This window comes from Pinus tabuliformis, chromosome J, assembly GCF_031772625.1.
Source record: "Pinus tabuliformis cultivar Carrire ecotype Pingquan chromosome J, CPIR1, whole genome shotgun sequence".
Classification (NCBI taxonomy): Eukaryota; Viridiplantae; Streptophyta; class Pinopsida; order Pinales; family Pinaceae; genus Pinus; species Pinus tabuliformis.
This window is the reverse complement of record NC_142295.1, coordinates 232,484,511-232,556,599: the sequence shown is the minus strand read 5'-3', so window position 1 is coordinate 232,556,599 and position 72,089 is coordinate 232,484,511. Positions and strand designations below refer to the sequence as shown.

The window sequence follows — 72,089 nt, the reverse complement described above, 5'->3', positions numbered from 1 at the left end:
TTATTGTTTGTCTGAAGTTGTCATTCAATTTTTCCTTTAATTCCATTTATTTCATGCCTTCAATCGCTAGTGAATAGTGATTGTGTTAATAGGAATGTCAGTAGTGTGTGAGTGTGTTTGATTTTCTACCAGAAATTTGAACATTGTTAACCCAAGAATCTTAAGAAAACTACAAAAGCTCCAAGAATTGAACTTACAACCATAATATCTTCTATTGTGGTTTGACATTTCAATTTTCATCTAATTGAGTTTTACAAGCTAAGATATAGGAATTACTCAAGTTCTAGAGTAAATATAACATTGAGCACATAGAATGATTTATTTTTACTGAAGCAAAAGAATTATAGTTAGTAATCAAGAACATATCATACTCTTCCACTTAACTTCAATTCCTGGAAATGATTTTTTATACAAGATTTTGAATGCACTACAAATAGTTTAAAGTTTTCTTGCCTAAGCCCTGAATACCATCTCTTATGTCCTATCAGACTTAGATTTTTCAAAGTAATGCATTATGAATCTACAAAGGACATTGGGACAAACTTCAAAATAGCTATGAAGGAGATGAAAAGGCGAAAAGGGAGAAACTTCAAACCCACAAAATATAGTTCGAGAGCTTGAAGATGAATGATGAATAAGATATTGCAGCTTACTTCCTTTGTGTGGATGAGATTTTCAACATTACCATAGGACTTCGTGAAGAAGTTAAGGAATCAATGATTGTATATAAGGTGTTGAGATCTCTCTCCTTAAGATTTGACTCAAGGTATTAGTTATTGAAGAAATTAAAGATCTAGAAAATCTAAAGATGGATGAGCTACATGGGATTATCAATTCATATGAAATGAAAATAGAAAAAGGAAATTCAATTCTAAAGGAAGCATATTTAAAATTTTTAAATAATACCGAAGAACTTAAATCCAACGATTATTCTAGCAATGAATCAGATATAGAAGAAGCATAACTTATTAGAAATCTAAAAGGAGCATATGGAAAATATAAAGATAAGCTACCATTCAAATGTTTTAGTTGTGGTATAGCTTCACAAAATTCCACCAATTGTCTCGATTGTTGGATATCATCAAAAAAATAGTGTTATTGAATGCTAAATTTCCATATGCAAATTATGAAGACAGTGATGATGAAGGAGAGCATGAAAATAGAAGCGAGTATTATAGACACAAAAGAAGAAAGTACTCCATGAAGAAGGGTTTTATTCCATAGAAGATAGTAGCTCCTCAAAAGAATGTGATGAATATACATCTAATATTAACAAAGAATAACTTATTTTCATGGCCATTGATATAAAAATTGATGATAAAGAAGATGAAGATAATCAATAAGAGAAAACATATTCAGAGGATGATGATATTGATGGGGAAGTAAACCTTGATGCACAACTTGTTAGTGCCCTAGAAGTAATAGATAGACTCAGAGGTAAGATCAAAAAGAAAAAGGAGACATTTTAGAAATGTGAGAAGAAAAGGGATTGTGATCATGATCAAACAACAATTTTCACCCTAAAGATACAATTAGAATAGGTAAAGAGGATAGATAAAATTGTGAGAATCTAGATGAAAGAAAAGGAAGATTATGAAAAGCTAGAAGTGTAAGTTATTTTCTTGAGAAAGGAACTAGAAAAAGGAAATGTTCAATTGAATCAAAGCTTGAAATTTGGAAAGAAAATTGAAATCTTCGATGATATTCTCAACTGTTGTAAGTGTCTCCTTTCATCAAAAAGAGTCTTCACTACAAGGAAAATCATAATACCTCCAATGGAGAATCAAGCCCAAAGCCATCGAAAAAGAAAATTAAAGAAAATCCCAAAAACCATGCTATTGTTCTTAAGAGCTCCTTCAATAATGAAAGTAGTATTAGGAAAGGATATGAAGACCAAGCCTTTTCCATTGATGTCAAAGGGCGAGAAGTTTCGAACAAAGGGAAAAGTTGCAAACAAGGAAGTAGCCCTTTTCCACTTATGTCAAAGGGAAGAAATTGCAGACAAGGGGAGTTTTTCACTAGAAGTGCTCAAATTTATGGGATTTCCATCAATGAAAAAGAAGGATATTGTTGAATATTTGACTATAGATTCTTAAGCCACTTACAAAATAGAATGCTAGAATATTTACAAAATCAAATTCCTTGCATTCAGCGTGCAAATCAAGCAACATATTTAATTTCACAATAGATTCAATAACTAGCTTAATGATTTCATTTACTTTGAAATAGAATCATGCACTAAAAACATTAAATTTTAGCATTCTTGGTTTTTGTGATAATAGGATGGGGTCATGGTTCTATAACAATGAATCTACAGCAAATGAACTCTTGGTAGTAAGGAACATTATAGCAAGAATTCATGAATATGTAGCAACGGAATATTGTATTGAAGTGGATGGAACCTATAAATCCATAGCATTGGTTTCGTAACAATGGAAACCAATAAATTAGAACCTAGATCTACAACACTCGTAGTACAATTTGTAGCATTTCTTAAACATGTAAATTAGATACAAAGGATTTAAAATCTAGCTAATGCATCAATAAAATGTCAATAAAAATTATGTATAAAAAAGTAAATTTGGAAAAATGTACCATCTTTATTTAAGAAAATATATATATATATAAAATATAAAATATAAAATATAAAATATAAAAGCGAGGCTTTGTCACATTCTAAAAGAGAAATTTCACTTTATAACACAAAATTAAATCACATCATAAAGTGATTTGAATATTCCATGGCACTTATTATTTTATTAACAAATTTCTTTCATCACAATTATCCATTTTTCAATATCCTCAAAAACTACCATATCTCCTTTAAATAGAGTTTTTACGCATTAGCTACTACTATTATATATCATGTTTTTGGTAAATTTAGTTACACATATTTATTAGTATATCAAAAAATATATTCTTGTGAGGCTGTTTGTGAAACATCTAATGATTATACGTGTGTCTCCAAAATCAACATACATGTTCATAAATATCAATAAAATTATCTAGATTATGAGATCTAAACACAACAATAGGAAGATAAAATTATATTGTTTTTTTCTTTCCTTTTCTATATTTTTAGATTTCACTTATACAATGCAAAATGTATATTTTTATTTCTCTTTCCCCATGTTGAATCTACCTCCTATATTTTTTCCCTTTTGCATTCCACGTGTGAAATGTGGAGAGTGGATTCTTCTTGTTCTTTCTCCACGTTGCTTATTCTCTTATCATCTAAGGGAAAAGAGTATTGTTTCTGTTTCTCCTCGTAGTCAAGCCTCCCACTTCCCATATTTTTTTAATTTTTTAAGAGTGCGAAGTCTTATTTATCTCTCTGAATGGCTAAGTCTTCTTCCCATGATATTGATATTTTTAATTTTGCATACTAAATGCAAAGTGTAGAAAGTCTTGTTTGTCTTCCTCGTTCCCTTGCTTGTGTGTTATGATTGCACATTGCTTCATATTCTTTTTTTCATCAATACATTTTCCACCCTATATAAAGGATTTCTTATAGATTTATGGATGTGGAGATAATCATCATTAAGGAGGTTTTTTCCATGTTATTCTAACTTATATCTAAATCTTGAGTGGACAACAATTCTACTTGCTAGACAATTTGTTTTGTGCTTTAAATGGATGGGAATGATTGCTAGAGTGAGTAAATTGTTATTGGTTATGCCTTCTAGGCCTTAGGAGAGTCTCTAATTGTGTGTGAGGTTGCCAACTTGGGTGCCATTCAACATTCATTTAAGTGCATCACCAATCTGAGGGAGGCCCATTCCATTATTAACATGTTATACCCATGAATTGAGGCAATGAAAAGTTATTTTTCTAGAGATGTTAAATCAATTGTATTATCGGATTCCACCCCTAGGGGCCTTAAAGACAACCTAAGGATATGACCAAATGAATCCCCAAAAGCTCCTCCTAACTCTAATGGGCCTAAATTTCCTTTTGAAGCACCATCAAATTAAATTTTATAAATTCAAATGGTGTGGGAGATGATGTGTTTATGGAATTAGCTTGAGAAGCAAAGGCATTAATTGTTTTCTCTAGCATGTTCCCAAATTCAATGGCCTAAAGAGAGAATTATTTTCTCCTTGTCTAAGAAATTTTCACTTTTAAGTGCCATGACTTAGAGTGAATGGTTTCATTTATGTTCCGGTAAATCTCTACCTAAAGAACTTCCATTCCCATTTGGCTAGGCTTTAAATATACATCAATCACATTCTTTCCAAATCAACCACAGAAGAAATCATAGATCAAGTTGTTGTATTCTATTTAAGATCAAGTTTTTGAAAGGAGATGAACACCACTCTTTTGTGGTTTCCAAAATGTCATGCATGCTTCTATCTATTTGTCTAAAATTAGTAGTAAATCTAATCCCATATGAATTATTTGAATCAGTTCATTGGTTGGTGGGTTATATCGATTCATGTTTCACACCAACGATTAGGAGTCAATTTCAATTTCATGGTGGCGATATCTGTAGATAATTGAAACTCAAAAGAATCTCATTGACATCCCCAAATTGTGAGAAGGAAATCTTCCGTGGAAATCACACATAAGTGATTTAATTTATATAACCAATCATCATGAATGTATAAATCTAAAAGGGTGTTTGGTTTACCTCAGTTACATTAGTTGAATATTTGTCCATTAATTTTACTTATTTCCTACCTATGAAGCAAAACAATGGTCCCTCAAAACCCCTTTGTAGTTAATCTTAAGTTAAAACTTTCCACCTAGCAAGCAACCATAGGAAGGAGGAGAATTCTTATTTTTGGCCATGTTCTCAAATTCAAGCCTACTTTCAAATATTATATTTTTCCTATAAGTTGTTCCCTACTTCCATTCTATAATCCTATTTTATGAGAAGGGCCCTCCTCCTATTTGTGCCCATATAATCTTATCAAGGTTATCCTTAGATATAATATTTTTAGTTAGTGCTCCCTTTTGAGTAATTGTAGGGGCCATGTATCTCTTGGTTTCCAATATTACCATCCAATGTGAGGTGTGGAATAGATTTCTAATATCTAAAATATTTTCTTTCCTACTTAGTTGACGTTGTTTCGTACCAGAATCATCCCCAAAAAAACAAAGCTCCCATATATGGTTTCCTAGAAACTTTGGTTTTGGACTATAGTTTTGCTTTTCCAAGCATTGTTCAAAATTAAATTTCATATTCAATTCCCCTCCATTCTTATAAGGTCATGTTATTCAATGTTTCTTACATACTTTTCATCCCAAATTTTACCACACAACCTTTCCTTGTTTTCTTCCCTAGAAAAAAAAAGGTATAGTTGTTATTCATAAAAATAAAATTATATAAAAAAGGTCTAAGAACCAAAATTTGTCCTGGAATTATAGCCAAGATCTATAGCTAACCATTCTACCCTCAATTCTTCCTTTTTGTTGAGCTACCCCCACCAAATATTCATTGACAATACCCTGTTAAGCATTTGAAGGTTGCAAACTCCTAGGCCTCCTAAATATTTTGGAATACAAACTTTGTCCTAGTCCATAAGGACCTGAAAAATATTTCCAAAGACTACTTCGTTTTAGAGATTTAGTTTTGACTTTAGATTTTTAAGCCTCTATTGTATACAACGCATTGATGATCCCCTTCTCCAAGATGCCTCCTTCCACCATTGATTTATATTTGCTTTGAAGTTTGGGGATCAAATCAAAATTGTATTAAATCTAAAGTGTAAGATTTGGGGGCCCAACTTCTCCCAAGTTAGACATATGAACTAATGGTAAGATCCTACTCCTTGTAATATTTTTGCTTCAAATGTATCTCCTAATTGAATGAGGGATTCCAAGACAGGAAGCAATCTAGCCTTGCCACTATCTAGTGTTTGCCACCTCTTTTGTTGTTTTAGGCATGACAATGATCTTCGATCATCATGTCCACTAATTTTAGTGTTGTAATAGTATTTTTGAAGATAACATTGTACTCCAGCCATCTTATCATCTCTCCTTTTTTCACTCAACGTGGATATCATGTTAAATTCACCTCCAAATATCCAAGGGTCTTGACCCATTGCTACTCTTATATTATGCAAAATCTCCAAAATAATATTTTTGTAGGCATGACATTGGGTCTATAAGTATTAGATACTATACCTCTCATTGCCAATCCAATATCCTTGAAACTTAAAAACATAATTCAGGTTGTTGTTATGAAGTTGTTTAACACTATCACGGATGGATTCCACAAAATGGAAAATGCTATGGAGAACCCAACTATGCTAATAGATATCGATTCATGGTTTACAACATCTTGAGGCTAGCATTTTCATTACTCCTTGATCCTATTTAGTTTCTTGAATCATAAAAATTGTGAGATTATCTCAATGATCATATTCTTTATCAGGACAAGAGGTAACTCCTCAAATGAATTATGTTTCTTCATTAAGAGTACTCATGGATATATACAAGGAGGGAGAGACTCTTGGGCTTCACCTCCCAATGTCTCTTCATTTTCCTATTCTCCATTATTTACTATTTACATTATTTACAGATATTCACCCAATCCCAATGACTAGGTGTCAACATCCCCCCCACTTAATCTGAAAGGATGTTGGTGAGTCCAAGCATCATTCTGAATCTTTAGAACTTTTCTCTTCCAAACGCTTTGGTGAAGATGTCTGCAATCTACTCATTAGTGGAACAATGGTGTAGATGGATTGTCTTGGCCTCAACATGATGTCGAATCAAATGGTATTTTGTATTGATTTGCTTTGTTCGATCATGGAACTTTAGATTCTTGGCCAACTTTATTGCAGAGGTGTTGTCAATCATTAGTGGAGTTGAATGAACTTGTTTCACCAGTAAATCTTCTAGAATTTTCCTGAGACACACAATTTATTTTGTTGCCTCAGCCGCTGCCACATATTTTTCCTCTGTCGTGAAATCTATTGGAACTGATTGTTTGCATTATCTCTAGGAGACAACTCCTAATCCAAGACTCATAGCATAACCTGAAGTAGATGCCCCAGTTTCTTTGTCTTCATCGAAGTCTGAATCAGAGTATCCAATCAAGTTGAAGTCGCCCTCCTACGTATACTTGAGTCCAAATTCTTGGGTTCCCTTCAAGTACTTTAGAACTCTTTTTGTATCAGACCAATGTCCCTTACAAGGCTTTTGCATAAACCAAGAGAGGATTCCAACAACAAATGAAATGTTTGATCTAGTAGTAGTCAAGTAGTTGAGACTTCCTACAAGTTGTCTATACTTTGTTGCATCCTCAAATTCTTTTCCTTAAATGGATGTGAGCTTCAAGTTTTGTTCCATTGGATTAGCCAAAGGATTTCACTCAGCCATGCTAAACCTTTTCAACAGATCTCCAATGTACTTCTTTTGAGAGAGGAATATAGACTTCAGATGTTGAGTTACTTCAATACCAAGATAGAAGTGAACATAGCCCAAGTCAGTGATTTCAAAACATTTCCTCAAATCCTTCTTTATGGGTGCAATGTAACTCTCATTGTTCCCTGTCATCAAAATATCATCTACATATACCACAAGATATACAATTGTTTTTCCAACTTTCTTAATAAACAAAGTTTCATCATCAAGATCATAATGTTTGAAGTTGAGTTTCAGAAGATGCTCAGTTAACTTTTCATACTAGGCTCGTGGTGCTTGCTTGAGGCCATACAAGGATTTCACAAGTTTGCATACCTTGCGTTCTTGGCCCTTCACAACAAATCCTTCTAGCTAGGACATAAAAAAAGAAAAAAATCTCTTTCAGATCTCCATTCAAGGAAGTAGTTTTTACTTCCATTTGATGGAACTTCCAACAGTTCTAAGCTTCCAAAGCAAAGAGTGTTTGGATGGTAGCATTTTTTTGTGGGGGAAAAATTCTCCTCATAATCGACCCCTTCCTTCTGTGAAAAACCTTTTTCCACAAGCATGGCTTTATACTTTTCAAGTGAACCATTAGCTTTATACTTGTTCTTGTAGACCCACTTGCAGCCAACTGGTTTGATTCCCAATGGAGGATCAACCAGCTTCCAAGTGTCATTCTTTATCAAGGCATCATACTCCTTTTGCATCACTTATTTCCATTCATCATGAGAAGCAGCATCTTTGAAGGAATTTGATTAGAAAAATTCATTTCACAATCATAAGAAACATCCATATCAACAGGTGAATAAAAATTATCTACATCACCTCCATTTTGCCTTGTTGAATTTCTTTTTCCTATCTTTCCAACCTCATCAAGATGAACACTTTCAAGTGTCTTTGTGAGACATTTTGGAGGACCTTTCTGAGATGGCCCAAGCTGCTCAGTTGACTGAGTTGGGATTGAATCAAGATTGAGTCTCCCAATTCTGTCAATCACATCACTCAAAGTATCATCAGTGGTTGGAGCTTCATGTGGGGGAGAGAGTAATTTAGAAGAAGATTCCACATATTGATCTAGTATAGGAACCCCCCCTTCAAGATGTGGAATCTGATTATCAAATTCTTGAAATGATTTTTCATATCCGAATCTATCGAAGCGATCAAGCTGCCTCTCAACAACATTGTCAGCTTTGGAAGATTCAAGAAAGATTACATCTCTAGATACAACAAACTTCTTATTAACTTCATCATAGAGATGGTATGCTTTGGAGGTATTTGAATACCCCAAGAAGATACACTTACGACTCCTTGCACCAAGTTTGTTTCTTTGTTCCTTTGGTATCAAGGCATAATAGGTGGAACCAAAGACCCTAAGATGCTTTACCAAAGGAATGTGGAAATACCACATTTCATAAGGAGTCTTGTTTCGAATAGCATTATATGGACATCTATTCTTTACATACACAACACATAGAATTGCATCAGCCCAAAACATCAATTTTACATTCTTGAAAAAACATCATGGAATGTACCATATTTAAGATTTTCCTGTTCATTTTTTCAGTTACTCCATTCTATTGGGGATTATAAGGCACAGTCATTTGATGTTTGATCCCAAGTTGGAAAAGATAGTTTTCAAATTCATTTCAAGTGTATTAGTTTCCATTATCAGTGCGAATAGATCCAATATGAGATAGTGCATCATTTTCAATCCATGTATGAAAGTTCTTGAATGTTTGAAAATCATTAGATTTGTTCTTCAATAAATAAACATAACACATTTTGGTGTAGTCATCAATAAATTTCATCATATATTTGTTTCCATTTGAAAAAGAAAAAGGAATTGGACCACATAAATCTGAATGAATGAGTTCAAGTTTTCTATGTGCTCTAGAATGTGAATCATGAAAAGACTATTTGCTATGCTTTCCTAGAATACAAGCATCACATTGCTTAAGTTTCCTAGGAATTGTAGGCAAACCAATAACACCATTTTTCTTCAACAAGCGAAGGTTGTCATAGTTCAAGTGTCCAAATATAGCATGCCATAAAAGACTTGATGGAAATGTACCTTCATCATAATGAGAATTGTATGAGAAATTTTGTGCACAAACAGAGGTACCTTGCAGCTTCAGAAGTCTTTCTTCTTCTATCCCCGTCATGACAAGTGAGTGATTTGAAGCTTTTTTGACCTCAACCATGCCATCAAACATATGAATGGATTGTCCTCACTGGCGGATGTGGACCAAGGACAACAAGTTTCTCCTCAGCAGTGGGATATATAAAACATCATGCAGAAGAAGGTCTGGAAGACCAAGCAATTTGAACATAATTGTTTCAAGCCCTGATGGCTTGAGTTTTTATTTTTCTGCAAAGTATACTGCCCCATCAACATTGTCAGTAAACTATTCAAAATCTCTTTTAAAATTCATGTGGCAATTTGCTCCTGAATCAATCAACCAATCATTTTTCCAAGAAGTAAGTGAAGCATTAAACAAGTCTTCAGTTACTCCAATATTACAATGTGCCACAACATAGTGAGAGGATTCAGGTGCTTTACCTTTCTCTTTGTCATTGGTTTTACCTTTGGCTTGATTTCTTTCCTGCTCAATTTTGTCCCAAGGCAACTTACATGTAGATGCAACATGTCATTTTCTATTGCAACGTATCCAATGAAGATCAAACTTTTCTCCTTGAGAGTGTATGCCCCCCTGCCTCTGAAATTTCTTCTTCCTCTTCCTCTTCGACCACCTCTTCCTCTAGAAGAATCTTGGGCATGATTCTCTTGTCTATGTGCAAGACACACAACTTCTTCAGAAGACTGAGGATTTTTCTTCTTCCCAAAATCTTTCTCTCTTTCAGTAACTTTCTGCACGAGTCAAAGGTAATATGTTTGACATTTCCATTTGCTTGCAATGACTCAAGATAATTTGAATAAGTGGGATAAAGTGCCTTGAAAAAAGTTATAAGAATAATGTCTAGTTGAACATCAGTGGCTTTGATATCATGCATAATAGATCTTACTTCTGATGCTAAAGCAACAGGATCATTATTTTCCAATTCAAGACTAAACAATTTAATCATCAATTGGACAACTTCAAGTTCAGAGTGTGAGTCATAAAATTCCTTCAACTTCTATAAGGCTTCAAAAGAATTTGAAAATGGGTAAATATGGCGACTCACATCTTCATTTATAGATGTTGCAATCAAGACATAGGCCTTCTTGTTCTTTTTTTCCCACATGGCGAACTCCTTATATGAGGTGGCCTTTGCAGGTTCATTATCTCTTTCTCCTACACAAACTCCTTTCCATAACTCATTAAAAATGAGAGTGTGTTTTATCTTCCACGGCCATTCTGGATATTTCTCTTTGCCAGAGATAACTACTCCAACTATAGATATCAATGAATGCATTTAAAAATGTGTATTGTTTAAAAAAATTATCTTTTGCTGGCAAAAAAAATTTGCATTTCCGGTGTAAAAAAAATTGCACTCTAGTAGGGATTATATGGGGAGGGTGTATATGGGGGAAGTTGTTATACAACGTATGGAGGCAGTATAACATATGAGATGAGTTGTTTCGGAGTGAGGAATGGTTCGGTGGCGTAGTGGAGCAGGTTGGTAACGAGCTCACGGAGGGCGATTTGTGGAGTCGGGCAGTATGGTGCGGAGTGGTATGTTGACCAAGCGATATGTATTATAATTGGAGTATGGTGTGGAGGCAACCGGTGTGCGGGATTAAATGTAAGCCAACCAACCAACGTTCAGTGTGCAATGGACAGCGTTATGTATTAACATAATGGACATCGTTCAGTATGTAGGTTTTAACCCCGTACAGAAATTACCTGCATACGAATTCTAAAACAAAGAAAATAAACAATGCGAGAGCATAACACATAAAACACATATATACAGAGATTTTCCCCTGGATCCCAAAACTGGAACTACCAGCTTGATTTTTCATTATTTTCCTTTCAATGTTACAATACATAATTATACATGCCGAATCATCCAATACCATGGACCGAAAAACCATCGTGTCCAAAACCATGGACCGAAAACCATCGCGTCCAAAACCATTGACCGAAAACCATCGCGTCCAAAACCATGTGCGAAAAATCATGCACAAAACCATAGGTAGGTCTGCCCAACCTAATATAGGGTCCAAAAACAAAATTTTCCATGGCAACGAGTGGGGTTACCTACACCCCTCAAACCCCATGTGACCCCCCCCCCCCCCCCCGCTACGTAATCGGCACAATGAAAGGGGGGGGGGGCTCTGCCCCCCTTTAATCTCCCGGTTAACTACGTGGGCTAGTCGTGGAAAGAATATAACACAACACAACATTCCCCCACTTTTTGTTTTCTTTCCACAGGGGCCCACAAGAGAGCTTAGTCATTTATCTAGCCCTGCAATGCCCATTGTTTCTATACACCAAGAGAACTTCTCAGAGCTCACAGATTTTGTCAATGCATTTGCAGTATTCTTCAAAGTGTCCACCTTTACCAGCAACACCTTTTTGTCTTCTATCATATCCCTCACAAAGTGATACTGAACATCAATGTGCTTTGTCTTTGAATGATATGCAGGGTTCTTTGCCAAGAAAATTGCACTTTGGCTATCACAGTCTATCCTTATAGCTCCCTGTACTAATCCCATACTGGAACACAAACTCTGCAACTAAACTGTGTCCTTGCTTGCATGAGTGGCTGCCATGTATTCTGCCTCTATAGTTGATAGTGCCACTACAGATTGTTTCTTATTCATCCAACTAACTGCACCTCCAAATACGTTAAACACATACCCAATTGTAGATCTTCTCTGATCCAGATCTACAGCCCAGTATGCATCAACAAAGCCACGAATATCCAACACTCTGTCCAATCCTGGTCTTCCTTGGTAGCACAAACCATAATCACTAGTGCCACGCAAATACTTGAAAACCTGCTTCACTACTGTCTAGTGCTCCTTCCCTGGTTTTGACATAAACCTGCTCAATACTCCCACTGCATGTGTAATGTCTGGTCTAGTACAGACCATCACATACATCAAGCTACCGACTACACTTGCGTATGGAACATGGGACATGTCCTCTTCCTCTTCTTGTATCTTGGGACATTGTTCAATAGATAACTTTACACCTACATGAATAGGAACCTTCACCGATTTACTATCCTGCATATTAAACCTCTGCAATATTGTCTCGACATACTTCCTCTGATTTAACCATAGCTTCCTCTTTGTCCGATCTCTTTTAATTTCCATGCCCAAAATATAGTTTGCAGCACCAAGATCTTTCATGTCGAATTTGGAGAACAAATGGGTCTTCAAATCCTGGATAATTTCTTTGTCATTTCCAACCACCAACATATCATCCACATACAAGACCAGATAAATAACACGGCCACCAATTAATTTAAAATACACACAGTGATCTGATTTGCTTCTATTGAAGCCAAGTCCTCATATAAATGTATCAAATTTATGATACCACATCCTTGGTGATTGTTTTAACCCATACAAAGACTTCTTTAACTTGCATACCAGTTCTTTCTTACCCTTCACCGCAAAACCTTCAGGTTGCTTCATGTAAATCTCCTCTTCCAGATCTTCGTGAAGAAATGTTGTCTTCACATCCATCTGTTCTACCTCAAAATCAAAAGCAACAGCAACAGATAAAAGTAATCTAATAAAAGTTACCTTGGCAACAGGAGAAAAAATATCACCAAAATCAATTCCCGGCACCTGGGAATAACCTTTTGCTACCAATTGAGCTTTGTATTTCTCCACCTTTCCTTCTACATTTGTCTTCTTCTTGAACACCCATTTGTTGCTAATGGGTTTCCTTCCAGCTGACAACTCCACCAGATCCCAAGCCTCATTTTTGTGCAAAGATGCCATTTCATCAACCATGGCCTCTTTCCAGAGTTTGCCATCTTTTGAATCTACTACTTCCTTCACAGTTCTGGGATCATCGTCAGTAATAGATAAAGCAAAATTTGAACAGAAAGTAGATGGACTATACCTTTCTGGTTGCCTTCTTTCTCGAACTGATCTTCTCACACCCGGAGTTTGTGGCTCTTCATCTTCTGATTCCTCCTCTGTTGTAGAGTCTGATTCTTCCTCCTTAAGCTCAAACTCTATCTTCTCAGGCTCCTTTGGTTGGACTTCATGTTTAATAACATCTTTTACCTCTCTGAACACCACATCTCAGTTGTACACAACTTTCCTTGTTACTGGGTTCCAAAGCTTATAACCCTTTAAACCATCCTTATACCCAATAAAGATGCACTTTTCATATTTACTATCCAACTTGGTTCGTTTCTCTTTTGGAACATGTATATATGCGTCACATGCAAATACCCTCAAATGTGAAAGAGAGGGTTTCTTACCAGTCCATACCTCTTGTGGAGTCTTATCCTCCAACGCTGATGAAGGTGATCTATTGACCAGGTAACATGCTGCCTCCACCGCCTCTGCCCAGAATTCTTGTCCTAACCTGACACCACTGAGCATGCTTCTTGCCCTTTCCATCAACGTCTTGTTCATTCTTTCTGCAACTCCATTTTTCTCAGGTGTGTATGGAGTAGTCTTTTTTCGTGCTATACCACAATTCTTATATAATTCTTCAAATTCCTTATTGCAAAACTCTCCACCGTTATCTATCATCAACACCTTTATCTTCTTCTCTGTCTGGTTTTCCACCAGAGCCTTAAATTCTTTAAACCTGTCAAAGACTTCATATTTTTTTCTTAAGGAAATATATCCATGTATTCCTTGAGAAGTCATCTATAAATAATACATAGTACACAGACTTACCCAGTGATGGAACCTTCACAGGGCCAAACACATCACTGTGCACAAGTTCTAAAATCTGTTTCGCCCTCTTACCACCGGAGGGAAAACTAACCCGATTCTGCTTCCCATATACACAATTTTCACAGAAATCAAAATCCAAAGAGCTATTACTCATACCTTCTACCATACCTTTACCATGAAGTATTCGAAGGCCCTTCTCTCCAATATGTCCAAGCCTTTGATGCCTTAGCATAATCTTCTCTCCAAAGACCACTAGATTTTTTGCTCCACTTTCAAGAACCATAGAACTGTTGCACCCATCAATAATAGTGCTACCTTGCAGCTTGTACAGAGTTCCAATCTGAACTCCCCGCATCAATACCAGTGCTCCCCGAAACATTTTGCAGGTATCCTTCTCGAATATTGTTTTTACACCTGCATCATCCAGTTTGCTTACAGAAATCAGATTTCTCGCTAATGCAGAAATATGCAGAACACCCGGAAATGTTCTAACCCTTCCACCTTGCAACTTCAACTTTACTTTTCCGTGACCAATGATTCTAGCCTTCCTGTCATCCCCAAGAAGACATCACCACCATCATATTTCTCATACTCACAGAACCACTCTCTATGGGGAGTGAAGTGAAAGGATGCACCTAAGTCAATCAACCATGCCTCATGATCTACATGTGTACTTGAAGAAGCCAAGTACACATCCCCACCTTCATCTGAGGTGGTTTTCGCCTCTACAGAAGGAGCATTATCAGATCCCTTTCCTTTGTCATGAGCTTTAGATTTACAATCCCTTTTGTAGTGCCCATCCTTTCCGCATTTCCAGCACACCACCTTTACAGGTTTTCCTAAAGATTTAGATTTCCCTCTAGATTTAGATCTCCCACTCGATGACTTATTTTTTTTTCTGTTCTAGGACCATCCTCGTACAAACAAGGCATCACCATTCTGGCTCTCCATATTTTTCCGTCTCATCTCCTCTGTCAGCAACAATGAGACTATTTCATCAAACTGCAAGGCAGTTGCATTGCTACCTATTGCAATAACCAGACTATCCCACGAATCTGGTAGAGAACACAACAAACTGATGCACTTATCTTCATCTGAAATTTTAATATCAACAAATAATAACTGACTTACCACAGTATTAAATGCGTTCAGATGTTTTGTCACTGAGTCTCCATCTTTCATCCTCAGGTTATACAGCTTTTTCCGTAGGGACATTTTATTCACCAAAGACTTAGATTGGTACAAATTCCCTAACTTGTCCCACAAAGCCTTTGTCGTAGCTTCCCCTGATACATTCAACAATACTGAATCTGAGACACACAATCGTATTATGCTCTTAGCCTTCCGATCCAACTTCTTCCATTCTTCATCGGACACTCACGTTGGTTTAGTACTTGGATCTACCGCGACCCACTGATCTTTATCCACCAACAGATCCTCCATCTTGAGTTTCCATAACTCAAAACTCTGACCATTAAATTTCCCAATCTCTATCTTTCCCCTGCTCGCCATCATCTTTCACCACCAGAATCGATCCAGCAGATCTCCCACTGAACAGGGTCTACCACAGGCTCGAGCGAAACCCCTCAACAAAAAAGGCGTCCCGTTGAAGCCAAAACAGCTTTGATACCAAATGTAGGTTTTAACCCCGTATAAAAATTACCTGCATATGAATTCTAAAGCACAGAAAATAAACAATGCAAGAGCATAACACATAAAACACATATACACAGAGATTTTCCCCTGGATCCCAAAACCGGGACTACCAGCTTGATTTTTCATTATCTTCCTTTCAATGTTACAATACATATTTATACATGTCGAAGCATCTAATACCATAGATCGAAAAACCATCACGTCCAAAACCATGGACGAAAACCATCGCATCCAAAACCATGTGCAAAAAATCATGCACAAAACCATACGTAAGTCTGCCCAACCTAATATAGGGTCCAAAAACAAAATTTTCTGGGGCGTTGCCTCAAACCCCATACAGTGGGGTTACCTGCACCCCTCAAACCCACTATGACCCCCCCCCGCTACGCAATCGGCGCAACGAAGGGGGGGCTCCGCCCCCCCTTCTAACCCCCCGGTTAACTACGTGGGCTACTCATGGAAAGAATATAACACAACCCAACACAGTATGTAATGGACAACGTTATGTATTAATGGTAATGGATAGTTTTCAACGTGGTATTAACTGTGTGGAGGAGTGGTATACATTATAAAATGGAGGTGTTATATTAATTATGCGAGAGTATTGGATACATGAGGGTATGTAGAGGGAGTCGAGGTGCAGAATAGCGAGGTGGTATGTAATGCAAAACAACAGAGGTGGTATTCAAGCAAAGTCGTATTAGAATGGTGTAGTATATGACAAAGCATAGTAACGGTACAGTTGTGTTAATTGTGTGGCCGGAAGGTAAAGGGGTCGAGAGGCCGGAAGAAGAGATGAGTGCAACCGCGCCAAGAATGAGTGCACAGTAATGGCAGAAGAAACCCAAATAGAAATCAAAGTTCACAACTGACTTGAAATTTTAAAGATTCTACAAAAGACTTGAGCCAGAAAAAATGTGAAGACACCACTCTGTCTTCAACGCTCACACCGCTCTGGCTTCAACGCTTCTTTTCACAAAAATTGAAACACCGCTCCAATTGACATACTATTCAGAATCGAGGAGAGCGCTTGGGCACACAGAGAAAAATCTACAAATGGGCATGAGGAAATGCGGGACAAATTTTATGTCAAAGAGGGGGGGCAGAAGGGAGTTACAAGGGAAGAAAGGGATGCCAAAAATGGAGTTGGCTCTGATACCATGTCAGGCCAGGAGGTAACTCCTCAAATGAATTGTGTTTCTTCATTAAGATTGATCATGGATTTATACAAGGAGCAAGAGACTCTTGGGCTTCAGCTCCCAGTATCTCTTCATTTTCCTATTCTCCATTATTTACTATTTACATTATTTACAAATATTCCCCCAATCCCAATGATTAGGTGTCAACATTATTGATTATCCTTTTCTTAAATTTACCATTCACCACTCCCATATTTCATGATCTGATCTTCATAGTTAAACTTTGGGTTGGGTGACGAAGTATTTATTTAACAAAGATGACACGTCTCGAATCTAAAAGTTTTGGGCTTACCCCTTGGATTTTTTGCTTCCTAGTTTTCCTACCTCTTTTTCATTCTTCCTTTCATAGGTTTTTATGTTATTTGAGAAATCCAGTTTTGACTCCCAACCCCAATGAAGCCCCTAATTTTGTGTTGATGAGCCAATCTTAGATTTCCTTTTCAAGAGTTCCTTATGTAGAACTAGAATCTCTTCTTATTATATATATGTTAATCTTTCTTCTCCATATATCACAATAAGTGTTGGTATATCTATCTCTTGCATGTCCATGTCCCTCACTATATCTAACTTTTCCTCCCCTTAAAAAAAGTATCCTCCTCTCCCATCTCTAGGTCTCTAGTGCATTTAGTATCTCTTCCTACTAGTTACAGGCTCACTTCCTTTTTTTATGGATTGTCTAACCGAGAGTAGTTGTGAGACGCATCTTGTTTTCTCTGTAGATTCTTCCTCTCATGCCTTAACCTTTGTGGGCTCTTTCTCCCCTACTAAATGTTGAAAACTATTAGCCACTATGGGGGTATTATTGGTTGTCTAGGTGGGGATGTTTTTCCCTGATTTTTGTTTTGTTGAGAAATCCTTCCTTGTTGGCTCCTTTCTACTATGTTTTTGGGATTCATTGTATAATTTCAAGGGGAGCCCCTAAATAGATGTCTATGCTCATGGGATTTTGTACAACATATATGATTGTGTTTGTAGTCTAGCGTTTGTAGTCATTCTAAATCTTGGAAGTCATTGCAAATAGATTTTGGGTGAATTCCCAAAACATTCATATAAAGGAAAATTATTGCATGGGGTATTTATCTACCTATTCTAGTGATTTATAAGGTTTTGACAAAGCATCCCAATGTGTTTCCTATTCCCACAAGAATCTCTTGATCCCAAAATTCTTTTGCGAGTGAATGCAACTGAATCAACAATGACGTTATTGTAAAATATTTCCTTTCAAGGCTAAGCTTCTTAATCCAAAGCCTCAAATATAAACCTACTTACTTGAAGAAGTATCCATCCTCAAAGACCCCTCTCTATCTTCCACACTTGCAAAATTGGTTGTAAAAATGGCTTTGGACTCTAGCTTAAAATTTACCTAGCTCTTGGGCTTTCATCTTAAGTTTATCCACTAGATTAATGCATTTTCTTAGAGCCAAATCCCCATGAACTTCCCTATCATTGCATCATCCTTCACATACCATATGTAACCCCAAACCCTTTCTTGTATGACTTCATACCTAGGGTTTTTTACCAACTTGGTTAGGCATCCTCCATGCCAAACCTTGTTCAAGAATCAAGGGCAATTAGGTGTAGTGTGATTCTTCTTGAATTGATAACAATTTCTGGTGTCTTTTTACTTTTCTTGTTAGCTTAATCTTCTTCTTATTATTATTAATGAATGTGTGTGTACTTCATCAAACTACCACCAAAACATAAGAACAAGAACACAAGATGTTGGCTCTCAGTTAGGGCCAAAACCTCTCTTCTCTTGAGAGGAAAACCCTTCGATAAATTTCTCTTATTGAAGCTTCTTATTGATCAATGTCAAACCCTAGACCCTTGACCAAAGTATCCTCCAAGTACAAGTCAAGTCCTTCCTCCTTTTTGCACTTTGTCTCCTTGACACTTTTTCCTCCTTCTTTCGGCACTTCATTCTTCTTTCAACTATTGATAGATCTTGTTGCACTTACTCTAGAAGAGACACGTATCCTTGACCTTTGATGAGACCCTTTCACATGGGATGATGTCTTCCTTTTCTTCACCAACCAGTGAACTTGTAAGACTGTAATGGGAGGGTTTTTATGACAGCAGAGACAACCTCCTTCTCTTTGCACGTGTGATTGTAATAGGCTTTAGGACAGTCCTATTAACTTTGCTTTCCTTCCTTGTTTCTTCGCTTGAATAGGAGGCCTTTTAGGCCTATGTTTCTAGCCTAAATGATGAGATATGTTGACTGAGTTTCTATTGTTTCGACCGCAGGAAGACCCTTCCTTTCTCGTACGTGTGACTGCCTTTTACCCTAGAAACAGTCCTTATCCCTTCAGTGATGACTTCTCCTTCTTCACTGCACTAGAGGCTCCTTAAACTTGTGTTATATTCTCTTATTTTCGGTCTTCTACCTTCGTTGATTTCAGAGGTGAGTGAGCTTGACGTTGGAGGAGTGGAAAACCTCTATATATAGAGGTTTGTCCCTCCTTTAGGCCGACTTGAAGGCTGACTTGAAGACTGCAGGCCAACTTGCTCTATTTATTTCAGATTTCTTCCTTTGATGGTGCCTTATGCTTGGAGGAGACTTGACTTTGCGTCGAGTTTTCTTCTTTGACTCTAATACATAAGTATACCTATAGTAACATGCCCTTAAGGTCTTCAATATAATTATTTTGACTCTATGATTCCACTATAGCACTTTAACATGTGTTAGACCTATTTCAATGAGCAAGAAACTCACTGACATATATTATAAAAATAATATTTCTTTTCTTGAATAAATACAAATATCAAAAGTACATTTATGAAGACCAAACCTAGTTACATTTCCTTCAACACTCCCTCTTAACTAGGGAGGTATTCATACAACATTACAAGGTGTTTGGCTATTTTTCAATCTTGAAGAATTCACATAAGAGAAACTGGATTAGCAATCCATATGTTATAGCATCATAGTAACCAACATTGTTTCCACGGCAAGGCCTTGACTAACAACTCTATCTCTCAATAGATCATAGCACAATGTTGGCGAGACCAATGACTTATAGACACCTTAGTCATTGTCTCTCAATGTACATACCCACCCGGGTGTTCACTGAATATGACCTTCTAGGACTATTCTTATCTTGGGTTCCCAACCCTCAAATAGTATCGATCGTCTTGCCTACTCTTGTCTTGGATGCCCTACACATCCTCAAAGATTATAGGATGCCAGATGATTACTCAATCCTCCCATTCTTTCTTCCCAAGTGAAGACAAGAATGTTGTGTCTATCTCTTCCTCTCAATTGAGGAAGACATGCCCAAGTATCCTCTGATAAGGTACTTGTCCAAGTTCCTTTGTAATTGGGAACTTGTTATGACTCCCTCTTAGCTAGGGACTTGTCCATTCATCAACAACTTCTTCTTCGTGGGTCCTCCAGCTACTTGATCTTCTTCTTTCCTTTGATGTCATGAAGTCTTTGTTCGAACTTCTTCCTGGTAGGGCACCATCCATCAATCACTTTCCTTCCTGGTTTGTCATGTCATTGCTTCCTTCATGGAAAGTGGCATTCTTGTCATATATCACATTCTCTTGTTATTTGGCTACTCCTTTGTCATACGTCCATGCTTTGGAATACTTTTCTCATGGATGCTTCATTGTACTTGCTTGTTTACATGCTTCGATCTAGTAGCCCTTCATGATTTCATCCTGATATTGCTTCAACATTAAATGGTGCTTTTGTTGGATGGCTTCTTCATCATGACATCTTTGTAGAGTAGAATCAGTTATCTGCACCTTTCATATCTCCAAGGCCTTCACAGGTGTCAAGGGTCCTTTGATCTTTTTCTTCCTTTGTCAGAGTTGTCATGCCTTCTTTCGGGAGATGTCTTCAAAGTATCTTGTCAGATAGTGATTCTTTGTGATCATGGTGTTCTTCACATGCTTGATCTCTTTCTTCATTTTCTTCTTCTTGGATATATTGGTCAACCACCTTCTACTCCTTGTGGGAGCACTTCTTCATTGCTTTCTTCTTGGACTAGTCAACATTTCTTCTTGCTTCTTAGTCAGAAATCTTATACTCCTTATGTGAGTATTTTCCTTTTGTTGACTTTCATTGCATTATAGTACATGCTTTCGAGCATGTCATTAGTGAAAGAGATTATTTCATACTTGATCATGTCATAGAACTATTCCCATGACTCAATAATATACATATGATAACATGACTAAACTTTGATGCATACATACCTCACCTTGATTCTCCTTTGATCATCTTACCTTCAATTAATTGTCCATGGTGTGGCCCTTCTCAGCTTGCCTGCATATCATCCTTTTGTTGAATCGCATGAATGGGACTCCCAATGAGACATCTTCTTTTGATTATGAATCTTCTTTTGAAGGTTCCATCAGAGGATCTTGAAGACCCTTTTCCTGCAAATGTTTCTTTCTTTTTGACGATGGATGTCTTCTAAGATTCTTAATCGTGATCAATTTTCTTTCATTGTGGATGAGGTCCTATACTAGGTATGCTTCCTTCTACATGAATATCTTGAGCTATATCTACCATGCTATTCTAGAAGATATTTCTAACCATGCATTTTGTTCTATTTATAAATGCTCCTTCTACATTAGTATTTTGAACTCTATGTACATCATGCTTCTAGCTTCTAAAAGATGTTTCTAGCCATGCAATTTTATGCTATTCCTGCATGCTCCTATACTAGTCAAGACTTTGAAAAAAGACTTTAAGCAAAGAAGTAGACTTAGTCATAGTAGAGATCTAGAGGATCTTCCTTCTTTTGTTTCTTCTTTCATCTCTTGAATGATGTGATCTTCTTACCTTTTTCTTTTGTTGTTGTTGTCTTTCTTAAGTTTTGGACAATTCCTTTTGTTGTGTCCATATTCTTGGCATCCAAAGCATTGGATTTTGGACATATCTCTATTGTTTGTTCTTCGTGGACCAAATTTGACAAATTTTCCCTTTTTCTTGGCCATGGTAGAAAATGCTTGCTCCTTTGATCCCACATCTTCTTTTGCTTTGAGTCTTGTTTCCTCTATCTTGCATAGAGACCACATTTCACTTAGTGGGGTGGCTTCCTTATTGACATCTATGCTAGATGTGAAGTTGCCCCAATCCTCAAGTAGAGCATTGAGTACTACAGTTGTCATTTCTCTATCAGACATGACTTCGCCTAGCTCTTGAAGTTGATCCCTCATCTCGGAGATCTTCATGAAATATGGAGTTATTACTTCCTTTGATATCTTCATCTTATACAAATCATTTCGAAGAGATATCACTTCTCCAACTGTGCTTCCCGAGAATAGCTCTATTAGCTTGTCATAGATTCTTTTGATGTTTCAAGTTTGGAAACATAAGGAATGAGAGAGTCTTTGATGGATTCTATTAGAATCCTTTGAGCTCTTGGTTAATCCTTATTGTACTTGGCTAAAGCTTGATTGTTCCTTAGCGGGGATAGTGATATTCCCTTTGATGTGTTCTAGAAATTCATTCTCCTTGAGAAGTAAATCAATCATCTTCTTCCATGCAAGAAAGTTATTGGTACCTACCAATTTGTTGCTTTCCTTGCAAAAAGACATTAATTTATATTCAGAAGGGGACATATACTTACTTGATAGATTTTGAGATGTAGTGGACTTGCTTTCTCCTTGAAGACTTAATGGCTTGCCTTCCTTGGATCTTGATGTTCTTCAAGTTGCTTTCTCCAAGTGGACTTGCTTGATGATGAGATGTGTTCGGTGACTTGTAGATGATGTAGGTCCTTCTTTGATTTGCTCCTCTTGTAGGTGCCTTTATATAAGGTTCTTCTTCTTGCTTTTGAGTCTTCCTTGATGAATGATAGATGGTAGACCTTCTTGTCCTTGAAGTAATTGAGACTTCTTGGCTTGATGCTTCAACTTTTATAAATGTTCTTCCTTGATGAGTATTCTTGAGATGCCCTTTCCTTGATGTGTCACCTTAGCTCTCATACCATGTTGAGAATCAATGGCAATTAGGTGTAGTGTGATTCTTCTTGACTTGATAAAAATTTGTGGAGTCTTTTTACTTTTTCTTGTTAGCTTAATCTTCTTCTTTTTATTATTAATGCATGTGTGTGTACTTCATCAAACTGCTACCAAAACATAAGAACAAGAACACAAGATGTTGGCTCCCAGCCAAGGCAAAAACCTCTCTCAAGATTTGGTAATTTCTCTTATTGAAGCTTCTTATTGATCAATGCCAAACCCTAGACCCTTGATCAAAGTATCCTCCAAGCACAAGTCAAGTCATTCCTCCTTTCTACACTTTGTCTCCCGGCACTTTGTCCTTCTTCTTCCAGCACTTCGCTCTTCTTTCAACTATTGATAGATCTTGTTGCACTTGCTCTAGAAGAAACACTTATCCTTGACCTTTGATGAGACCCTTTCACATGGGATGATGCCTTCCTTTTCTTCACCAACCAACCAACTTGTAAGACTGTAATGGGAGGGTTGTCATGACAGTGGAGACACCCTCCTTCTCTTCGCACGTGTGATTGTAATAAGCTTTAGGGCAATCCTATTAACTTTGCTTTCCTGACTTGTTTCTTCGCTTGAGTGGGAGGCCTTTTAGGCCTATGTTTCTAGCCTAAATGATGAGATATGTTGACTGTGAGTTTCTATTGTTATGACCATAGGAAGACCCTTTCTTTTTCGTATGTGTGTTTGTGTTTTATCCTAGAAACAGTCCTTATCCCTTCGGTGATGACTTCTTCTTTGTTACACTAGAGGCTCCTTAAACTTGCGTTATCTTCTCTTCTTTTCGGTCTTCTACCTTCATTGATTTCAGAGATGAGTGAACTTGACGTTGGAGGAGTGGACAGCCTCTATATATAGAGGTTTGTCCTCCTTTAGGCCGACTTGAAGACCGACTAGAGGTTTGTCCCTCCTTTAGGCCAACTTGAAGACCGACTTGAAGATTGCAAGTCGACTTGCTCTATGTATTTCGAATTGCTTCCTTTGATGGTGCCATATGCTTGGAGGAGACTTGACTTTGCTTCAAAGTTTCTTCTTTGACTCTAATACATAAGTATACCTATAGTAACATGCCCGACTTTGCTTCAAAGTTTCTTCTTTGACTCTAATACATAAGTATACCTATAGTAACATGCCCTTAAGGTCTTCAACATAATTCTTTTGACTCTTTGACTCACCTATAACACTTTAACATGTGCTAGACCTATTTCAATGAGCAAGAAACTCATTGACATATATTATAAGAATAATATTTCTTTCTTTAATAAATACAAATATCAAAAGTACATTTATGAAGACTGAACCTAGTTACATTTCCTTAAACAAATCTTGGTTCTATTGATCAAATCTAAAGTCTTAACCTTTGTTTTCCATTATTTTGCACTTATGGAAATAATATTTGAGCTTCCTTTCCTTAGTCTTACTCACTTCCCCTATCAAAATGTCCTTGAATGTGAAGATCTCTATGCAACCCCTAAGTTCCTTTCTCGCCGTTATCTTTACCATTAAAATATTTTAACCTATACAACTTTTCATCAACTATCAACAATTATTATCTAAAATATTTCATTATCTTGATGTGATCCCAAATTTATCCTTCTTCTAGTTTTATCAATAAATCTAAGTCTTATTGTTTCCCCATGGACCAACTTTTTCCCTTCCATTTATCCATGCATTCACCTAGCTCTTCACTTTGATTTTGTCATATTATTTCATCTAGTTTTTATCAATATACCTAAGTCTTCTTATCTCCACGTGAACCAATTTATTATTGAATCTACCCACTCATACAAATATCTTCATGTCCACTTATTGTGTTGCTCTTAACTTCTCTTTTATTATGTTTTTTCCTCAACTTAGCATATAAATGCTTTATCTTCACATTCACATATACATTTTACAAAACAAAATTAATAGGTATTGTTTTGAGATAAGACACCAACAAGATTCTTGAATTTATACTTTATGCTTATTTAAAATAAATAAGAATTTATTTAATTATCAATGTGCAATCCCTAAAATTACATATATTTGCCAAAAATTATCAATAAATATTGTTTTAAGATAAAAACACCCACATAATGATTCTTGAATTTGTTCCTATTTGTGTTTATTAATGCCAAATCCCTAAATTCGCATGCATATTTGACAAAACGCAATGGATGGATAGTATGCTTATTTGAGATGAAGCAGTCGTTTTATGCAGAAAAAAATCACAAGAAATTCCAATCTTTTATATTTAAATGTAAAGAACTTAGTACATGTTTACCTGCAAAGAAGCTAGGTGTGATTTATAGTTTGAAAGTACTTAATAGTTTGAAATTATGCTTGCTTAAGATAGATGAGGATTTTTGTTTTCTATTTACCAATGAAATTATGCTTGCTAAAGATAGATGAGGATTTTTGTTTTCTAGTTACCAATGTCTGCAATGAGTAGGGAAATCTTTGAAAAAAACACAGAATAGGGAAATCTTTAAAAAAACACACAGATTACTTACAGTTTCCCCTCTTAAATCAAACAAAAAGAGCCTCTATCCTTTTCTGTATGTTTCAAAAAAGACTTTCCTACTAACATACTTATATATATATTGGACTGTCTTCCAAAAACATATTATCCCATAGCTCTTAAACTCAGTACTAGAAATTCTGTCATAGAAGTAAAAAAGCATAACAGAGTTTTGAAGAGAAACAAAACACGCTAAACTCTGAAGTGCTGAGATGGTAATGGCTTCATCTACATTTCTTCCAGAAATCCAATCGCCTTCTTCCAACTGCTCCCTTATGGGTCGAAGAGATATGTTCAACAACTAACTCATACTTTTCATCCAAATTTATAACTAAGCTGGAATCCCCAGGAACCTGAATCTCTGATTCACATTTTGCTCTTTATAAACTTAAGTTAATGAAGTATATTTGAAAAAACTGGCCACTTTCTTTAACTGCTCCCTTATGGGTTGAACAGATAGGTTCAAGAGCGGACTCATTCCTTTCATCCAATTTACAACTAAGTTAGAATCCGCAAGGATCTGAATCTGTGATTCACATTACCTTCCATTACTATTTTTAAGAGTAGCCTTAATGCCATAAAATCAGCATAGTTGGTCGTTCCCTTCCCTGGCCCTGCTTTGAATTTAACAGAATGGTGGAGAAGGTTCGGCAGAGAGGGAAATTCTGATCCCTTATTTCTCTTGTTTCACAATTTAACATGAAAACAATGTGGTTGGGAGCTAAGGATAATAAATTAAAATGAAAACAAAAATTGAAGTTGGTTATGTGATATCAAAGGGAAAAAACACTACTTATTAATTATTAAATTAGAAAAACAATGGATAAGTTTTAAAAAAACTAAAATTAGAATAAACTCATTTTAACGATGGATCTTATGATCTTTGAAGCACCAAAAAAATTGTATTTGTTTTGATACTGAATCCTCCTTGATGCTCAAATCGTCAACTTACCTAAAGCTATGCTAATCAGACAATAATGAATTTGTGCTAATTATACAACAATTGGGGTTTGTATCCCAATTTCAAACCTCAATTTATTTTTTTATCTGTGTAGATCACCTGAACAAATGAGATCTGCACCTCATCTTTTTTTATCCTTATAGACACCCAATACATTAGAGCTTGGGCGGAACCTATACTGGTTAGATAACTTACTTGCAGAAAGAGACAGAGCCTCTTCCTTCATTCGAGTGAGGGCGTGAGCACAGTCCATACAGAGTTGGTGAGGATTGGGAAACATATCCTCTGCAGCCATTGCTATAAGCTTTGCTTTCCCGGCATAGCTCTGAAAATGCACGATCAGTCCCTGAAAGCAGAACGATCATTTTGAAAAAAGAAACACCATTTATACTTATAATCTGTCCTGAAACCTTAAAAATTACATATGGAACTCAGATTTAGAGATCCACCTGAGGCATTCCGGAGACGGTTGTGACGATATGAGTGACCGGGTTGCCAAGGAATTGAACTGTTTCCACCGGGCCCAGTACGTTTGAAAATACAAGAGTCGTGTTCTGGCATACTCTGTATAGTGCCTTCATTATAGTCTGTTATCAATAAATCGATAAGATTTTATTAGTTTATCGGATACGATCCATAAATCGCTGAACGAAATGCATTGGATAACGTTTACTGCAATGGTCAGTGAATACATCAACTCCAAAAACGCGCGCAAATAAAGTTTTAAGGAATAAGTTGAATCGAGGCTGGTAAGATGCTTTATTCTTCTTTAATTCGGCTCTCGCCACACGGCAATACTCGAGGAAGTCGTCCTCCTGCTCCTTGTTCTGCAACCTGAAGGGAAGCATCCAGAAGGCGAATTCATTCCCCCATCTTGCTTCTTGGGGATTCTCTATCATGTATTCAAGCTTCTGCTAAAATCAAATCAGAGACATGAGTTAAGTGAAAGATAGAAGCAAAAGAATTTGAACAGAATCTTCATGATGCAGTGTGCTCTCACATGGAGTCCTGGTGACGGTCTCATATTCACTGGAACGAGTGCTCGGATTCGAAGGCTTGATGCTTTCTGGAAGGACGATCTGTCCTTGGCTGTAGATTTCACAGAAAATCAAGTGTCTTGATGTCACAGTCAGATATACTTCCCGAACATAAAAACAGATATTTCCATGTTATCATCTACTCTGGACTTACCGAAGTAATGCAATTTAGGACTGTTGAGAAACCAGAAGCTGCAGGGTACCCAGCCAATTTGCTTCAATTTATTGATTTCTTTTTTATTTTCAGTCCTAGCCTTAACATTGAACCAGCAAGGGTGGCCGGTATCAAAAGGGTGTACAGGCTTGAAGTTAGCTCAGTGGAGATGGTACATGCAGGTGAAGGCCATATTTATCTTGATTCTGGAAATGTTCAAGAATCTAATGAACAGGAGTGAGGTCAAACAATTAACTTCATTCCTGTCAGACAGCAGCAAGGTCAAACAATTGACTTCATTCAATTCCTGTCCGTCAGATTCCAGACTGTTCTCAGAATCTGCTATGAGTTAAGTTCAGCTGCGACTGTTCTCAGAATCTGCTATGAGTTCAGTTCAGCTGCGGCAAAGGCTGACTTGTGGTGTTACTTAGTAGACTTCAGAAAAGCTTTCTACATGGTCCCTCGAGATATGGGATCAACTCTCCCAGATAGGCTTCCCAGCCGATAGGGAAAGTAGCAGTCACGAGTTGCATGATAAGGATGAGGCCAAAATCCGAACCAAGGAGGGTGTGTTGGACTGTTTTAGCAGTATTATTGGAGTGAAGCTAGGGTACCACTTATTCCGAACATTTTTCTAACTATACGTCAACCAGAGAGAGAAATGGATCAACGAGAAAGTGGGGAAGGGGTAAACATCACAGTAGTTATAATAAAAATCTTGCTGTAAGCAGATGATGCCATCTTAGCAGCAAGAACACTCCGAAGCTTCGTAGAGCATCTCATAGCACTAGAAACTTTATGCTTCGGAGGTCGATATAGATGAAACCAAAGTTGTTAAATTCATACCCACTTGCACTGGAAGCGATAAGGCTGTTGATTCTTTACACGGAAAGAGTGGATAATATGCATAGCAAGCATCTCCCATGTAAAATCAGCAAGGAAGTCCTTCACAGAATGAAAAGCAAATGGGAGATACTAAGTTGCAGGAAACGCTGGCAAGGGAGGAGTTTACGTATGGAAACGGAAACGAAACGCAGAAACGCGTACGGTACGGCCCAGAAACGCGTTTCTGGCCGTACTGGCACGGTTTTCGAGGTGGAAACGCGTTTCTGGGCCATACGACGCCGTTTTCACATGCAACTTGACTTTTTTTTAATTTTTTTGTATTAAGTTGTTTTCTAATTTTTAATTAGGTTTTTCTAATGCCTTCTAGTTGCTTCTAGATGCGTGTCTAAAGTTATAAAAGTGAATTTTTGCCCTAGTGTTGATACGCAGTTCATCAGGAAGTTTGAGGCATATGCAGTTCATGGTAATGTTAAATTCTTAAAGTAAAGGTGATATTTTCATCATTTTACTTAAATTTTTAACATTACCATGAAATGACTCTGGATGTTTGAGAGTGGTTTCGCCCTCATTGGATTTCATATGGAGAAAGTAGAATTTTAGATCTCACTCAAAATCCAGCAGCCTTATCTATTTTTTAGGATTTCAAGATTGGGGGGATTGCAATATTTCCATTGGGATTTATCATGTACTAGGGTATGGAACTTGTATTTAATCAAGAGAACCAAGCCCTCTATGCAGAGGAGACTCCCAATAATCAAGAGCATGTAGGGCACTAGGGTATGAAACTTGTATTTAATCAAGAGCACTAAGGTCGTTCGACTATGTAGGAAGAGACTCCCAATCAAGCACGAGACAAGAAATTAGAAATTTCTCGTGGCTGATTTTGGATATTTCTATTTTCATTATGTGATCATTCATGAGTAAATGGGATGTAAATGTAGAGACTTATAGTTTATGCATTGACAATTGATAATTTTATCATAATGTAATAAATTAGAATATCATATATGCTTTACGATTGCACATATTTCTTAAATGTCCTAATATATATATATATATATTCGTGTTTCCCCGTTTCCAAAATTTGGGGGGGTCACGTTTCGTACCCGTGCCCGTTTCGGAAACTCGTACCTGTTTCCCTGTTTCGTGCAACCTTGGGGAGATACAATGCAGAAAATGGATCAAAAGTTGGGTTATAAAAGAGAGAATGCCCAATTCACAAAAAGGAGATGAAAAGCTAGATAAAAAGCTTTAAATTGTAGAAAAAGTAACAATACCATATGACCTAGTTCAACCCTGCAATATGCTAGATTGAGATACAAATATCTAAATTAAATATACCATGGAGAGAAAAACGTGCATTAGCTCAATTGAGGAAAAGTTCACACAGGTTACAGTTATGGTCTAAGACAAGTAGATAGAGGGAACCCAATGACCTAGGTGGATATTGGTGGCCACCCACCTATTCCACTTAGACTCCAACACTATTTTTTTTCAGTTTTCTTAATTGTAGCACAGTTTACTACTTTTGGCAGTTTTTTGGGTCCTAAACTTCCGAAGCCATTTTGAAACCCTAAACAACTTTTTTTTGGAAAACAAGCAAACACATTATGTGTGATCGAAAGTTGTAGTCCTCAGATAGATCTTTCTAACGAGGTATCGTATGCGTCAAATGGAGATCGTATGCCAAAGTTACAACCTCGGGAAGTTGGTGTACCAACTAACCCCAACAGGGCCCACAAACTTTTGGCGCTTCATCTCCTAGGGTTAGGTTTTTGGATGTTTAGGGTTTTCCCTTGTTCTCAATAATAAAAAGGCCTGTGAACATCATCGTAACACAGTTCAGAGTCATGTGGCCGCCACATCTCTTCTCAGAGATAAGCTACCATCACCTGAGCTAATTTATTTCCATTCTACATGTATACAATTTTTAGGTTTTTTTTGAATTGATGTGGGGATCTGAGCTCTGGCAATTTTTTCTCAAAAACGACGGCAATGGGATTCAACTTGGAACCTAGGTTTTCACCTGGAGTAATTTTCATCAGCCCAAGTTCTAGTTAAGGACTCCAATGGGGTATGGGACCAGTGCCTCTGTGTGCACTTGGTTTCGTTTGGGTCAGAGGGGAAGTTTTCTTTAATCGGTTTTTTATTAAGGTGCCGACAGTTTTAGTTTTTGAGGGTTTTCACCTGCACCGGTCAGAGTTTAACTCTTGCTCAAACCGTTTTTACCTCTTACCATAACAGTTCGCTGGCACGGCTCCCTTGCTGGCTGAGGTTCTTGTGTAGCCCGTGGTGGTCTAGGCAGGGAAACAAGGGTTTGTGAAGGGTTCCAAGGCAGTTTCTTACAAGGTTTGACCCGGGCATCTCACTGCTTCCCAAGACAAAGTTGTCTTTTACCTTAGTTAAGTTGTGGTTTACATGAATGGAGGAGGATTTTGAGGACGAATTAATTGATTATTCCTCGAACAGTCTAACATTTGGACATCTGGGTGGAGTCACGCCCGTTGTCACGAGGAGGGCTTAGACCGGCATCACCCACTCCACCAGAAGACCAGGTAAGTGAGTTAGCGTCAAAAATGGTTCATATGGAGGAGTCTTTGTAGGGCCTGGACCTCGCTCAACCGGCTGCAACGGTTTCTGAGGGGTTTATAAACCTCGAAGAAGGCACAAGCTCGCCCTTTCTTTCAATACCATTGACGTCGGAGTTGTCAACATGGAGTGAGCAAAACCAACGTGCTGAGGTTTTTCAAAGCAGCAAGGGTTTTCTGGTGGCAGGGACTGAGGATCTGGGACTTGGCTCAACCGATCCTGTGGACTTTCAATTAGCAACGAACCTTCCCGCAAGCAGGCCGGAATTCTTCATGGAAGATTTTACAAGCTTATCACCAGGGAGCGGCACTCTGCCCTCCAATTTTTTCGACGGCATAGCGAACAAGGACACTGAGGTGGACGAGGCTCGTGCCTCGGACATGGATGATAACCATCTGGGGGCCGAACGACAGCAAGTTTCAGGCCTTGGCTCAAAGGAGAAGTCCGACAAGAAATCAAAGCTGTCAAAATCAAGAGAGGGGTTGATTGCTAGTGTTTGGGGAAGGCATAGGCATGGACAAAGCGCTTTGACAGAAAGCACAATGCTGGTGGGCAGGGTCCGAGGTAGGAACTACTCTCTAGGTCGTTTAAAGAGATGGACAATGGAGGTATGGGGTAATGTGCTGGAGCAGCTTCCTACGGTTTTGTCCATGTCCAGGGGTTGGTTCACCCTTATCTTTTCAAAGCAGGAACAAGTTAACTGGGTGTTGATGCACTATTGGCATCTTGAAATGACCCTTGTCCCGCTTAAATGTTGGTCACCTCTTTTCGACTCGGAGAAGGAAAACTTGGGCGCAAGGCCGATTTGGGTACGTTTGTCGGGGCTCCCACTACAATTCTAGTCCGAAGACATTTTTCGATGTATAAGGGATGATTTGGGCACTTACCTTGAACATCATAAATCATACCTGGGCTCAGATTGTCTGGCAATGGCTAGAATTCTAGTCCATCTAGATACTAGAGATGGCCTCGTGGAAAGTTATAGCTTTCAGATGGGCAACATTATCAGATGGCAGGAGCTAGATTACGAGGGCATTCCCTTCAGGTGTTGGAGATACCATGAGGTCTGCCATCTTTACAAAACTTGTCCCTTGGTAATCGGGCGAAGGCCGAGCCCTCCGAAATGTTTTGCCGCGGCAAGCACTCAAACAGAGATGGGGATGGTTGATGATCTCACTACGCTTCAGGGCGTTTTGAGGCAGGGTCAGGGGGGGTCGAGTTCTATGCAGTCTGAATCGGACGCCTGGACCACGAATACCCCGATCACCGGAGCACGCGCCAAGGAGAACAATGTGTTTTTGGGTACCTCTTCTTCCCCCATCCTCTTTTTACAAATGATTGCATGCTATCTGTTTCTGCATCTTCAATTTGTATGTCGAATCTTGTTTCTAAAACCGGTAAGCTGAGCCTCGTTATTTGCCCTGTGGTTTCTGCCCCTGCGCCTCTACTCAGTACCCCCTGCACTACTGTCCAAAATGACCTTACTCAAGACCTCTCTGGGGATTTGGCCTCTGGCACTTCCCATCGATATAACTTGCACTCCATACCCCTCTCCCTCCATGCTTTCGGACTGGATGAGGATCCACACCCATCCCTTCCTCCCAAGGCCCCTCAGGGCAGACAATCTCGTCTTTCAAAAGCTATCAAAAGGGCCAGCCTTGAGGTGGCTTCATGTATCCAGTCTCCCACAGATCAGGTCCTTAGAGCAAAGAAGAACTATGCAAAGGTTGCCCCATGAAAGGTATCTCCTTTAATTGCAGGGGCTTGGCCAGCCCGGATAAAAAATTAGCGCTGAGAAGACTGTGTTTGTTGGAAAAGTTGGATTTTCTCTTACTGCAAGAAACCCTAGGTGATGGTCCCCTTGTAAATAAAACCCTAAAATCCTTCCTGCCAGATTGGGATTTCTTCTTCCTGGATGTGCGAGGGAGGTCGGGGGGCTGTGCCCTAGGTTTCAATAAAAAATTGATCAGGATCTCAAACGCCTGGGGTGGCAAGGGTTTTTTGGGAGCAGATTTCATCTCCATCTCGCTCAATATCCCCCTGAGGGTTATAAACATCTATGGGTCGTGCCAGAATAGAGAGGTCTTCTCAGAAAATCTGCTCCAGGCGGATTTTATGCAAGTTGAGAACCTGATCATTGGTGGTGACCTCAATTTCTCACTTTGGCTCGCAGAATCCTGGGGCCACGGAGCTCAATCGGACAGTTTAACAGGGTTTTTTGAAAACTTGTTGGATGCCCATGACGTAATAAGCATTGATTCAACTCGTATCATGCCGACTTGGAGGAATCGCAGAATGGGGGAGGATGCCCTAGCTCGAAGGCTCGACCGTTTCCTAATCAAATCCCCTTTACTAAATAGCTTTGCACACATTCGACAATGGGTTGGTTCGGGGTTGCTTGGATCATTCATCGATATTTCTAGAAATTGAGGATGCAAACCTCAGAGCTAGATCCCCCTTTAAATTTAATGCTCATGGCTAATCGAGGATGACTTCCATGTTATCATCAAGGAATGTTGGAATCACAGTAATTGGGATTCTGGCCCCCCACCAGCAGTCGTCATATCAAACAATCTAGCCTGCTTGAAGGAAAAAACTATCAGCTAGGCTAAAGCCAAGCAGAAAGGGATGGCGAGGAGCTAAATAGGATTGAAAGAGAGCTAAAACAACTTGAATCATTGGGGCTATCCAGCTTCGCCTCTCTACAAGGAAAAGAACATCTCATAAACCTAGAGAAGGAGAAGATCAAGTTGTTGCGAAGGAATGAGGAGACTTGGCGACTAAAAAGCAGAGCTTTATGGTTGAAGTCGGGTGATGAGAATACAAAAAACTTTCAACAGTTCACCAGGGGTAGAACAGCTACCAATACGATCTAGGAACTGAAAGACCATTCTAGCAGAGAGGCCAAATCTTTCTCCCAGCTAGCTGATTTGGGAGTTAGGCACTTCTCAAACATCTATAAGGACCCAAGGGGAACCAATATCGCCGAAATCCTCTGGGTTGCGGAGGCTATGCCTAGGTTTGTTGAGGAAGAGGAAGAGGAGTCTCTAATTCAGCTTGTCACTTTGGGGTAATTGGAAGCAGCTATGAAAGGTTTCAGCAAAGACAAAAGCTCGGGGCCTGATGGTTGGCCAATTGAATTCTACATTACCTTTTTTGAGCTCATTAGGTAGGACCTGCTGCTTGCCATTGAGGATTGTCGGATATCAAGTAGAATGTCGGAGGCTTTCAATTCTACTTTCCTTGCCCTCATCCCTAAGGTGGACAAGCCCCAACCCTTTGATGACTTTAGGCCCATCTCCATTTGCAATTGTGTCTATAAGATCACCTCAAAAACCATTGCCCTTCGTATCAAGCCAATCCTCTCTAGGATGATATCTAAGGAACAGTTTTCCTTCCTCAGTCACCGTCAAATCCATGAAGCTATCGGAACTGCCCAAGAAGCACTCCACTCTATTAAAACTCTTTCCAAAAAGGTTGCTATCCTCAAGATTGACCTATCTAAGGCTGTTGATCGTGTGAGTTGGTCCTATTTACAGCTCATTCTTACTCAGATTGGTTTCCCTCACCAGTTTATCAACTGGATCTTGTGTTGCATCACCTCTGTGTCATTCACTGTCCTAATTAATGGGGCGGCTTCGGCTTTCTTCCATGCTGAGAGAGGTCTCAGGCAAGGCCGCCCCCTCTCTCCTTTGTTGTTTCTTCTGATTATGGAAGGCTTAAGTAGATTGTTAAAAAAGGCGAGATCAGATGGAAACTTGGGAGGGGTGGAGATCACTGACAGGATTGTTCTCTCTCATCTTTTGTTTGTAGATGATGTTCTTATTTTCTTAAATGGCTCTTTTCGTGATTCCTCATGCTTCAAGTCCATACTATCTCTGTTTTGTAAAGCCACAGGTATGGAGCCGAATTATGACAAATCAACTATCATTTTCAATTCTTGTCTACAAAATGAACAAAGATATGCATCCCAACATTTCACTTTTGTCAGGCAGGAGCTAGATTCAGGTCTGAAGTATCTGGGCTTCAGGGTTAAGCCAAACGATTACTGAATTGCTGACTGGTCGTGGCTTTTAGCAAAAATTGAAAACCGCATCAACATCTGGCAGCAAAAATGGCTCTCTCGTGCCAGTAGGCTCACCCTGATAAAATCAGTTTTAAAGGCAATTCCAATATATTGGATGTCACTAGAATGGATTCCTAAAGGAATTCTTCGGAGAATACAGCAGATATGTTGCATATTTCTCTAGCGGGGCCAAAATGCGAGAAGAACCTTTGCTTGGGTAAGATTGGAAAGGATTACAAAGCCCAAAAAATGGGTTGGGTGGGGGCTGAAGGAACCCTAGGAGTTTGCAAAAGCCCTCGAGGCAACGATGGGATGGCAAATTATAACCACAAACAGCCTGTGGAAGGAAGTTGTTTACAGCAAATACATTTACCCCTTATTAATCGCTGACTAGATCCGCAGTCCCTGTCAAAACATCCCAGGGGCTTCGAGTATTTGGAAAGCCATTACCCACTCTTTCGGCATTATAAAGGAAGGACTGGCTTGGAAAGTTGGAGATGGTTCGTAGATCAAAATTGGCTCGGATGCCTAGGCTAGTAGTGGGAATGCACACATCCTTCCTAGGGAAATGAGACAAGCCATGTTGGAGGCAGGATTCACACAGCTTGCTCACATTGCGGCAGTGGGGCACCCAGCTTGGCCAAGTCTGCAGTGGCTGGCTTTCGGTAATTTGGGAATAGAGGGAAGATGGAACAGGGCCTGGTTGCAGTTTTTGGGGGCTTTGGAGGAAGCCAACGTCCGGGTATCTGACAGGGAAGATGAAAAGGCCCCCACAGGCAGATATTCCCCAAAAGCTAGCTTTTCTTCGATCATGGAGGCTCGAGCAGTGAGTGAAAATTGTGGGTGGTGGCGACATCTTTGGAAGCTGAAGTTCCCCCACAAATCTCGCCTCTTCATGTGGGGCATCCTCTCAAACAAGATTCCCACTGAAATTAATTTGAGAAAGCGCATGCTTCATGGCCCCTCCCATTTCTACCTGTGTAATGTGGAGTCGGAGGATACTGACCACCTTTTCCTTCACTGTTCGGCCTCGTCTGAAATTTGGAATCACATAAACTCGACCCTCTCAATCGACACCCGCTGGGCTGGGCAGAATGTAAACGATGCTTGGCATTGTTGGTGGACGAGTGCTTGCCACTCAGAAAATCAGGAACCTGCCTCTCATCGTTTGTTGGGGTATTTGGCTTATCAGAAACCATCGGATATTTCAGGAAAAGCCCATCCTCTGGGCAACCGCATGCAATCATATTTTGGCCATTTACAATCTGATGCCCGAGGATCCGATTCAGCCTTCCATCAGAGTCATCAGCGTAGAGATCATAGACAGAAATCAGCCTTGGGCTTATTTTGATGGTTTGGCACAGCCTGAGGGCTGTGGTGGGGGGGTTGTTTTTCATTTAAATGACTCTGGTTTTTTCAAAATCAAAGTGGGTCTCCGGTGAGGAACAAATAACTATGCAGAATTAAACAGCTTTAGGCACCTCCTCCTTTTCGCAAGAGAACAAAACTGCCACAGAATTTAGATTTTCGGGGACTCTCAGATTATCATAAATTGGACCAATGGGATCTACCTCTGTCACTTGCACACACTCAGGGATCTGTTGGAGGATGCTTATTTTTAAAATCTCAGTTTGAGTTTTTTGTCTGCTCTCATATATACAAGGAAAGGAATGAAGTCGTTGATATTCTTTCCAAAGAGGCCACGCAGCTGATTAGAGGACACTGGTTGATTCATGAGTTCAGGGATGGGGCTTTCTTCCAGATCTACCATCGGCCCTTCATTGAAGGGGCAGAAATCCATCATTCTTTTTTTTATTTTGCAGTTTTCCAATTTTTTAAGATAGTTTTTAGACTTATGGCCCTGGTTTGCTATCGTTTCCACTGTTTTTAAAAGGATGGTCTGTAAAAAAATTTTCATGTGACTGATAGAATGTTAATTTCTGGATAGTAGTGAAAGCATTTATCATATATGCTGGTATACAACATGTAATTTTCTTAAATCTTTTAATGAAAATTACGCTCTTTCCTCTAAAAAAAAAAATCAGTGTTTTGTTATCAATGAATTGAAGTTCAGTTTTCGTTGTAGCTTTGTGTTTCTGTTTAAATCTGTATTTCATTTCGTTCTTGCATAAATCTGGATCACCCAAAGAGGAATGGGACAACATGACTTATATGTGACTCTTCCGTTCTTCAGCTTCTTACTGGGACACTTCATGACTTCTTTCAGTTGGGGGAAGTAGAGATCAAACAACTCTTTTTTCTCCAATTGAAAGCATATAACCACATTAAAAAAAGGCTTGATATTGGAAAGAATCGGTGGGGCAAAGGTATCTCATGACAACAAAATGGATGACATTGCAGGAAGTGCATCAAGGGTGATGCATCTCAAGAACAAATTGGTATAGGAGCACCCAACCGGAGTAGCTGACCTACCCCAAGGGGGCTGCCCAGATAAGTAGTGAAATGTTTTTATTCAAAAAGACTTAAAAAAGGGCTTTATAGACTTTATCTGCTTCCTTAGTATAACATACCTGCATTTGACTTTCATACTTCTGTAAAGGCTTGACCTCAAAAGGTCGTAACTTTTTGTCCCATAGACCAAGCAGTGTCATGGATGTTAATAAAACTTTGATTTGTCATGTTCTATTTAGTGGTATGGTAAGGGTGCCTTGAATGAAAAGGGTGTATAGAAAGGCACTCAGCAATGAAAGGTCATGGAGCTCATTGGCTCAATGGTCGTGGTACCACGAGGGTGTTCAGTGTGAAATGGGCACGGAATTAGATTCTACTATAACGGTGCCTGGCATTAAGGATGACATATAACTGGCCTGGTAGTGGTAGATTAAGGGTGCCCAACATGAAAACGGCATGATCGTATGGTAAGGGTGCACGGCATGAAAGAGGAATGTGGCTCTGTGGTAAGGAACTTGGCAAGGCTACCTGGTATGCAAAGGGCATGTGGCTTAGTGGTATGTTAATGTTTAGAGTGTCTAACGTCAAATGGGCATGTGGCAGCTCAATTGTACAATAAGGGTGCCCAGCATGAAAAGGGCATGTAACTCTTGGTAGTGGTACAGTAAGGATACCCAGCATTAAAAGGGCCGATAGGTAAGTCGGTACTAATAAGGTAGGGGTGCCAGTCATAAAAAAAGGGCATGTAGGTCAGTGGGATTAGCAAAGCAAGAGCACTCAGCAAAGAAAAAGAGCATGTAAGTGAGAGAGCAAAACATGTAACAAAGTGGGAGAGCCACCAGCCATTTGGGGGCAGGTCTAGTCTGTCCAATTTTTCAACTTCTTCATCTATCTTAAGTTAATTAATTTTAACAAATAATTTTATAGTTGTGCTTGATAGAAAGTTTAGATGTGTAGTTTTTAACCACTGCAGAACCACAAACCGGTGATATTAAGAGTTGCTGGGTGCAGAGAATATATACAGTGCTTGATTTTAGCTAACAACACTCATGAGACATGCAAATAGAAAATGAAGTACCCATGGACAAATTTACCCACCACAGATCTCTTAAGAACTTCAAATTTCTTGAAAGGGTTAAGGCAAACCAATAAAGACTAAGAATTTTTTTTCAAAATATTTATGGCCAGAAAAATCTAATGTATAAACTTATGAAACTTGATCAGGATGCCTTGTTTTTCATTCTGTTCTAGTTTCCTTTCCTATCTTGACACTATTATCTACATTGTTAAACATTTTATATACATAGCAGGGTAGTCACATCTTTTATCCCATGAAAACCTCTAGTCCCATTTCTCGTTCTTTTTCCCATTTCTGGTAACAGTGTACAGATGAATTGATATGATCTGTGAATAAGAACCCCAAATTAATGACAACTTACCATATAAACGGTCAAAATACCGTGCAAATCCTGCGCTAAGCATCCCAGTAACAACATCATTAACTGTCTGCACAGTAATGAAATGTTGATTATCAGATCAGATGCTATTATTACCCAAAAAATTTCAAAACTCAAGGCCAAAAGCAGTAAAATAACTGAGAATGGAAACACAGATATAAAGACCCCGTCAATAGCCTTTCTGACGATGGCAATGTCTTCAAGATCAACCATGACATGAGCAAGGGTCTTCGGATGATGAATTACTCCTGGAGGACCTCTGAGCATTTTGCTATCTTTCATCCACAGGAACGTAGCCATAAATTGGAAAAGATCCAAAACTGTACACCAAACCACAAACATCACACCCCATAATGCCTGCAGAATTGCTGTTACATTCCATATGGGCAGGTTGCTTCTACTGTATCGGTTAATACGTGGTATAGTGGGCAGGGATTCAGGCTGACAATTTTTTCTGGTACAATCCAAGAATAGGGACATAAGAGATATGCAGTCTCCTATGCAGTGATGTATTTTAAGAATGACAATGGCCTCAGCTTCTGCTGATTTGTAATTCAACACATGGATTTGCCATAAAGGCAAGGAAGGGTCCAGAGGTGGGGAAGTAGCCAACGAGGCTGTATACTTCTCAACAAAATCAAAACCCTGGGTATAGGAGACACTGAGCTCTGGCACTATAACATGATTATCTATATCAAAAAAATTACGGAGCCATTGTTGATGCCCTTTTTTGTATCTCTTCTGCATCCACAAATAAATCATAATCTCAACTCATCATTCCAAATCAAACTTTCCATTAAATTTATTAAAAAATTACATCCAAAAAAACTGTAACATTTGTAGTTTTCTAGAATTTGACGAAGATGAAAGAAACAAAGATAGAGCACACAGAGATGATAACAAAGCTCCACTCCATCAAAAAAATTGCAGCAGAAACTTGTATCATTTCTGAGCATATATTGAGCATATATCTAGCAAAGGATGGGATCAATAGATTGCTTGGCTTTGGCAAAACAGTGATGGACCTATCCCAGATGGCAGAACAGGCCTTGGTAGCATCGGTTACATTTAAAAAATAATTCTTGAATTGCAGGGATTGTCACATTTTAGTTTCTAATACAGTATCTTTGACTGTCCTCCACTACTGCTTTCTAGAATAAGCTCTGGATCTGCAGAAAGGATGAGTATCTTTTGATTATCAAGAGAGATTTTGACTTCTCATAGTACATGCAGGGCTGATAGAATGGGAACATGAGCAGCTCAATAAATATGGTCAGTACTTTTTTTCCAATCTATCAATAGCACCCCTGACTTTATAGTCCCAATACACCTAAGTGAATGCTGAAACCTGGCAACCTGCTCCTGCAAGAGACCATTGCAAGGATCACTCTCAACTTCAAGACATGTTCTCACTTGTTCTAGTCTGAGCTCCATGTTTGTTTTCACTTCCACAATTTTTTTCTGCGTATGATTGCACTGATCATGTCAAGGCTGCAAAGAAGGCCTGCCGAAAGGTTGCTCCAACCAAGGTTTGGTTTACAAAATGATACATGCTTGGTGATGATTATTCTAAAGAAGTATTTAATGTTCTCTGCAAGATGGACAGGCAATACCCTGTGCTCGATGGTATGCCTTTTGAATATTCCAAAATGATGTGGGATGTTGTTAGGGATGACCTACTAATGATGGTAGGGAGGTCTTCCTTTCTGGCAGGATGGGTAGCTTTTAGAATCAAGCCTTGATCAAGTTGATCCCCAGGAATGCAGCAAAGGACGCCATTTGCAGCAGGAAGCTTATTGTTCTGTTGAATGTTTTTTACAGGATTCTAGCAAAGACCCTTGTCTTTTGAGACCCCAGAAGGAAGCTACATATATTGTCTGGTTTGAGCAGATCGGCTTCATTCAGGACAGATTCAATTTGGATACTATCATCACAGTGTGGGAATCCACGGAGTTGGCTAGAGAAACTGGCCAGGAAACGCTGTCGCTGAAGATTGATTATGATAAACCTACAACACGGTAGATTGAAAATTTATCCTCCATATGCTGACATGGCTTGAATTTGGCAACAGGTTTGTTTAAACGGTAAAATCTCTTTTCAGTAATGCGTCAAACATTGTTTTTGTGACTTGGAAACTATTGAACAGGATCGTATTACACAAGTTAACCAGACAAGGTTGCCGCTTAGCTCCCTATTTGGATATCATTGCAGCTCACACTTTGGACTTTCTCCTGGATGCCACCAAGGCTCAGGATAGGGTTCATAGCATTCTCATCCGGGTACTAATTGAAGTGATCAGTAATCACTTTTAAAATGAGTCCCTTCTCTATTACAACTTGATCTGTAGTCGATCAACAGTGCCTTTGAGTGTTTGGATACCATTTGCAAAGCATCTAAAACCATGGTTAGTGAGGCCAAATCGGAGTTATGGTTTATTGTTACTGATGCTTCTCCCTGTTGGCTCAACCACTCTTCAAAAAGAGTTACATATTGTTCAGTACCTAGGTATCCCCTTGGTAGTTAATGTCTTTACTTATGATATCTGGGATTGGTGCAAAAGAAAGCTTCAGCTGCAGAGTTGGTTCTTGCCCCTGGCCAGTAAGATGGCAGTAACCTTCAAAATTCTTCAGGTTGACCATGTGTTCTTCTCATCAACATGTTTTCTTCAATTATGATATGGAAACCTAGTAACTTGTGGATGCAGTTTTTCTGGGGCCAATTTAGTGGGGAGAAGGGTCTTCCCATGGTTTAATGGGAATTCCGTACTTCAGCCAATAATGGAGGAGGCCTTGATTGGTTGAAATTGCTACTCAGGTGAAAAGCTTGGCAGCCAAGTGGATTGTCAGATTTCCTCGAGGTGATGCACCAAAGCAAATACTCTTTGGCACGGCATAGTCTAAGTCTTCTACATTTTGAAATTTTTCCGGCCATACTTTCCGGTCAATTTTGCCCGAAATCTGGTAGATATTTGTTAGAATCACATGATTGAGTTGTGTAATCTGCACAATCCCATTGTTCCAGGGGTTTTCCAGAGCGCTAAATCCATTTATGCAGGAAAAAATGCATTTTAAACGACTAAAGATCACAATCTCACCCACAATTGTCTCACCAGATTCTGGCCAAAAAAACTAAAACATAGAATAGTTAAGTATCGCCCAGGATCTACTAGTGTAAGCATGTTAACAACATTAAGGGTTCATTTGGCCAATGTGACAATATTGACTCCCCACGGGATTTCAAAATGTAGGACTCTTTTGTCCTCAAAAGGATATCAGAGGCGTGGAAAGGTGTTGGTCCTTCCTTTGCGATAAACTTCTTCGGTGACAGGAGAGATTAAGATCTGCTTGCACGTTGTATCTTAATGTGGAGGTATCAGGGGATATTTGACAGTCCGCATTCCCAAGCTTCATGCTAAAGGTTATTGTAAAAGGAGTACCCATATTTGGAGAGACACGTGGGATCCAATTGCTGCAGAGTGGAAAATTTGGTCCTTCTTCGGTGACAGGAGAGATTAAGATCTGCTTGCACGTTGTATTTTAATGTGGAGGTATCAGGGGATATTTGACAGTCCGCATTCCCAAGCTTCATGCTAAAGGGTATTGTGAAAGGAGTACCCATATTTGGAGAGACACGTGGGATCCAATTGCTGCAGAGTGGAAAATTTGGTCCTTCCTGTCGAGGGAAAAGGGCTTGCTTTCTTTCCGATAAGGGCCAGTAAACTTGAGTTGCAGAAGATGATTACTCTAGAAGAAGTTCGGAATCTTAATTGTCTGAGGAGAGGCCAATCTGGAAGGATTGGCATTGGAAACACTGGAAGGGGATTATGGACTTCAACAGTAGGAATGTATATCACCTATTGCATAAGAGGACCGACCTTGCTGCAATTCCAAATAGAAGATGGGCAGTGGCTCACCCTAAAAATAGGTGGATCTTCAGGTCAACCGTCAAGCTCCATATGGTTTGTTCCGGACTTCCTTCCGGCTTCGGATATTTGCTTGGTTCTTTGTATTTCTGGGCAGGCTATGTCAAGCTTCAGAGACTATGTTTGCAACTTTTGTTGGGCACAGGTGACAATAAAAACGTTATTTGGAAGTAATGTTGCCAGGATTGGATGGAACATGTTGTAACATGATCTCATTATATGTGTCTATTCAAACCTTTGAATTGGACAGCTACCATCCATGGTGGTTGCAAAATTGTGATCCAAAATTATGTATTAGGGGTCTGGCATTGAGGGTGGTCTGTCTAAAAGTGATGTGATGGGAGGCAATTATGCATTTTGGGGACCCCAATTTGCTGTTAAAATGGGGGGCAACTATGGATTTGGGGGACCCCAATTTTGTATAGAAAAGTCCAGGGATCTGTTGCTGAGGAGTTTGGCCAAGACTGCTGTTTTCCAAATAGATGCAACTTACTTAGATCCCAAAGATCATTCTGAGCTCATCATTGCCTAAATAATTGTAGCTATGAGTTGAGCACAGACCTACTTATTGGGTATTTCTATAAATAACATATGATGCATCTTGAAAAAAAGAAATCGCGCATAGGCAAAAACGATAAAGAAAGAACCAAGAACACTGACCACAACGCTGGAAAAGCGCTTTTGTTTGATGAGAGTAGATTGCAGAGTTGTCTTCATAGAAGGTACATCGACTGGTTTATCCAGGCCTATAATCACTAAAATGTAACAATCCATATTGAAATGGCGTAATAGGGCTCCAGATGGGGACATGGGTTCTTCGTCTTCTTCATATAAACTATCATTTCTCACACTGATCTGCTTCACCTTGAGTTTGTTCTTATCGTCATCATGGCGAGCCATGGGTGTTGCTTTGGCTTCTGTATCGTCCACGGACGAGTACAGCATATTGAAATAGCTTCGAAGATTTTTTATGATTGCGTTTTTATGAGTATAAAACTGTCTGTGCTTATTTGCGCCACAAAAACCCAACTGAATATCTCAAAACACGTGAATTATCTGCAGGAGTAGAACATACTGTGTGGCGTCCATTGGCTCTGTTGATATGCAAGCTCAATATGATAATGGAGTTTGTTTGTTGAATGACACACGTAATTAAGTTGGAATAAGACAACGACAAACTTGGCACCTACATATCCAACGCCGGCATTAACAGGCTATAGATTTTTAGAGGTGTAAAACTGGCATGTCTGCTCCCACACGATTGTTTTTACAAAATTGAAATGGGTAAAAGTATTAAGTTTTTGGAATATGGATGGGACTGGTTAGTTGGTGGTAGATCGCCCATTAATGTATTTGGTTAAATTGGATGGGTGGCTTATACTTCATATATATTGGTGACCTAGATCGATAAAGTGGTTGACCTAGATCAATAAAGTGGTTGATATTTATGTTTAGCAACTTAATTAAATACAAACGAATATATTTAAAACAAAATTGAACCACTAAAAGCATAATTTCCTAAAATTAAAGGATAATAATTCACATATAATAAAACTAAAATTTGTATAAGGATTATAATGTTATTTTTTGGTTTATTGATTATAAATTTATTATAATTAATAAATATATATATATATATAATTATAAGATTTAAATTAAGATATTTTAATTGTTTTATATTAAATGATTAAAAATATACCTATGTAAAATATATATATATATATATATTTTTGATAAATTCAAATAAGTTTATGATAGATTTTTCTGCGAAAATCACATGAGAAATCATTTGTCGACGCGTTTCGAACCAACCAGTGTGGTTCATCGTCAGGACAAGTTGAAGAGCAGATCCAGCTTAGCCTGTTTAAATAGCCAGAGCAGAGACACCAACGGTTACCTGGGCAAAAGGTTGACTTAAGGAGCAAGGTCAAAATTAGTTATATTAGGTAAATGATAAATTATAATATAATAATAAATAAATAAAGATAAATAAATTTATATATAAAAATATAAATTTAGTTATATTAGGTGTAAGATGAATAAATAAATATAAAAATATAAAAATGAAGAATTATAAATTATTAATAAATAAATAATAATTCTTTATTTATTAATAATTTATAATTCTTCATTTTTATATTTATATATTTATTTATTCATCTTACACCTAATATAACTAAATTTATATTTTTATATATAAATTTATTTATCTTTATTTATTTATTATTATATTATAATTTATCATTTACCTAATATAACTAATTTTGACCTTGCTCCTTAAGTCAACCTTTTGCCCAGGTAACCGTTGGTGTCTCTGCTCTGGCTATTTAAACAGGCTAAGCTGGATCTGCTCTTCAACTTGTCCTGACGATGAACCACACTGGTTGGTTCGAAACGACGATGAACCACACTGGTTAGTTCGAAACGCGTCGACAAATGATTTCTCATGTGATTTTCGCCGAAAAATCTATCATAAACTTGTTACGGATCACAGAAGCCTCAACTCTACAAATTCAAATAAGATAAATTTATAATAATTTATTTTTCCAAATATTATCTTTTGTTTTATATATATAGTTATCACATAATATTTCATGGCAATATATTTCTCATACTATTTGTGAAGTGCTTTCTACGGAAAATATTATCTTTTGTTTTATATATATAGTTATCATATAATATTTCATGGCAATATCTTTCTCATACTATTTGTGAAATGCTTTCTACGAAATTAATTATGAATAGAGCCAAAAAAAATTTGTTCCTTATTAATTAGAAAAAAATCAAATATTTTTCTAATTTCATTAATAATTTATAACATATATAAATCTTCATTATTATTTATTTTAAAAGGATATTTTATTTTTTTAATGAAAGTAATTTTTTATTATTTTCTAATATAATGTTTTTTTGGTAAATATTGTATTTTCCTTTTGAACAAGAAAATATATAAAAGTATTGAAAGTATTGAAAATTTTAAGTTAATCAATCACTAGGAAAACTTGATTATATCCAAAATTTCACCCTTTGTAGAAAGAGGCATAAGACGTTAAAGTGCCTCGGAGTTCAAAATTTACCATACACGACTAATATACAAGCCTTTTCGACCATGGAAACAAACTGAAAAAAATAGGAGAAAAAGAAATCAGGGACATAGCAAGAGACAAAATAAAGGGGTCTAAATCAATAGTTGCAACTTGGATGGGATCCTTGTTGTCGCCTAGGGCGCCTCCAGTTGGGGGAGGGATGCCAAGGTGTCACTCAATGCGCTCCAGTGACTTATTCAGGTCCTTCGTATGGTGGTGCAAGTGTTCCATGGAGTGAAGAAGATCTACCCAATACTCATACTTGTCCAGGAGAACCTTGCATAAGAGAAATTTCATATGCCAATACAAATCCACCGTGTGCATGCACTGGTTAAAGCACCATGTGTATGACCGATGTCCAACACCCAATCAGTCAGTTCAGTTAGAACCTTGGCACCCAAGAGGTAGCACCTTTGGGAGCTCCCCTCTCTCTCAGCAAGGGTGAGCTCGTCTTGAATGGGGCCAAGGATAATCTCTTTGAACTGAGTAGCAATTAACTCCAATCAGTGATGAGTACGTGTACTTCCTCGATTAGCTCATTCTTGGTAGTATGTCACTCCCCTACAGACACAAGTGCATTGACAAGTCATGATAGGATCACAAGAAAGAGGAAAAGGCCAAAGAATTAGAATATGGATGTCAAGGAGCTAACTAAGACCCACTCTTGCGAGATTCAGGGGAGTAGGATGGAGCCACGAATGCAACCATGACAATAGGGAGAGATTAACTAATGACAGAAGAGAAGGGAGGGGAGTCGGCAAGGAAAAGTGCCTAGAGAGCGACACGCTACCAAAGAAGGAGAGTCGTGAGCAGGAGAGAGGAGCCCAAAGAGGCAATGCACATATAATCAACCAAAATGTTAACATCAGGCAGCCACAAGGGTTAGCAATCCAAAGAATGATACTATGGATAGAAAAACAAATAAGGATCCTAAAAGGAAGGGTGTGTCCGTGTGCAGAAGGAAATCTCCTTGACATGTACAATACAATTCCATGGTGGTGGGATGCTTTGTCCAACATCGAGAAGTACCATAACCATTCATGCAATGAGTTCTAAGCCTGAAAAAAGTAGAATGCTTGACAAGCCTACAAGGAAAGAGTGGTAGGTTTGCAAGGAAAAGGCCTTAAGAAAACTAATAGAAATTTGCTTCAAAATTGCGGTCCAAATTTCAAATGGGAGAGCCTTCCTCATTGGGATTTCAAAGATGAACCAGAGTTTGTAGGTCCTCACTTAGAAAACTCTCATGACTAATGGGAAGATGAAACAACAAAGGAACCCAATAATTTATTACAAATGGCGTTGCATGGTGATGCTTATGGAAAAAGACCATCTGACTACTAGCATCATTAAAATAGTGGAGTGCTAGAACCGAGAGTCAAGTTTTCATGCTTGGCATTTGTTTAAGAGAGAATTTCTCCTACAGTAGTAGGTTACTTTAATCCCAGCAAGCCTTGCCCAAGAGCATTCCTAGAGTGTGTGTGTGAATGAAGAAATTAGACGAAGAAACTAGACAATCTTGAGCACATTTAGATTTGCAAGAAGGAGGTAGTAGACATACCTTTAAATGCGAGATCCTTAACTTTATTTGACGAAGCCAACTCTAGGAAGATCTCCTCCAATATTTTTTCTCTTGGATCTCCTAGATTACCTACACACAGAGAAAGAAACCAATATGATCTTCCTGCAAAACAATATTAGTGCAACATAATACATCAATCATGTAACATATGAAATAAACCCAAGAGGTCAATGCGGAAAATCTTCGTTGCTATTGCTCTTTGAATGAACTAGAGTACATTGGTGAGTTCTCCAAGTCTCTTCCCTTGATCTACTCCCTAACCTTTATGCTCACTTGTGTGGATGCACAATTTTATAGTGGTCACAACTTTGGCTACATTTCGACATAAGTTCCTTTCTTCTCCCTATGACTAGTGAAGATCTCCATTTATATATATTTCCATCATGATTGGCCTTTATTGCACCTAGACACTTTCTTGAGCGCATCAAGGCAATGATTAAGATAGACCAAATCAATCATTATTTTAATAAACAATGATTATTTTAACCAAAGTTGTTAAGTTGGACTGAATCTAATCTTATCTAGTTGAATTCTCACATTGTTTCAAAGCTCTAATGTAGAGAGGGCATTGATGGCCTTCTGTTTCGGTCCCCAACACTATGAGGGTGCATTTCTAGGCCCTCTAGTTCGATTCCTACAACTGAGAAGGAGCATTGATCCCTCAAAACATTGTTTTTCTTATGTTTCACCAGTCACAACTTGATCCTCTAGCTTGGAAATGGATGTGGCTTTCTTCTTGACCCTAGCGGGTGGATTTTTGAGCTATAAAAGATGGCCCCTAATGTATGAGGTCAAAAGAGAATCTGATGGATGAAATACATTACAATAGGTGGACCAGTAAGAGAAGCGGGAAGAGATTTTAGATAAGAGGCTTGTAGAAACTCAAAAGTGTAGTCAGATACATAAAGAAGTACATCCCCGAGGTAGGCATACCCATACTCAGTACTGAGAGAATATAGCATAGATGCCCACACAACATACTGTGGACTGATGTCATCAAGGACTAGTCATGATACAATGTAGATCTCTAGAATAGTACTTATCAGTAGGGATGGACATTGATGTGAGTGCCCCCAATGATGGCCCTCAAAGTACGTAATATATTCTCCAAAATCAGCTTGGGGGAGGCAATGATCATGAGTGAAGTGGTCTCGATTGCCCAAGTGTTACAGGGAAAAGTGTCTATGCAGAACTGCTAATCCAACTAAGGCTGGTAGCTACCTTAGAAACAAACAAAGTAAAACTACTTTCGTTTTCCTTTATGAAAGATAGATGAGAGAAGAATAAAGGAGACCAACCTCTATCTTGCGCTTGGTTCCTTGCCCGATTCCTCTCTCTTCTGATAGTCCTTTGCTACTTGCTTTCTTGTATACCCAGCTTCACAGAGTACCTACAGAATCAAAGCAGCATAACACTATACGAGAACATGGATATATTATCATAAACAATCTAGGATCAGATGTAAATTGACCATACAAATGCATAAAACATAAATCACACAAGAGTATGGAGGAAAACTTGAATAGCTTTATTGATAATCAAGAAAGAGCCAAGAGAGTTACAACCAGTTGTTCTGACCCAGCATCATCCTCTCAGCAAGTAAGCCCTTCTTCACCTCATGAAAAGCTTAGATCACCCAACACTATGATGTTACCTCAAGAAACCAACAGCAATTCCTTACAAGATGCAAAATTCCAGCCTCTGGATCTCTGGGATGAGGGATCCATATATAGATGTCTGTAAGGGAGATGAGTCAGCTTGTGATTTGATTAGTGTCTTTCCTCTGATGGTTCTTTCTTCCACTTGGAGATTGATGATCTCTTACTCATCCCTGGTCGAATTCAGAGAGGCAAGTGTCACAGGAGAAGTTTCTAGAAGATTCCATGCTTCTCCACCTCGCGGATTGACACTGTCATTTGTCTTCTCGCCCATAGCACCCCATAGAAGGGCTTTTTGAAATGCAACGCACCCACTGTGTGTATTTAGGTGAGATGCAACGCACTTTGCCTAGGGAGCAGGTGAAATGATCCAGTTTTGACCAATTTTGAGTAGTTTTTCATGGAGAACTTCTGGGAGAAGCTGTAATCAGTTGACCTTGTTCTTTTAGGGGTTGGAACAACACTTTTAGGGACTTAGGAGCCCTTGGTTTATGGACATTTTATGCTTGGGGTTGTAGTGCCCAAAAATGTCTATAACACCAAGGTCTTCGACACACACCCCTAGGGTACAACTTTACTACATGTGAGTGAATGAGTTGATATTGAGCATGTAGGAGACCCTCTAATTACCAGGCATTGATGTATCTCATTAACAGACACGAGGGAGACCACCAATAATGAAGATGGATCCAAAGGTATCTAGTATAGTCTACAGAGTGCAAATGAATGGGTTGAAGTCAAGCACTCTATAGAGTCGGTCAACATGGTCCAATGATAAAAACTCAATGCAAACTGCAATAAAACCTGCCACTGATGATCACAAGCTCCAAGGTACTAGACTATTTCTAGATCCACATCCTGCATAAGGTGTTGAATTTGACGGGAAGAGATATGTCAAAGGAGGGCCTTAATGTATCCCCCATCATCGACATGAAATTGACACCAAGATAAGGTCTTTGATGATAGAAAATGAAGAAGTGATGTACAACTGACACAAGGATGGCTGACACAAAAGGTATAATGATATGTTCAGATGGTTGAATCTTGATTAAAACTTCCCTTGAACATATAATGGTGTGACACAATAGTGACCTTGGAAGCATAGACTAAAGAATATTGGCAGACACGATGGTGACACAGGAGGCATTGCCAAAGCCCATGGATTGGAAGGGTAACCAATCGGGTGAGATACTAACTCATGCAAAATAGTGACTTGACTCAAGCTGAAGGTGTGGTTCAAAAGTTTGGAAAAAATGAACTATAAGACTCTGACTCAAACAAGTTCATGTTCAAGGATCACATACAACTTCCAAGACAAAGACATGACATTTACAAAGATTCCCCCCCCCCCCCCTTTTTTATAATGTGTCCCCTTCATATTTAATGAGCACGAAAGAGAGGACAAGTAAGCTCAAAAGCCTCCTTTTTCATGAATTTTTTACCAAGGCAAAAAAAGAGATAAAAGTACACTCATGACCTTCTCATGGATTAACAAGTTTGAGAATGGACAAGAGATCGCTCGCTGACTTTCAATTTACTTACGAGTAAGAAAAGAGGGAAAGTACTTGGCATTTTAATATAGGTTTTATGAGCATGAAAATATGGTAGAAAAAGAATCTCGGTAGTTTCATGGGTTTAACGAGTCATGAAAAGAAGACCAAAATTGACTCAACATTTTTGTTTAGATTTAGCGAGCAAGAAAATATAACAAAAGGAACTCGGGATTTTCATTGTTTAAAAATCATGAAAAGAAGGCCAAAAGCAAGATTGTTCCAGAGAGATGAGTGGTATAATGGTATGCATCTACTTATGAGGGTAACGAGAGAACCGACCTAATAAAAGCATAGAAGCAGTGGCAAAGTGTCTGGCAATGGAAATGCACTCGTCGTAGCAGTCTCTCGAAAAGGTGATGGATGGAGGCTAGATGGAAGAAAGCTTAATGCAAAGGAAATAGGTCAAGCATGGTTGTAGAGTTGGTGAGCGAAATGAAGGAAAGTATCAGTATGACAATATCAAGTAAGATTTTGAGTACCATGAGCATAGGCAACCACAAAACAACATGATAAAAAGTGTGGGGACCCCCTATAGGATGATAGCCATAAATGATAGACAAAGAGAGGCATGAGGCTCAAGTTCGACGTCATGGCGGGTGCTAAAGAGGACCTTCGAACCTACTAATAACTGTAGCATGGACATCAAAATGGAAATGGGGTGTTAATCTAGGGTGTCCATGGATGGTAGGCTCTTCTGCGCAAGTTACAACGTTAAAAAATGAGTGGTTAATGTCGCATCCTGGTGGGGTGGACCTTAAGGCAAGTTGAAATGGCAATGGAAAAGGTCAATAATGCAACAACATAATTGGTGAATCCTAGTCCTATATGCAAGTTTCATGTATATACCTCGGAGCAGTAGTGAAAAAGGATTATTTGTTTTTGTGAAATATGTGCATATGTACAAATAATGACATAGCCTGATGGGAGCTCGGAAGAACGAGAGAGTTCTGGATCTAGGGTTTGTAGAAAATGGCCGTTGCACCTGTAGCTAGCCCTCTCGCCACCGGAATCGACTGGATCTACAAGCCACAAGACCTGGTTGTGAAGCTGATGCAGATCAAACAAACCGAGAAGGAAGGATCCCTGCGGCTGGTCTCTCGTTACCTCCACACTAAAGATGAGAGATCTATTGATGCTTTGGAACATGGTGTGGCGGATCGAGCTACTGAAGCACATAGGAGCGTCATCGCTACTCTGCAGCTGACTCACCCCTTTCAGAAATCCGCCATTAACCTGACTGATCCGGCACTCAGGGGCTGCAGCAACGTCAACAACAATGAAGCACATACGGAAGTAATGGGGAGGATGTCTGAAACCACCGATTCTGCGTCACTACAGGCATATGGTTATGGGATTCATGGTGTCCATAGCACGGGATCTGACAGCATAATCGCCATTGATCCAGAGGTAAGGAACAACATACTCCTAATACTTATTATATATAAACCTGAGTATGGTCCTGTAGTACTTGTAAGGGTTTTGTGCGGAACTGGGTCCACCTTACACGCCAAGGAAGATGCAAATATCCCCAGATCTGTAAACGGTCAAACAAATCAGATGCTCAGAAGGCCGAACAAGCTACCGAAAGTGCAAATCTGGGGGCAAACAAGTATTGGGACAATACCCTGTTCTAACCTACAGCCGCCAAAAGCAGAAGAAGGCCGGAAAGGTAAGATGAACAACGAAGATCGAGTGTTATGGAACAGGATGTCCTGGGCAGTGGACGAAGATGCCCACTGGGTATCGGAAGACCGAAACTTCCAAGTATTTGTCAAAAACCCAGCTGGAAAAACGCAACTACTTTGGGTAAAAGAGACCGATTCTGTAACGCAACTACGGAATCATATACTGCAAAAATTTGGATATCCCACCAGATCTCAAAACTTGATACACGAGGGCAGAGTACTTCAGGACACAAAGTACCTCAGGGATTACAAAATCGCACCCCTATCAACAATAATTCTCAATCTGAGAATAAGAGGGGGCGCGACAGACAATAGCAGGAATCCACTCAGGGGCGAGGGAAGTGGGATTGGTACAACAAAAACTACAGGAACACATCAGGGGAATAAAACAGGCAGTATATCCTTCAAAAACATTCTTCAAGGGAAAAACACAGCTGAAGCAACACCAAATCAAACAGGTATGGATGAAAGGAAAGCAATACTATGTAGATTCAATTGTTTTTGGCCCAAACCGGTTGATCTATTTCATTGGATATTTACAAACTGGACTACACAATGTGAAATACACCTCTGTTCCAAAGGTTTTTTCATAGTAAACTTTCCTATAGCAGAGGCTAGAGACTTCGTAATACAGGAAGGACCTTGGTTCTGGGGATCCACATGACTCTTCATCACACCATGGTTTCCAAAATTTGATGCAAATACAATGGTTGTCTCTAAGATGCCAGTTTGGGTACGGCTACACAATCTCCCAATACACCTCTGGAATCAACAAGTTCTAGCAGGAATCGGTAACACTATTGGGCGTTACATCAAAATGGACACCCAAAGACTGGAGGAAAGAATCTACACTTTTGCACGAATATGTGTGGAAGTAGATCTCAACAAAGGTTTGCCAGACCAAATACAACTGAAGCATAGACAGAGGAGCTGGACTCAGGTTCTAGATTATGAAAATACTGCATTCAGATGCAGAACATGCCGACAAACAGGACACCTACAAAGCACGTGTCCAACAGCCAAAAAAGACACTCGTAGGAAGAAGAAAATGGGGAAACAAGCCAAGGGATGGCAATTTCCTCCACCACTCTCGGATGACGAGGAGGAAGAAGAGGTGGAATATGTAACCCCCAATGAGACCAATCAGATGAACAAAGAACCAGAAGCAGAAGACATAAATCCACAAGAACATATAGATGTACAGTCGGCAAGGATATCAGAGACAATGGATACGGGCAGATCCAAACGTCAACACTTATCAGACACATCAGATTCTGATAAAGACAATCCCCAACCTATGGCTGATACAACGCTAGCACTTATAACTCCAACAGAGTCACAGGGGGGATGGAGAAAGGTTGAGAAGAAAAAAGGGTGAAAATCTTGATTTTCCCCCATCTGTACATTATCACTTGTTTCATGTTTTTCTGAAAAACGAACACCCTGCATGGTGATGGATGATACATGCTTTCTTTTTTGACAAAAACTGAGCAATTTTTTTTTATGGCTCACAGAGATGGCTAAGGGCCAATGCAGCATATGCCGAAAGGCATCTACAACATGTAATTTTTCAATTATAATGAAAGATTACGATTTTTCCAGTGGAAAAAAAAAAATGACATAGCCTGATAGGTAATGTAGTGGCCACGTTTGGGTACAAGCCAAGGATTCCAATGGATGAACTCATGTGTAGTTGTGGGCAACATATGGCGCACCATCATGGGGCCATGCCACATCCAATTGAACTACCATGTTCTTGAAGATTAATGATTTGAAGGAGGGCCTAAAATCATAACATTATCAAGAATGACCCGAGGACATAAACGGTGAATGATCTCATGAGCTAAAACAACTCCTTGATATCGATGATCAAGACATGTAGAGGGTATGAGACATTCATCAACAGGGGAGTTTAGAGTGGATAATCTAGTGGCAAGTCTAATGTTAGAAATAATTGACTTGACTTGGTCCAAGGGTGGTACTTCGGTATATGATCCAGGTGGATGTTGGTGGCCACCCACCTATCCCACTTGGACCCCAACAACTGTCTCTTTCAGTTTTTCAATTTCCTTAATTGTAGCACAATTTACTATTTTTAGCAGTTTTTCAGGTCCTGAACTTCCGAAGCCCTTTTGAGTTTCGCTTCTCAAAGTTGTAGTCCTCGGATAGATCTTTCTAATGAGCTATTGTGCGCATCAAATGGAGATCGTATGCCCAAGTTACGACCCCGGGAAGTTGATGTACCAATTTACCCAAAACGGGGCCCATAGTTTGGTGCTTCATCTCATAGGGTTAGGTTTTTGGATGTTTAGGGTTTTACATTATCTCTCAACAATAATTAGGCCTTCAAGCCTCATTGTAAGACAGTTCAGAGGCATGTAGTTGCCATATCTCTTCTCATAGATAAGTTACCATCACCCTAGCTGGTTTATTCCCATTTCTATTTGTAAGCATATTTCAGTATTTTACATTAATGAAATGAAGTATTATTTCTGCTGCATCTTTGTATTTATGGTTATATCTCTAATTTGTTGCATTCATGTTTAAATCCGGATCAGTATATGACTCAGTAATTCCTCCTTGGATCGATTCAATATTTTGAGTGCTAATCTCCATCCATTCCACATGTGGGAGAGTAGAGGCATCATGAGGCATAGTCTCCCTTAGCTTATCTTGTGAAGCCATGACCTCCAAGATGGCCTTATCTGAAGGAAACTCAGTATCAAGGGAGTCATGTGAAAGTGATGGAGTGATAGCCCATGTGGGTAGAGTATCTTGATCATATTCCATATTGGGATGGAGTTTCTGACCAGTGTCATCAGGTGGTGGTGGGACCACTAAAGAGGTGATTACTTCCATAAAAGGTGGAATTGTACCCCCATGAGATTCATCTTCCATAGGCACTGCCCAAGGATCAAGAGGTCTAAGGGATTCACAAGTGACATAAGAGATCATGTTAATCATGGAAGTAGATGGACATGGGTTCGGAAAAGTGAAGGGAAATGTCCCCATCAAGGAGGATTCTTTGAACATCCCTACTCGAAACTCTCTGCAAGAGTGGAAGAGTTGCTTACAAAAGGGGACTAATGGATTATCATGAAATCAAAGATTAGGCTTTTATAAGTCTAACTGGTTGATAGTGACTATTTTTCCCTCATTGGGGAACATCACGACATAGAACAATGATGACATGACAGTGGTCATAGCATAGAACCAACTTCGCCCAAGGAGTAGGTTATAATCTAATGGTGCATCGATGACCTCGACCTCAATAGAGATCATTTATCCTCCTAACTCGATAGGAAAAGATGGAAACACCCCTTGAGATTGCAAGGTGTTCCCATTAAAGGCCTTAAAGGTTGATTTAGGTGTGGACAAAGTGGGAGAACTAAGAGCTTTCCAACACTTTGAAGAAATTATGCAAGTCGATGCCCCCTCATCCAACATTGTCCTATGAACGTGTTGTCCAAAAATGTGGGTCATTGTTTGGAAGGTCAGATGATGTGGAAGAAGGGGTTTCCAAAGAGAAGAATCAAAGGTGACAATATCTGAGTCTTAGGTATCCAACCCACCAATAGCAGACAAAATTTCCTTGTGTTGTGTTGGGAAACTTTGCAACACTTCTAATGCATACATAACAACTAGATCTTGGTCCAAATCCTCAACAATACTATAATTGTGAGTGGCCTTCACATTGGAGTTGTGCATAGTCTTTCGAAGGGTACCCTTAGGCGAGCACCACACAATATTCAGTGATGGTTTATTGAAATGAAGTTTACCATCCATTATGGGTTGGTTCACAGGCTCTGAGGTATAAGTACCACTCTCATAATTCTCATAATTATGAGCTTTGTTTGTAATTTATGGGTGTCTAACTTTAACATAAACATATCTTGTGTTGAAGGTGATGCATTAGAAGAGTTACCCCCACTCCTCCCTTGTTGAGGTGATGGAGGATTTGCAACCATGTTTTATTGATGGGCCTGTTGTAGCGGCTACAACCACCCTCCAAATTTTTGCCTTAGCTTCGTTTTGGAGCCTCCCTACCAACCATCCTTAGCATCATGTCTTGCACTGTCCAAAGTACATAGGCTTCAACTGAGTTTCAGTGGCCTACCAGCTTGTACATGTCAACTTGTTTGCCTCTCACCACAGGTTGTCATTCCGGACTTAGGCAATTTTCTGGCTGAGATGCTCCCCCTGAAAATTGCGCAATTTTGGAGGGGAACTAGCCTTCCCTCTAGAAATTGTGCAATCCTGTTGGGCTACCTATTGGATTCTAGAAATACACAGTTCAACCAGGCAGCCTTCCCCTTGAAAATTGTGCAGTGCAGCTCGACATCGGGCTTTAGCTCATAAATTGCGCAGTTCTCACTGACAGCCAGGGCTTCAGTCCAGAAATTGCACAGTGCATGAGGGACAGTCAGTCTTGCTCAGCCCAGAAACTACGCAAATCTCATCCACAGGCTTGCAGACTATTGCATGTGCTTTCAGGTTAACCAGTTCCCTCCAGGACTGAACAATCCTGATTTGGATGCATGGGTTGCCTTTCCCGAAAAGGAAGAAATCAAAAAGCAAAAACAAAAAAAAAATCCCTAGATTTTAGGGATCCATTTTAGCAGCTGGAGGTTACATGCAAAATCCATTTTGGAAACCTCCTGCCAAGTGTCATTGTTTCCTAGATTTGTGGCATGCACGTCATAACCTCGATCTTATCAAAACTCATTCATTCGACGTTGCAGAGCTCATTCCTCACATCGATCTTGGAGCTTTGACATCCCACATCACATCTAGGAGTCTTCGACACATTCGACTCAGATTTTCCGGGTAAGTCCGCTTTTCATGTCTTTTGTTGCTTTTCTGGCGCTTTTTGTATTTCGGCTTGTGTTAGTGTTGTATTCTTGGTTTCAATGAATGCTTCTATTGTTTTGATGTATGTTAGCTTGTAGAAGCATTGTTTCAGTTTTCCTTTGCATCTCACTGTTGTTGCATGCATGACATTATTTCTGCATTGACGGTCGTCATTGCGGTGACTCACTTCACACACATGCTCGCTTTCCTGTTTTTTGAATCTTGCACTCACTATTTGCATGCATGATCATTCACTCTTGCTTACACTCAATCTCGCCATTCATTCAGACCTTCTCATGTTTTTAGTCGTCCATCGGTGGGTCATGGTTTCCTTGGCCCAGACCTTGCCTTGCCAAGCTAACAATACACATCCTTGAGAATGAAGGCTCTGCCTTCCTCCCATAAAATGCGCAAAATTGGCCAGCACTAACACCCAGGATTGCTCTGTGCAATTCTGGGAGGCAGTGCCTAGCTGGCTCGAGAAACTGCGCAATGCAGTTTGCTGGGTTTACATGCCCTTCCTTACTTAAATTGTGCATTGCGCAGTTTCACTCCTCAGTAAGCCAGGTTGGACTGTGCATTGCACAGTTCCAGCAGTTAGTTAGCCTCTTGAAAACTCGGACTGTGCCTTCCGCATTTTTGGCAGTCCATCTCCTAGCCTCCCGGTGGAAATTGTGCAATCTTAACAATCAGTCACACAGGTATGTTGCAAGTCAGTACTCAAGTTTGTTTTGATTTTCAAGTGACAGATTTCTTGCCATGAGTGTTGTTATGTCTTCAAGTATCACAGGTGTTCGTTTGCCTCTCATCAACACAAGTACAATGGCCTCTAAGAGAGCAAAGTCAAAGGATACTGTTGAGAACACAACTGGGGATGCAGTTGAGCAAGTGGCTATGAGCTTACCTATCTATGAAGACACCAAGTTGTTCATAGACTAGGATATCAAGATGAAATGGCAGCAGCATCGCAGCGAGCAACACCATCAGCAGCAGTAGAAGGTAGCAGACTTGCACGCGACAAAGGCAAGAGGAAGGTGTTGACAACACAGAGGCGGAGCAAAGTTGTAAGTTAAAAGCAAATCCACTTGTGATGAAAGAAACTTTAGAGATTGAGGCTAAGAGGTGATAGTGCAACAAGAGGATTGCGCATAGGCAAAGAGAGAAATAGAGGATGGAGGAAATAGAGAAAGAGTTGCAGGAGTTGAAGCAAAAACTTAGGGAAGAACAGGAGTTGTGCAGAGGAGAGAAGGAAGCACAGTAGGAACAGGCACAACAGGAGGTGCAACATACACAGATTGATGAAATTGTGCCCATACACGTTATAGACCCATCCCAGCAGCTGGCACAAAGCAGACAGGGTGAGCAGTGTTGTTGATCACATGCGCAGGTGTTCAGGAGCATGGATGTCATTGTGAGCATGCATGCAATCCCATCCATTGGCACACTCACTGAGGCGAAGACAAAGAACTAAGTCTGGCTAGAGCTGGACATGTACTTTGACAAGTTGATTGGCATAGCCACTAGCACAAACTTGGAGATCAGTGTAGACACTATGCATCTGTATGTTGTTGGTCTGGCTGTACTCAAGACTATGATGTGCATGTTATCAGACGAGTTGGACAGAGGAGCCAAATTAGTGTACTCAGATGCAACAGAGGCAAGAGTTTGCTTCCAGAAGGATGTCACCACAGAGTACACAAACACCATCATGGACTACCCAGCTTGGCATCGGTTCGCCACCGTCGATCATCGCGAGGATGTTGAAGAGTTGGTCTTCCCATAGCTGTATGAGTCTTAGTGATGTCTTGCATGGCTTACTCAAGCCTATTTTGTCTCACATGGGTACATGTGCAGATTGTAATGTAACATCTTGTAAAAGTGAAAGAACAAGTGTCGATAGTAGAATGTAATAGTCATGTAGTAGTTGAAGAGTCATGAGGGTAGGTGAAGAGTCACAAAGGGGAATGTCAAGGGTCACCCCACCCTTTTCTATTTATAGAACCTCATAACTCATTATACAGGCTTTTGGGAGCCAAGATTCCTATAGGTGTATCTTAGAGAAAGCTTGGAGTGTATTGTAATGAGCCTTGGCTTCTCCATAGTGCAGAGATAGTATATCTCTTTGGAGGAGCAGGCGGTAGTGATTGTAACATTCCGTTGTCGGGACTAGTGGTTGGTCATAGTTGTATGTATGATTGGAGCTTTCACTTTCTTAATATAATAGAGCCAACACATTTCATGCATATGTTGTTATTGTATTTCAACTATCTTGGTTACTCTAATGATATATGTATTTGTTGTTTACGCATGTATGTATGGAATTTTCTACATATGTTTGTATGAACCTTATCGAGATGTGTTGTTGTTTTAACCATCACTTTGGATCATTGGCTAACCTTCTTTCCATCTTGCAATGGATCTCTCTCATGTGTTCCCTTTCAAGCCGCGTTCTATCACAGGTTTCTAAGGGGCACACTCATACCCCTGTTACGTGTGTTAGACCCATTCATGCACCTTCCTTGACTTGTTGCGCATGTGTTATAGACATTTTTGTGCCTTGCAGCATGAAGCATGAAATGTCCATAATCTAAGGGATCCAAAGTCCCTAAACATGTTGTTCCTACCCCTAGAGGAACAAGGTCAGCAAACCACAGCACTAAAAATCAGTTCTCCACCTGAAAACACTCAAAAACAAGCAATTTCTGGATCATGTCAACTGCTCCACTGAGCATCTACGCTGAATGTCAACTGCCCCTCTCTGTACCTGCGTTGAATGTCAAATCCAACAAAGGCTACCTGCGCTAAGCAAGATTGGACAAGTGGCACAGTCATTCCTCAAGGTGTCAATGCCCAGGAAGCTTCCAAAATGACACTTGGATCAGAGAATTCGCCTAGTGATGAGTAAGAGGTTCTTAAACTCCAAGTGGAAGCAAGGATCTCCAAGTGGACTCAAGAACTGAAGTATAACTGAAGTGGGAGAGGACACTAGTCAGCTCTCAAGCTGACTCATCCTTTCTCCAAAACTCCTATATATAGAGCTCTCTCATGAGGTCTAAGGAGGCTGGAATTTTGTGAATGTAAGGAAGCGTTGTTGGTTTGAGTTTAGAGCTATTGGATGATTGCTTTGAAGGAGGTGAAGAGGAGATTTCTTTCTGCTGGGAGGTGTTGCTGGATTGGGCCTCTTATGGTTGTAACACTCCTTGAACTTTACTTCTTCCATTAATAAAGCATTTGAGGTTCTTATATATGCATGTGTCTCAATGGTGTATTGTTATACTTGTGTATTTGATTTATTCTAATCCTTGAATCAATTATGAATGTATGCTTCTTGTAGTTTCCCTCTCTTGCCTTTTTGCAGGATCTTTTGTAGCTGGACCAGTGAAAGAGCAAGGAGCTGGGAGCAAGCAGCAAGGAGAGAAGATCGGATCAATCATTAGCGAAAGACATCGGTTAGTGGATCCCTTTCTCCCCTGTTTTACTTTCATAAAGAAGAAATCTTAGATAGCTTTGCTTCGGTTGTTGCTGAGGTACTATCACCCTTAGAGTGGGATAGGGTCATTCCGTATTGGATACTTTTCCCTACAACAAACTGGTGACTCCACTGGGGATCGTATCTTGTTGGTTGTTTGTGTTTTTGCTATTCATTTCATAAACACAGGGAGTACCGAATCGAACTGCATTTGGATCTTTCAAATGCAAAGTAGAGGGCAGCTACTCTAGCTCAGTTTCTGGGCATGTTTATGATTTGAAGAGCTGATCCACAAGGACTCTGAACAGCTCTTAGTGATAGCTTTTCATCCTCCTAATTACCCTTTAGTGTGTACTTGATTGATAGCTTCTGATTTGGCCAAAAACTGTGAATTTTTGAGCAATCTGTGACCCAGAAACCAAGAGAAACGTAAGTTTCTCTCTTCAGTGCAGGCACTGTGAAGGCAGTCTACATTTCAGCGCAATTCCCGAAGGGGCTACCTGCATTGAATGTCAAACTGACAGTGTACTACCTGCGCTGAACCAGTCTTGTCTTGTGCTACTGAGGTTCCCTGCTGTTTCTTGCCCTGTTTTCATCCTTGTTTTTGCAGCCTGTTGTCAGTCAATATACCTATCTGAAACCAACTTTCCTTGCCACTATTCCGCCTCGGTTGTATAAAGAAACTGTGATTGTTCTTTGTGTATTTCTTACATCATTTACAGTTTCCCATAACGAAAAGTGAACTAGTCTTGCTGTGGCCTCTTAGATCTAGACCTGTGATAAGTGTCGTATTGATCTTAAGAGTTAGTTTGTTTGCTGTTCATAGCTGATTGAGCTTTTGCTTTCGTCATATGGTTTGAATTTATATATTTCTAGTGTCGAAACAAGTAAATCTTAAGGTGTCTTTTGATTTTTGGACAAAGCTTGTTTGCTTTCACTTGAAATTGAATTCAAAATTATGCAACAGCTTTCTTTTTGTAATACATCAACATTAAGAAAGAGAAAAGAAATACCTGCATTGTGCATGTGCATTTTGACAATTTGTATGTTGATTTAGGGAAAAGTGCATTAGTGTGTGCTCTATGATCTGTGTGAAAAGATGATGTCTTTCTTTTCCCTCAGTAGTTAAGATTTTCAAAGTTGAAAGATTAAAAAGCTTGCTTATCATCTTAGACTGCATTTAGGAAGTTGTATTATACATCTCGTGGTGATCCGTAAAGGCAAACTGCTAAACAAGATCAACTTAAAATATATTGAATGAACCTAACAACGCTTTGCAACATAACGCTCACAGTAGAGGTCTAGGTAGAGACGTGTTCCGGCGTCGTTAAACGTAGTGACTGTCGATCTCTACGAAGGTGGGTGATTCCTCCTGAGGGACGATAGCACTAATACAGACTTGTGCTCCCACGTACCGTCGCGTATATATTGGGAGACCCCTATAGGCATTTACCCTTTATCCATAGGAAGCCGTGTCGGCCGCCCTACTGATCACAATGCAGTGAACACAGCATTCACGAAGATCGACCACCCGTACCGTAAAACGTATTCTGTGGTTTTGCGAAAAGTTTGGCACACCCTCTGCCTAGAACTCCAGAGTAGTTTCTTTTGGCCTTTTTCAAACTCTATAACTGAAAAAGTCCATCCGAGCATTTGTCACTTCGGGCTCGTTAAAACATCGAAGGAGACTAGAGTCATCTTTAGCTTTTTCTCGACTCTTTAAAAGTGAAAAAGCAAGTTGTGTCTAAGCGTCGTTAAAATTTATTTTAAACGGGATAATCATCACCATTCCCTCGTTGATCTTCGAAGTTAGTCTTTTGGCATCGTAAGTTCTTGTAGAATCGCTAAGAAATCTTTTGGATAGACTAGATATGTCTGAACAACCGTCGACATCTAGGACTGTGTCGTCCGACACAGCGGCAGCAGAGCCTCCTGCTGCTACTCCAACGATGTTCGCTGGTATACCATCTGTCCCGGCAAATTGTCAACAACAAGCCGGAGTCCAATCAGGGACGACGACATGGTTAGTTCCTATTTCTTCATCCGGATTATCATCTGGTATTTCTTATGTTGAAACTCAACAAATTGATCCAATGTGTCTTCAAAGGCCAATTTACCCTTTAAGTATTGGATTTCCACCATATGGAGGGCAGTATGCTCTTTCATTGTTCCCTCCCAGAGAACAACCATATGGGAGTTTACAACAAAGTTCAGGTCAAACTGGAATTACATCCAGCGGTTGGGTACCAATACTGCCTCAACAACCAGGGGTTGTATATTCAATGCAACCAGTACACCCTGTGTCAAATATTCCCACCATACCTGCTATAGTGAATGCGTCGCAAGTACAAGCTCCACCTGTTGTATGTCAACCCCAAGTTTCTCAGGTTGCAATACAACAGCCTCTTGTCCCGACGACTCAATCACAATCTCAGGTTAGTGCCTCCTTATCTGGAGCGACCCAGGCTCAAACAAGTACTGTGACTCCTCATCTTGGTCAATCGTCCAGTATTGGTCAACAGCAAATGGTCCAACAACCAGAGCTGGTTCAATCCCAACAACCGCCATTCCAGCAATCATATCGAGGACCTGAGCAACAAGTCTTTGTAAGTAATGGGCAACCATACTATAATGGTCATGCCCATCAACCTTGTCAAAGTTGCCAGCATTATGCTGGTTTGCAAAGACCCATTGCTCAGGCGATCCCATCTTATCCTGGGTATGCTTCGCCTAACCTGAATCAACAGTTGCCATTTGTAGCAACTCTAGAATTACCAGATCTAAACCGGCTGACGAATGATCCAATTGCTTATGCCCCTTGGTGGCCAGCGATTCCGCATAAACTTCCGTCAGATATTCCTAAATTTAATGGAAATCCAGGTGAAGATCCGTCGAATCATGTGATGACATTTCATCTGTGGTGTTCATCAAACACCCTGAATGATGATTCGATAAGACTTCGCCTCTTTCAGAGGACGTTAACGGGTCCAGCGGCAAAATGGTACATTGAATTGCCTAGAGCTTCGTTCGACAACTTCAGTACCTTAGCCACAACCTTTTTAACCCATTTTCAATTACCGATAAGGTATGAAACGGGAACAGAACTCCTTACCAACTTCAAACAGACGACCGCCACCCACATATCTGATCATATACATGAGTGGCGACGTCGTCGTAGGATGGTAAAAACATACGTTCCCGATCAGCTATTAGCTGAATGGTTTATCAAGTCATTACTTCCTGCCATCACGGAAGATGTGGCAAAGGGGGGAGTCGTAACGGAAGAGCAAGTTATCGCTCGTGCGCAATATCTGGACTTGGTCTATACTCAGTCCGGCACGCTCTACGACAAAATACCTGACGCCCCTAGACCGGAATTCTCAATTCCTCCTCCTCCTAAATCAAACAATGACTCTCGCGCCGGCGATGGCGTGTTTGGCAAACACAAAATTTCTAGTCAAAATGCAAATGAGGAACTTCTTGCCTCGGAAGTAAATGCCATGTCGACCGACAAGGGCAAACAACTGAAGCAACCAGGGGGCAAGAAGAAAAAGAAAGGGAGAAAAAGGAAACCCCCAGCAGGGTGTCATATATGCGATGAGGATCATTGGACGAAAGATTGTCCACATATAGCTGAAGTTAAGAAACTCTTTAAGAGTTCAAAAACCCCAGCAGTATTGACTGATCCGTTTCCCGACCCAGGTCAAAATCTGGTTGCTAATCAAAATGCTTCCTGATCCCAAGTGCTTATGTTGTCTGTCTCGAAGCAGCAAAATGATGCTTTGACAAGGAATAAAGATTACGGGAATCCACGGCTGTCGAACAACAAGGCTAATGAACAACCTAGTAGTTCGACAACAACTTTGACCAAAGTGGTGCCACCCATCGTTCCTAGGCCAATGATAAAGTCGCAAAAGGGAGCAGTACACAAATCGACATTTAATCCTTGTGCGAAAATAGCACAGATAGAAGACCTGGCCCAATCGCCGTCCGCTATGTCGACACTTGAGGTACCGCAAAATTGCCTCTCCCAAGAGCAAGCTTTATTATCAGCAATAGGTGGGATTGGCCCAATGGATTCCAATCTTGTGGCCTTTGATCATAAAGGATATGACCCTCAATTACCAGCTCAACTAGCTTTCCTTATTCAAGTGAAAGCCCTCAACAAAACTGTTCATCGAACAATTATTGATGAGGGGGCATCCACATGTATTATGTCGATGAGTTGCTGGAAGAATTTAGGCTCACCACCCTTGTCGAAATCATCAACGACGTTAAAAGCATTTGATGGACGATCATACACTCCATACGGGATTTTAAGTAACTTGCAAGTTGAACTGGGGGGCAAAACAGTAGAAGTTGATGTTGAAGTAATCGATGGAAACCTCGATTACAACATCCTACTGGGAAGGCCCTGGATATATGCCATGGCCGCAGTTGTGTCGACCTACTTCAGGAAGATTGCATTTCCCTTCCAAGGAGGAATTACAATCGTTGACCAACAAACATTTCTCCCCAACAGTTCACAAGTTACGGGAAGCATTCCAATGATCCATGGAAGGAATCATTCGCTCCAAAATATCGGAATAGGTCTCCTAAAAGACCCTGCCTTAATGGGTACTTTTGCCCTACCGCCTCCGAGTAATCTGGCGGAAGTGGACACAGTGGAATATGAAACCTTCTATATCTAATGGATCTGGACTTCGAGGATAGTTCCTATCTCATGTCAACCTCGTTAAAAAATGAAATAAGGAATCTAGAGGATAGTTCTTTTCTGTGTCAACCTCATTAAAAAATGAAACGATTCCCCAAAGTCTAGGGGGCATGCTCCTCGTTTGCATTATTATGCTGGGGGCATGCAAAATATATCGAGCAGTTTTAGCACATAGTTCATGCTCGTTAAAAAATAAACGCAAGATCGAGCAGTTTTAGCACATAGTTCATGCTCGTTAAAAAATAAATGCAAGATCCGAGCAGTTTTAGCACATAGTTCATGCTCGTTAAAAAATAAACATAAGATTGTGAGCAGGCTTTCCCTTAGAGTTCAAGCTCATCCAGAAAAAATGAACCGGTAAATAACCATTGTGATCGTAAATTCATCAGCCATAAAAGCCTTGGTCGTGTTTGCACCTGTCACCTCCACCGTCATTTGGCCGATCGTTCACCTCCATATGATTGTTTACCCATTTTGAGGAACAGCTGCGAAGAGTGATTTCACCTAGCCATCCTTGTGACACTGCCGTGATTGGAAAATTCCAACCTGTACCTGGAATCTGCTGCTATCCCTGTTTATCACTCGTTCCTCAAAAGACGAGTCTTCTTTGAGCTCTTTTCATCTGACTCGTAAAATATGAAAAGTTTGCCGAGTTTTGGCCTTCCAGCTCGTTAAACGACCGGAAGAGCTATCCCTCCTCTAGATTTTAATCTTTTTGGACCTGAGGGATTATTGCACAAAAAGATCGAGCGCTTGTTTTGTTCGGCTCGTTAAAAGTACCGAAAACTCATCCCTTCTGTATTGTTTTATACTTTTTCGGACTTAAGGGATTAGATGACGAAAAAGGAATTTTGGAGTTAACTTTCTGTACCTTTTCAGACTCTCTAAAAATGAAAAGGACCGAGTTTTCCTTGTCGTTAGACTCGTTAAAATGATTAAATAGCGACAAACTTGTCTTTAGACGAGAACGAGTTTCCCTATCGCTAGGCTCGTTAAAATATAGCGATGGGCTTGCCCGAAGGGCAGGTTATAGAACAAGCATATGTTATCCTCCTCAAGCTTGACAAAAATAAAGAGGTACTGGTCAGAAATGACTGGGGAAAAATTGGGAGAACCTCAAAGCTTTAATGGTAGCAAGTCGCTCTTGAACATGACACTTTTCCTCCGTACCACATCGGGTTGGGTTGTTTCATTCACCGGTCTCATCACCATGGTCTTCGCCAAACCATCCATATTTGGGGTAATGCTACCGATCCATCGCATCAGTGTCGTTATATGTTCAAGAGATGTCGTTCAGAAAGAGTCAACCGTGTCCCATCCACTGCCATACATTATCCTTCATCCATCCATGATCGCCACCCTGAATCATATGTCACAGATTGTATTCACCTCCACTAAAATCATTAGCTCCGTTCCGTGTCACTGATGTGGGATTCATTAAGGCCCTCCTTTGACGGATCGCTTCTTGTCGACTTCAGCTCATTATCCAAGAAGTTGATCTAGGAACAACCCCCTCAGTACTTTGAAGCTTGCATGCCTCAATGGCAAGTTTCTCACTTCCGGCGACAGGTATACATCAATGACCTTCGACCAGAAGATTTTGCGTGGTGTTCGACGCCAAGTCCTTTATTCACACCACGTGAATTGTACTGCAGTACCTTGAGGATCATTATCATTATCGGTGATTCCTCTCGCGCTTGTTAACGGTTTACATCATTGACCGGTAATCAAGCGATGTCTTTCCATGTTCGACTTCAGCGCAGTTCTCACATGGATCGACTTGTACTTAGAGTGAAGATCGAACGAGTTTGAAGACCCCGGATCTAGTTTCATCCATCCGGGCTGCGATATATATTCAGGAAATATAAAGACATTTGTCATGTACATCATTGCAGCAGATGATCATCCTACTCAAAGGATGATAATTTCAGCAGAGAATTATCAGTCTACCATCAGACGATCGTCTGTTCTATGTACCAAAATGAATTTATAAAGCTGAGCATGGGAATGCCCGCCTCAGCTAGATCATGAAAGCAGAATGAAAAATAATGTATTGTATTGTATCTTATTACAGGTCACCTCTCAGCAATTGAATGAACTTCGGATCCTCCTGATAAAGCATTTCACCCGATAAACGACCTCATGCTTTAGGGGGCAACTGTTATAGACATTTTTGTGCCTTGCAGCATGAAGCATGAAATGTCCATAATCTAAGGGATCCAAAGTCCCTAAACATGTTGTTCCTACCCCTAGAGGAACAAGGTCAGCAAACCACAGCACTAAAAATCAGTTCTCCACCTGAAAACACTAAAAAACAAGCAATTTTTGGATCATGTCAACTGCTCCACTGAGCATCTGCGCTGAATGTCAACTGCCCCTCTCTGTACCTGCGTTGAATGTCAAATCCAACAAAGGCTACCTGCGCTGAGCGAGATTGGACAAGTGGCACAGTCATTCCTCAAGGTGTCAATGCCCAGGAAGCTTCCAAAATGACACTTGGATCAGAGAATTCGCCTAGTGATGAGTAAGAGGTTCTTAAACTCCAAGTGGAAGCAAGGATCTCCAAGTGGACTCAAGAACTGAAGTATAACTGAAGTGGGAGAGGACACTAGTCAGCTCTCAAGCTGACTCATCCTTTCTCCAAAACTCCTATATATAGAGCTCTCTCATGAGGTCTAAGGAGGCTGGAATTTTGTGAATGTAAGGAAGCGATGTTGGTTTGAGTTTAGAGCTATTGGGTGATTGCTTTGAAGGAGGTGAAGAGGAGATTTCTTTCTGCTGGGAGGTGTTGCTGGATTGGGCCTCTTATGGTTGTAACACTCCTTGAACTTTACTTCTTCCATTAATAAAGCATTTGAGGTTCTTCTATATGCATGTGTCTCAATGGTGTATTGTTATACTTGTGTATTTGATTTATTCTAATCCTTGAATCAATTATGAATGTATGCTTCTTGTAGTTTCCCTCTCTTGCCTTTTTGCAGGATCTTTTGTAGCTGGACCAGTGAAAGAGCAAGGAGCTGGGAGCAAGCAGCAAGGAGAGAAGATCGGATCAATCATTAGCGAAAGACATCGGTTAGTGGATCCCTTTCTCCCCTGTTTTACTTTCATAAAGAAGAAATCTTAGATAGCTTTGCTTCGGTTGTTGCTGAGGTACTATCACCCTTAGAGTGGGATAGGGTCATTCCGTATTGGATACTTTTCCCTACAACAGCATGTCACAACATTGCTACCAAAATAGGCATCTTACTCACATCTGCGCGCAACCACGGTTAAGGCAATACCGTACTACCCCACTGTTGGGACTCCTACACCAAATGGTCTGAGGTCTATTTGGGACTTCTTACTGGGGAGATCCCCTGACATGTTGGCGGGTCCGACACCATCAACAAGTCCAGAAATAGATTCCTTAAGACATTTTGTTGAAGATCAGGTTGTTGCATAAGGAATATCAATGAATCGCATCCATCCAGGGGAATTCTTGAGTAAGATGATCATCCCCACAAATCTTTCAGGGAAAGAGATTCTTATTATTCTCTTTTGTGCCACTCCAAGTGTTATCTTGGGTGTGCGACTCCCCTTGTTCCTCAAATGAAGTCTTTGACTTATTGTTTTTCTTTTTCCCTCATGGTTGCCGAGGATTCTTATTCGAGGTGGATTGAAAAAAATTTAACTCGGAGGTGGGAACAAAGGCATAAGGAGTTTGAGTAGTAGGACGACCATTCAGGGCATTAGAAGAGATGTTTAGTTGGCCCATTTGATAGGCTAGCTATCCTATGTTTCTAAATGATACAAATCCCACGACTCCATTAGAATGGGTTCCGGGTTTCTAAGTTGAAGGACTTGTCGATGACCAAGGATCATTTTTAATGTGTTGATAAAAGGTGCTTGACTGAGAATAAATCAAATCAAGTTGGTGGGAACACAAAATATCTTGCTCTTCGATTTTGGATCCACCCTTTGCTGCATCTTCGGCAATTACAAGCAGTAAAAATTTAATAAACCACTCACGAAGCGCTTCATCAGGAAGTTTGGTCCAAAGCAAAGCTTGTCCTCTCCTCCACTCACGAATATGATAAAAAATGTGTATGTAGTCATCTTGATAGAAGGTAGTGAGGATATTTGTACTAGCCTCATATCAAACATGAAATAGGTGTAGTTAAAACAATATGATATCTCTCAAGCTATTGTTATGAATACATGCAAACCCAAAAAAGAATCCCCTTCTTGTGCACTATGATGCTCTCATACAAAACCTTGTAGAGGCTATGATAGCATAACACCAATGAATTCATATCTTTCAGGATACTGCTATAAATATGCATAGACCTAAAAAAGTATTCCCCTTCATGTGCACTATGATGTTCTCATACAAAACCTTGTAGAGGCTATGATAGCATAACACCAATGACATGAAACCATACTCAGTTTCGCAGTAGATCCCATTAGCTGTGAGTGTTGAACCTGAGAGCTCTAATACCACTTGTAACACACCTTAATCCCCAATCTAATTCAAGGAGGGTGGTTACCAAATCACCCGAATCTTGTGTTATGGTTACAAGAATAGGGTAAGCATTTTTTTTTTTTGCCTGTAGGAAAGCACTAACAAGACCATTGTCGGAAGCAACTTCACAAGCTGCATTGTCTTCCTTTAAAATTAAAGCCAAAGCGTGTGATGGTATTATCCTGTCTAGGATCCAAAGAACAATGTCTCAGATGCTCTGCAAGAAATGATATAACCTTAGCTCTTCCCTAGCTAGCAAATCCTTCAAGGAACATGGAGCAACTTAATGCAAGTGGAGGACTTCTCAACAATAGAAGAAGCTTGTACCAGCTCCTCTTTTTGGTCAATATCCTTTTTGGCTTGTCACCATCTCTTCCTTAGCTAAAGATTCAGTATTTCCAATGACAAAGCTAGTGCCCCAGAAGGTTCATCATCTTCCTACAAGGACTCTTTTGCATGAGTAATTAGCCATTCCATTGCCGACTCAACCCGATTTGCGTGTACATTCCTTAGGGCTTCTTCTACCCTTCCCCTTTGAGAATCCCATTTCAGCAATCATTGCAATGGTTGAATCATCAAGGGGTGGTATAATAGCTTGCATGGCTGCATTACTGCCTCCTGTAATTTTTGTCATCAACTCATGAATAGACATGCTTCATTATGGGACAAATTGAAGTAATGAATTATACCCTACTCCGTGGAAACCAGGAAAATTCCACACTGGGAAAACTACCTCCAAGATGAGGGATTGCAGTACCTAGGCATATAAATGGTTTCTTCTTAAAAATATATGTTCATTCTTTTCCTAAGAACTAACTGAGGTGAACCTTGCCCCAAGTAGAATTTCAGAGTAATTGGCGTTTGTGCATTTCACTGTCACTTACATATTTTACAATTTACTGATTGAGAGTTATAAGATCAATAGAGACAAGATTTAGTATAAAAGAAACCCAAGCATAGGAAGGAGTTTACTCCAAGATTAATAGGGTCAATAAGGCAGACTACAATGGAAAGCGAATGTAACAGAGGCACTAATTAAAACATTCTCAATAAATGCAATACTCAACCATAAGTAATTTATCCTATTGTACATATAACTGATTTGATATAATAGCTAGTATTTGAACTCCACTGTATTCATGTATTTCCAATGTCATACAAGAAACCAGCTCAGTATTATAAAATATAGAAGCCTTACCTGAGACTAGCTTCAACGGTATGACATGCATAATCCCAAATGCATTTTCAGTACAACACGTGATTTTTGTATGTTATTTATCCATAGTATGTATGGTTTACTCTTTTGGTAAGAGTGTATTGTCTTTTGAAATGACAGGTTATATTTAGCCACTCATTGTGTTATTTGTCCATATCAACCTACAATGCATACTCAGAACTAGAACTTAAACAAATATCCAAGGCATCTTTGATTATCATAGTCAATACGTCACTCAGTATTGTGGAATTTAGTATGGATACTGGGACATCGGCGACGATTCTCCTCCCAATCATTGAAAAATTGTTATTGCAGTTGTCACCCACTATCTCATGAAGACTGGTCCAATGACCAAAAATTATGGGATTCCAGAGATCTAATCCAACCTACACCATTTTAGCATAACAATGTTTAGGTACATGGAATCCAGAGATCTAATCTGATATCCATCCTTCTAGAACAACAATGTACAGGTAAAATGAGTCTAAAGATCTAATCCAACCTCCACCCTTTGAGCATAACAATGTTCAGGTACAGGAATTACAAAAATATTATTTGACCTCCACTCTCTTGTCGTAAGACTATATAGGTGCAAGGAGTCTAGAGATCTAATCTGACCTCCACCATTCTGGCATAGCAGTGTAGAGGTGCAGGGATTCGAGATATCTACTCTGACCTCCACCCTTCTAGCATAACAATGTTTAGGTGCAGGGAATCCAAATATCTCTTTTGACCTCCACCCTTCCTGGCATAACAATGTTCAGGTACAAGGAGTTCAGAGATCTAATCAAATCTCCAGCCTTCCTAGCATAATAATGTTAAAGTA

General features: G+C 39.5%; 1 protein-coding gene across 1 annotated transcript; it reads right to left on the bottom strand.

Moving 5' to 3' along the window:
* Positions 1–26,474: 26,474 nt before the first annotated feature.
* Positions 26,475–44,187, bottom strand: LOC149226587 (wax ester synthase/diacylglycerol acyltransferase 11-like). Its single transcript, XM_089377532.1, has 7 exons — positions 43,612–44,187; positions 39,195–39,770; positions 39,012–39,078; positions 27,469–27,557; positions 27,161–27,379; positions 26,918–27,055; positions 26,475–26,814 (listed from the first exon to the last, which is right to left on the bottom strand). Exons 1-7 carry the CDS (start codon positions 43,894–43,896, stop codon positions 26,590–26,592), a joined length of 1,599 nt encoding a protein of 532 aa, XP_089233658.1. The 5' UTR covers positions 43,897–44,187; the 3' UTR covers positions 26,475–26,589.
* Between the last annotated feature and the right edge of the window lie 27,902 nt (positions 44,188–72,089).

Excerpts from the sequence above, each read along its gene's own strand:
- LOC149226587 (XM_089377532.1), bottom strand. The coding sequence starts at position 43,896 with ATGCTGTACTCGTCCGTGGACGATACAGAAGCCAAAGCAACACCCATG. Across the intron at positions 39,771-43,611 it reads AGCGCTTTTCCAGCGTTGTG|AAGAGATACAAAAAAGGGCA; the intron begins GTCAGTGTTCTT and ends TTGTGGATGCAG. Across the intron at positions 27,380-27,468 it reads GACCGTCACCAGGACTCCAT|AAGCTTGAATACATGATAGA; the intron begins GTGAGAGCACAC and ends TGATTTTAGCAG.